The 72,089-nt window shown below is 38.0% G+C and overlaps 5 protein-coding genes and 1 pseudogene across 9 annotated transcripts in view; all 6 read left to right on the forward strand.

The window, feature by feature from the left end:
• LOC139137652 (tumor necrosis factor receptor superfamily member 5-like) overlaps positions 1-2,914 on the forward strand; it is a 10,489-nt gene extending 7,575 nt beyond the window's left edge. Inside the window, exons 9-10 of one of the 2 annotated variants that reach the window (XM_070705854.1) lie at positions 223-291; positions 1,315-2,910. The gene's annotated coding sequence lies outside the window, so the exon portion shown is untranslated. Of the gene's footprint in view, positions 1-222; positions 292-1,314 lie in introns of both variants that reach the window. The other variant, XM_070705853.1, reaches the window with a different exon arrangement.
• A 4,803-nt stretch (positions 2,915-7,717) lies between these two features.
• Positions 7,718-13,446, forward strand: LOC139137655 (uncharacterized). The gene is made up of 10 exons (XM_070705857.1): positions 7,718-7,984; positions 8,241-8,370; positions 8,974-9,229; positions 9,518-9,594; positions 10,568-10,819; positions 11,214-11,280; positions 12,173-12,273; positions 12,662-12,727; positions 12,915-12,983; positions 13,242-13,446. The coding sequence occupies exons 1-10, from the start codon at positions 7,937-7,939 to the stop codon at positions 13,265-13,267; spliced, it is 1,092 nt and encodes a 363-aa protein (XP_070561958.1). The 5' UTR covers positions 7,718-7,936; the 3' UTR covers positions 13,268-13,446.
• Positions 13,447-20,185: 6,739 nt separating this feature from the next.
• LOC139137656 (sodium-dependent glucose transporter 1C-like) lies at positions 20,186-29,279 on the forward strand. 4 transcript variants are annotated; one of them, XR_011553434.1, is made up of 4 exons: positions 20,186-20,354; positions 24,838-24,993; positions 26,028-26,452; positions 27,230-29,279. XR_011553434.1 is itself a non-coding variant. In XM_070705860.1 (4 exons), exons 2-4 carry the CDS (start codon positions 24,898-24,900, stop codon positions 28,327-28,329), a joined length of 1,482 nt encoding a protein of 493 aa, XP_070561961.1. In that variant the 5' UTR covers positions 20,196-20,354; positions 24,838-24,897; the 3' UTR covers positions 28,330-29,279. The 4 variants fall into 4 exon arrangements, 2 of the variants coding, with proteins under 2 accessions (XP_070561961.1, XP_070561959.1); XM_070705860.1 differs by having other exon boundaries at positions 20,196-20,354; positions 26,167-26,452; XR_011553433.1 differs by having other exon boundaries at positions 20,349-20,565.
• Positions 29,280-32,635: 3,356 nt separating this feature from the next.
• Positions 32,636-45,156, forward strand: LOC139137653 (tumor necrosis factor receptor superfamily member 1B-like). The gene is made up of 10 exons (XM_070705855.1): positions 32,636-32,888; positions 33,912-34,070; positions 34,920-35,192; positions 35,837-35,930; positions 36,403-36,569; positions 38,488-38,679; positions 39,059-39,143; positions 39,375-39,548; positions 40,338-40,438; positions 42,328-45,156. Exons 3-10 carry the CDS (start codon positions 34,928-34,930, stop codon positions 42,372-42,374), a joined length of 1,125 nt encoding a protein of 374 aa, XP_070561956.1. The 5' UTR covers positions 32,636-32,888; positions 33,912-34,070; positions 34,920-34,927; the 3' UTR covers positions 42,375-45,156.
• A 972-nt stretch (positions 45,157-46,128) lies between these two features.
• On the forward strand, positions 46,129-56,035 carry LOC139137654 (cytochrome P450 2U1-like). The gene is made up of 3 exons (XM_070705856.1): positions 46,129-46,529; positions 49,838-50,818; positions 54,673-56,035. The coding sequence occupies exons 1-3, from the start codon at positions 46,205-46,207 to the stop codon at positions 54,864-54,866; spliced, it is 1,500 nt and encodes a 499-aa protein (XP_070561957.1). The 5' UTR covers positions 46,129-46,204; the 3' UTR covers positions 54,867-56,035.
• Positions 56,036-68,883: 12,848 nt separating this feature from the next.
• LOC139136527 (cytochrome P450 2U1-like) overlaps positions 68,884-72,089 on the forward strand; it is an 11,733-nt pseudogene continuing 8,527 nt past the window's right edge.

Consider the following 72,089-nt stretch of genomic DNA (forward strand, 5'->3'; position numbering starts at 1 on the left):
GGCTGCGCATTACAATTCTAAAGCACCGTACTTGTGAATTGTATTTGAATAACTGAAATACAACTCTGCCTACACGAATGTTGAGAATCTATATGACTGATTACTCATTTTTCTATGCCATAGCACTGTCAATGACCAATTTGAAATGATCAGTGCGTTCAATAAGATATTTTGAGGAACTTTAATAACAGTAACATAACTTTGAAGTTTGCTCTATTGCAGATTCAAGTTCATTATTCGGACTCTCAGAAGCTGGTAGTCATCCAAGTAGGACGACGCAGGCCGACCTTGGTAAGTATGTTGTGAGCAATCATTGTGCTTTTTTTAAATATGTCTTTGTTTACAGACCTATTATGAGCATGTAAACTAGAATCTAAGGCGTCACCATTAACGATGTCTGTAACATGACATGGGAAACATAACATTCCAGTCGAGAACCTTTTATTTTCTCGATTTCATTTCCATGATTGTGATCCATAGAAAATAAAATTCGTTAACTCCATACGCTAAAGCGCAAAAACATGACATAATGCTAAAGCGATAGACGCTCGGATTTTTGGAAACGTTAAATCTTATAATTTTTTATCGTTGTGATTGTTGCCGGTTGCCTTTGGCAGTCAGTTCCATAATTGTGTTTTATTCCAGCTAATTAGAACACACCTACCCATCATTAAAAGTATGATGTAATATTGTTTGCATAAAACTAAAATCAAAAACTTTCTGGCGAAGATTAAATCATAGACAGTATATATATGTGGTAACTTGTCGTGGATGTGTGTCTTTTATATACAAATCTAAAGTGATGTGAGCGTGCTTTCGACGTTAATTGTTTGAATAATTATTCATGAATTTTCAAGGATTGCTAATCAAGGACGGCTACAAAGATACTTAGTGATTGAGTTATCGGAATCCGTCAGTATTCTCCAATATCATCTCGCTTTTTCTGACTGATCATGGAACAAAGATCAAAATCGGGATTTTTTATTATAAAATACCCGACCGTTTCCGTCATCTAATTTTAACGCTCAGTCCAAGAATGTCGATTTCATCTTGGAAGCATGTGGAAAGACGTAGCACCTATGTACATCCACCGTCTTTTTTTACAGCATGGGTATTTTTCTGTACCAAGATATGGTATTTCTATGGATCATAAGACTTTGAATTCTTATGGAGGCAAAAATAAGAGCTCCTCCCATCTTGATACATTCCACCCACGGCTTCCAATTTTTCTTGCGTCTACAATCCATTTACATTTTTATCTCTTGATGATATTGATGAAATTTTACGACCAAATATACATATCTTGTCTTTCAGGACGAATTCTCCGCACTGGTGATGATGGCATGCCTGCATCCGGATCTGATTACCCGCTGAAAGATAGGCATGTACACAGACAAGCTGAACAACCCCAATCACAAACGTTGCAATAACATCAAAACAAAAGAAGGGTATTACTTAAGCAAGGTGACGGTGTACCATTATATTTTGACCATTCCACAATATATGCAAGAGCAATAGCCAGTGCATATATGTCGTGAAATGGATAGTTCGTATGTGATGACAAAGTTTCGTGCATGGTAATGTTTGGCATCAGGTAAAATAACAAAGTCAAATAAACAAACCAACAGGAAGATTCATACTACCAACACTTCTGCTTTACCCTTGAGGGCGTCCTATTCTTCATTCAGACCACATTCTCATACTGATGTCGCGCGCACTCAGCCACGTCAATTTATCACTGCTCTTCATCCCGGTGGTGTCACTCTGAGAAAACATGGGCATCCATGCTCGTTCCACAAAATTTAAAGATACCCCTAATCTGGGATTTTTCAACAAAAAAGACCGCTCATTTTGAGAAATATGGGAGAAAATACGACCCCAAAAAGACCCCTTACTTACAAAATCAAGGAGAGGGAGATGTAACCTAGGGTCAGTTCAATGCTGAATTATGATATTGTTTTCACATAAATTAACACATCAGAGTCTGAAAGAAACTGTTAACTTAGGAACAGGAGCGTCAAATTCATAAAATTTTAAAACATACACAACAGATTAAATAGCCAGAACAAACCAACCTATTTAGGGGGAGCTGGAATCGTACCGCAGGATAGGTCCAAAACGGGATTTCGAATCAGAGTTTTAAACCACATCAAAGCATGCCCATTTCTCCCGACAGTGACACCACCGGGCCGGGCTCTTCATTTGCATGTCAACAACAGCTGCAAATTGCGAAATAACCGTGAAATACCCTAAAATCATTGAAGTAGCATAAGAATTGCTGGAAATTGGTTACAACAGAGTTCAGAGTAAGAGATCCTCTGAGTTCACAGATTTGATCATTCAGTCAATTTTGTTGAATCCGTAATCACTGTACGGTCACAATAAGCTTTATCGAACCGTACTTACTCCCCGAGTGTACCCAAGTGTATTACAAACTACGCCGCCTCTTTTCACACTGACGTATATTCCACGTGAATTTATCGTATAATACTGTGCCTACTGTCAGCCTCGAATTATTAATCTTTGCTACCTCTTCTCCGTCCAAACCCTGGCTACCAAATTTACGAAAATAAAGATTTTTTTTCTATTTTAATCGTAGGCCTTGTTGTAATTGCGCGTTTTCTTTTTCCTTTACACAGAATTCTCTCATTTTCATTTTTGGATAATTTCTGTACATACTTTTGAACTTTTTGTATTTTATGCAAAGTGTCATCATTTTCATAATCTAATATATGGCCATTGCTTCACAAATTTACGTGACGTTATATTTATCTATAATTCTTTGAATGTCTTTTATCGTGATCTTTTTCATGATTTCTATATATGGTTATCTCAAAAATGTTTAACGATTATACCTTTTCTTGTTATTTTATCACTATAGATTATTTCACGTGATGGCATTAGTAAAATTAAACAAATAAAGTTCATGCCCTGTAATTTTTCATGAATTAAAGATATCTTTCAAATTGATATGTACGCTTGTGAGATTTTAAGAGGGTAAAATGGGTTATATTTACGTATGTTGGATTCTATCGGTCCATGTAGAAGCGGTTGTGCGAACTTTCGAACCCGGGATTATTGTGATTTTGTTCGCATAAAAATTCCGTTGGACCCCCCCCCCCCCCCTCTTAAAAGAAAAAACAACAAAAACTGCAATCAGAATTTTGGAGTTCAGTTTAGTGTAAGTATGATGTAAATGAAAATGGTTTCAGCGACACTTTTATTCATTTACATCATACTTACACTAAACTGAACTCCAAAATTCTGCATGTGTTTAGGGGTGGATCATTTGATATCCTTGGGGTGGCTTGAGAGATTTGTTTGAAAAAGATTCCGACGTGAAGTTACCTCTCAAAAATCCAGCCAAGAATGGTAAAAAAAACAAAAAAAAATATGCCAGCAGATATGAATTAAAAAATAATGCACCGACAGTTACTTTAAGTTTTCACTTAAAATTTTCGGCACACTCTCCGGGCACCCCATTAATTTGAATTTTGGCGTGCCCTTCGGGCACACAACTTTGATAATATCTTTCACTGTCTACGCGCCCTTTGTGCACCTTATTTTTATAACATTTCGCACCCTTTGGTCACAAAATATACATAACAAACATCTGAATTCATTTCATTAATGCCCTTGTCTGATTGATATTTTAACCCATACTTTTGCTGCTGTTGTTTTACATGTACCCAGTGTTTCAATTTGAAACACGAAGTAGCATAATTCATTTGTTGTGTTTCTGCTACAGTTTCTCATCCTCAGACCTGAAAATATCTTGAATACTCTATACAGATTGTCCACATGGCTTGCACTGTATATACCCTCTCCATTGGTTGTTTTTTCAGTTATGTGCCAGGCTTAGGCCGAGAAAAAAATTGTGCTGTTCCGATAACCCGACCTACCCTAGTTTTTAAAGCTACGTAAACACGGAAGTAAAAACAAAGAAAGAGAAAACCCGTAGAATGATGCGTTCATTATTTTGGCATTTGATTTTTGCTTGAACTAGGACGTCTTTTATGTTTTATTCCTTTTATATGTTTGATACGTTTTTCTAGAAATGTTGTGGCCAGTGTTTGATCGCCCTGAACCCCTGAAAAATGCATACAAAAAAATCTCCGCCGAACTACCTACCCACCCTATTTTTGAAAACCATGTTATCGGAACAACTTATCGGCACAGTTTTTTGGGTTTTGTTTTTCTTTCTTTCCTTATCATGACTTGTCAATAATGGGATTTGTTGTACATAAAGTGGTTCTCGCACATACCCCAATATTGAATGTTTCTATAACTACTTTTTTTTCAGTGTCCAACAAATTTAAGCAAAACATTTGTGATGCAATGTGACTATGGTTGGACAAGAGTGTAAGAACTTAGCATAAAAACAGACCTACTTAACATGACATAATATTCTTAATTTATGATTTATTTTGTCTTTCAAAGCATGTTATAGGATACATCAATTAACATCAAAATAGAAGCAGTATTCCAAAATGAATAACCAATGTATCACACCAACTTTTCAAACTTTAGAAATCCCAAAAACTTCTATTGCATACGCACAATGCATTTCTTTGCATTAATGTGCATTTCCTTCAATTAACCAGTAAAAATGTCTATTGAATATTCACTTGTCTCTGTTGACAAAGCAATGGTTGGAAATCATTTCGTGGAAATCATTTCGTGTTTAATACATTTTGAGTCTTCATGAAAACTCTGTAAAAATCACTCAAAATGGCCACCGAATAACAACATTTTAATATGTAATTTTACAGTTTTCTGTATCATAAGGGAAAACCCCTCCCCAAGTAATCAGATTCATTGTGTCATGTCAGTATTCAACTACATCCATGCATTTGCAGCCTTTCAAATCCTTAGTCGGTTTCTACTACATGCCGTTAGCCTACTACCTAGAACAAATTTAATCACTGACAGTGGTAGTGGTTTTCTTACACTGAGACCTCAATGACATCTTATAAGTCTCAAACAGAATTTTGCTGTAGTAAAAGATGCTTCTGTTTTCTTTCCAACTTTCCAGCATTCTGAAGCAGATTCTGTTGGCCTATAGTTCCATGGAAACTTTGTGTTGATTTACATTGCTTTCCTTATTCGGTTTTGTCATACCATATGAAGAAAAGCATCTTAACATAAAGAACAGCAAATATTGTGCGTATGCGCGCTAAGAAAAGGAAGAGTCCTCTGAGAGGGGAAGTGAATAAAAAGATGCTAGAAAACATAATTCCAGGTGAAACAGAGGGGAAACAATGCCCCAGAGTCAATCTTCCAAGTCCCCACCTCCCGAGGATATCAAATAGTCCATCACTCAGGTTTTAATGCCAATGATTCAATGATTCTTTATCCACAGTTTAATGCAGCCAACAGGGATAACCTGTTGAAATTTAGTAGAAGCGAGAGGCACATTCTCGAATTGTGGTGACAGGCTAGGACAAATGCATCGTCTTTAATTTTCTCTTAAAATTAAAGTTTGTTCAGAATACCAAAGAATGTATATTTGTCTTGCCAAGTGGTTAGAATTCTTCGAAATTAGTTGTTTGCCGCCTTAATCTGCATTGATCAAAAAGTTGTCACCAGAGAGAGGGGGAGGACAGACAGACAGAAAGACAGACAGACAGACATAGAAAGAGACAGAGTGGAGAGACAAATACAGAGAGAGGGGTGAAAGCACCTTTGCCAATAAAACTGTGACTACAATACGGCATTGAGGTATGGTTACACCGACCAATTCTAAATGTAATATCACATACAGTTCATTCGACTCTTCCGTAAAAAGTGGAATATAAAATCAACAAAATATTTTTTGATTTTTTATCAGCCACTTCTCGAAGTAATCTTAACTTCACAAAATCTTCACAAGGATACGTAAATGGCCAGACAATAGTCCCTTATTTTTAACTTAATAATTCATGATTTCGAAGCAATAACGTGCACGTTTTTGACTGCGTGCTGTAATATCGTACCACGAGCCTAATGCTAGGCGACCCGGTGGAAGTCACCAAAAGTCATGACGTCATTGTATACAGTCGATAGGAGGCGGCTGAGAGGTCACAGCTATGAATGGCTGACTTCGCGACAAACTCTCTTGACCATGACGTCATGGTTTTGGCTCGTTCAACCAGATCCTTTTATATACGACAGAGGGGTGTTCGCCGTGTACCTAACTATGGGCGAATGTGCCTGGTACTGGGCCAGGCCGTGTCAGAACAGCAAGCAGTGAAAAAAGTATACAGTATTGCATTTCGAAATCATGATTTGTCAATAATTTGATTATAAAATAAGAGATTACTTCCTAGCTATTTACGAATATCTGTCTGAGGACCGATAATTTATATCGATTATTGCCATAGCATCGAGTTACTCTTACACAAGCGAATGATGCAATCTTTGTCGATCAGAAAAGCTACAAGCTATCAAATCTAAAAAATTACACTGTTCTATAAACGTTCTGAGCTGGTCTCAAAAGTCTCCACCAAAACAAATATTATTTGTAGAAATTAAATACTGCCTAAGAAAAGGTTCATCGAATACGGAGTAGAAAATTCCTTTGGCTTTCCAGGCATACATCAAATGAAAAAGTCATTGGAGAATGTGGCTGCTTGCATATTTACTTTACTGGGTTAAACTGACAGAAATGTCCTGTGAACATCTTCCAAACAAGCTTATGCTTGAAATCCCAGATGGGCAACGTGTTTTTTCTATTTCCTGTACAGTATAATCTTTATTCATATAGGTTCGGATGTATGTTGGTGGCTCAAAAAGGGTCAGTAATATTGGGTTATTTGTTTCTTTTGTACTTAATGTTGCATGGTCACCCTTGATGTTTATCATTTCGAAATGTGTAGCTTTAAAGTTACCTTACGGAAAGTTTGAGCGAAAATTAAAGTTGGCAAAAATGCGCGCATTTGACCACTCTGAATAGCCGAAGCTGGTTGTTTATCAGTTTTGTGCATTGCCAGTATTATTGCAGGTTTTTCAATTGTCACCGACGCGAAGTACTGTTTCTATAACAGCTCATAAGGTAGACTTGGTTGAAGTCGGTGGTTTATAAAAATAAAATCATTTGCATTAGTTTCTCTTGTGTCTCTCTTAAAACCACCACCGTATTTTTTTCTTATCCTGGTTTGATAGCTCTGCTGGTTGACAGAATTGTCCCCGAGGCTGTCTTTTGCACAGTTTGAGCGATATATTTATTGCTTCCCTTCGATAAAAGTTTGTGTGCGATATGTGATAGTGAGCGTACGAGAGTGAGTGCTTCACGAACTCTACAGCGTGTGGAGGGGTCACAGTCAGAGAAATTGTAACAACTTAGCTCGGTTATTGAACCAATCTTTTTGAGATTGGAAATTTTGGCCGATTTGTCTGTTGCTTCTCCGCTATTGAACGCGTTACCTTTGAGTCTGCGCAGTAGTGAGTTAGTTTCTGTCGGATTCACCCGGGAGAAACTCCCCTGTATAGCGTTCACACCACTCATCGCATTCACCCAACTCGCGTTTCACATGAAAACATAACACAAACAATCGCGTTCACCCCACTCAAACGTTCACAAATCACAGATTTGACCAAGCTTACTCATAAGGTAAAATACATATTACCTATGCAGCGGTAAGCTCGTTGGTATTGTCCAGCGACGTATGTATTTCTTGATTTGCATAAAGATCACCTTTTGTAAGGTCGTGCCAAGAATTCGACCCGATCCCTTTTTAGTTATGACGTATCTTTTGTACTGGTCTGAGGTGGCAAGTCTTTAGAAACGGCAGTGCTCAGATCGCTAGTCGAGCAAACCGCGATAAAATCCCCTAATATACCCATGATAATAACTGTTTTTGAGTCAGGAAAACTGGGCATTATCCTTAGGGATTATATGAACAGTATGACCGTTTGTATACACTGTTTTGGCAAAGTATTCCACTAGGCAAAGAAGATGACAAAAGGCGATCAACAGTATGATTGGATATGCGCCATATTGGTCGTAAGTAGACTTGTACCCATGACCCGGATATTTGTGAAATGCCTGTACAATTTTGCTGGACTGTTTACGACTCATACAAGAAAAGAAAAGCCTAACATTGTTTGTCTCAAGTTTAAAGGTCATCCTATTGCTATATCCGTCGGCTATCCCTTCAAGTGAAAATCGGTCAGCAGGTAAATGACTGATCTGGCAGAAAATTGTATATTTTACTGTATCTCTGAAATCTTGTAATCGGACCTTTTACCCGTTTCTGCAGGTATTTTTTCTCCTCCCAAATTCCGATCAACTGCCAGTGTCGCATCCTTCAAGCCTTGATATCGCGACTGTGTGTCGAGCGAATGTACAAAGTAAATACGAAGGTCGATGTTGTAAGAATTGTCCACCAGGTAAGATTCTGAACTAGGTATACTTTTCTGTGTCCATGAAGCATGCGTCCGTCAGTATGCTCTAAGTCTTTATGGCTGCCTGTCAGATCAACCCGTAGCTTTATCAGGATTTGTCCTGCTAAATAAAACATACCTTTCCGCGGGGGGAAGATAGCAACGACCCTTGGGACTGATTGCTTCATTCCTCGATTTTGATCGCTGATATTTCCAATAAAGACATTTATTTGCTACCTACAGTCTCATCTCCCCTCTGCCCATGCTTTGCAACCCTTGATCACCACACACTACTATTATCAGTCCGCAATCATTGTCTTATCACTTATCATGTTGACTTATCAGGTCAACAACGTTCGACATAAATATACTCATGTCTGTGGACTGATAGCAGTTGTGTGTGGTCAAGTGATCAACGATTTGTAATTAAAGTTTCAAATAAAGGGAGGGAAGACCGTTGGTAGCGATATTACAACGGGGAATGCAGCACATTCGTTGCCCCAGGGTTGTTCCTTCATTACCCTGTGACCTCTCAAATATTTCAATACAGTGCTACTTTGTTCACACCGGTGTATTGTAACTGCGACAATGGTTGTTGTCATTTTACAGGACAGCATATGATAGGACCTTGCACTGACGAAAATCCCAATAGCACGCAGTGCGCTCCATGTGGACCCAACACGTTCACCGCTTACAAAAACCTTAGGCGGACGTGTTTTCCTCATAACAAATGCCGCCATGGACAACAGACGGACAAAGCTGGTAACGCAACAGCGGACTACGAGTGTTCTTGCAAACGGGGATTCGTAAAAACAGCTGATAATGGATGTAGATTTAGTGCTCCGAATTATCAATTAGAGGAAAGGTAAGGATCAATTTCAAAGTACGCAATGTGCACATATTATCTGTATGTATACCGAGGCAGACAGATGTTCTAATAATGTAAAGGACACTTGTTTCTTCTTTCAAATCAAGATCTAAAGTAGTTTATCCACAAAATAATCCATCGAAAAAATACTGTAAAAAGAAATGTGTATAACACCAGCGATCAATGTTTATATGATAAAAAAATCTGCAATTTATCCAGTAACCAGATATAGCTCTTTTCATACTGTTAAAACGTATCCTAAAAATGTGTCTTATGCCTTTGTAGGCCTGTTACGGAAAAGCGACACAAACTGCAGGCTTCACAAAAACCAACCCAGGAAATGCTGTTTGCGATTACTCCCTGTAAGTTACAATATACAATAATTTAAGAGCATACAGTTAGAGTATAGCCCGGTCTTATGAGATTTTATAACATTAAATTATTATGACATGCAGATACTATTCTGAGGATTGTTTATTTCCGTAGCAGTTTGTCTGCAGACGTCCGAGGGGTTCACACTTCAATCTTACTGCATTCACATAACCTAATCCTAATAACACCAATTAATGAACTTACTGCAGTTCAACAATCCCGACATTTCGATAGGACATATACAGCAGCGGACATTTTGTGAGAGTAAGGACTAGGTCTGATATTAACTTTGGTGCTGTTGTGCTTAGATTCTCGGCACCGTAAGTAGTTTTCGTCTTGTCCTGAGGGGTCAAACTACATGATATTTAATGCATTATGGGTAAAAAGTCGACTTCTCACCTCAGTAAGAGTTTGAGGTAGCGATCTGATAAGGACTTTTAATGTAATATAATGCTGTCATGCCAAAAAGTTCTGTCTGTTCGTGAAACCAGCTAAACTTATGCATCTTTTCAACTTTTTTAGGCATGTCTGGTATGAAATTCCTGTACAACCGAAAGGTTTACTTTAGCTTCAGTAGTCTTATATGTCTTATCTCTAGAAATGCGCCATATTGAAAATATGGTCGACCGGCTTAGACTTGTATGATTCATTTGGGTGGCAACTACTGAGAATTGGTCGAGTGTTATGAGTTCCGTAGAACAATGTCCGAGTTAGTGCGGGGTTGGAGGACACCATAGTGTAGTACAGTTGCGCACATGAACTCTTCAGTCAACTGCTGCTCTAAATCATAGACCCCCGAGAGGGTCTATGTCTAAATGTTGCATTGCTTGTGCAGAAAAGTTATCACTCATCAATTTGATTGATATCCTCCTCCCCCCCCCCCGTGATCTATATTTTACGACCTAATCATGTATGTACAAATGAAGTATTTTGGTGTTTTACATGTAAACGTGTTGTTTGCAGCTATATTCAAATTAATTACGACCATGGATTATAAAGAACATGGCAAGACAATGGGTACAATTGGTGGCGATGACTATGGTTATGGTGGTACCACTAAAGAACGCAAATCCGAAGTCTTAGGCGGGTTAGGAACCAATGAAGTTGTTGTCATTGTAACTGTGACTGTGAGCCTGTGTGTTTTTGGTGGTATTACCGTGACGGCCATAATTATTTGCCGTAGACAGAACGGAAATGGTGCCAAAAAGTACAAGAGTGAGTGTTTTTGTAATTGTACAGTTGCCGTTGTTAGGTAGACTCAAGGAAACGAATTTCAACCTTAAAATGTTTAAATTAGTGGTAGTGATGTTGATCGTTGTCGCTATTGTAACATTTTGATACGGATAGGAGGTAAAGTTATATATGCTATAGGCCACTCGTGATAATTAAATCATATACTCACATTTTTATTTTTGTTTATTGCTTGCTTATTTTTATTCTAAGACTTGGAATGATGCAGATCCTTCATGACTTACCGTACGAACTACTGGTCACCCTTATTGACTACCGTTGCTGACAGTAGAAGAGTGGTTGTTTGCCCTGGATATATAAATCAGCGCAAGACACTAATGAGGTCGTTCTTCTGTGTTTTTTTTCCATGTTCTTGCAGTTCCGGCTGACAGCGACACGATATCAAATGACCGTGACTCGATAAGTAGCAGAGAAGTGGACAACAGGTATGGGTACTATGCGTCAGAGACCCAAAGATCAGTCGCTCGAGGCTGCTCTCTTAGGGAAGGGTGCATAGAGAGCGCCCTCAAGCGACGGACCTTTAAGTCTATATGTGTCACTGTGGCCTAAAATTCGCAAACTGAGTTATTGTGGTGTTCAAAGATAGACTCATACCATTTATCCATTAACTCTGATAATAAATCACAGTGTGTAACTTTATTATGTCAATGATTACACCGACTCGCTCACTATCTCTGTGCTGTGTTGGAAAGAAGAAAGTCCATATTTATAGTTCTTTGCTGAGAGATGCATCCCTCGTTGTTCTCATACCAGATTGTTGCAAAATTTGAGTGTCTTTATAGTTTAAGAGTTTGCAAGTTATCAAAATAAAATCGCATGAACGCAGTGCACATCGCATAGCATGGCAGTAGGAAAAGTTTCATTTACATCTCTATCTTTCGCAATGTTGACCAACCCATAAAATCCCTGATAAGTCCACGGATTAGCATAATTAAGATGTGTATCTGAGAGATAAACTTCCTTGTAACGGGGTGTAAAATAAATAAAGAGTCAATAGGCTAGGTCAGGTTATATAATCATTTATTTTATTTTACTCCGATCAGTCAGAGCATGAAGAAAAGGAGAGGGAATTATATAGAAAACGGTGAGAAAACTCAATAATATTAATAACGTCTAGGGCCGCCTGTTACCATACCATACCATACAAAGTCAAATCATATCACAGTACGCGACATTACATTTCTTTCCATTTGCTCACAATGAAAAGTTTGGCGTTCTTTACAGTTGCAAATCAACTAAACTGGATCACCTTATGGTGTTTTTACAATAATTTACTTCGAATAAAGTCTGAGCGACATATTGTTTTTCAAATCGCAGATCATCTACTACCACACTGACGGACACTAGGGGACCTGGGTCAGGAGCAAGTACCTCGTCTTCCGACATTAACCTGATTAACTTTGGAGAACCATCAGAAGGTGCGTATTGTTTCTTCAGCAAATATCTGTCTCAAAATGTGAGTCCCGTATTAGCAGTGTTCAAATTTTGCTAAATTCAATGCTGGTATTACAGACTTTGATGTCTCGGATGGCTTTAAATGTTCCTAAACATAAAAGGGGGAGTTTTCAACATTCAGCAGTGGATCACTGTTATGTTTGGTTTGTGTGCGTGTAGTCAGGTACTCTAAAGCTAATTCATAGTGACGCCAGCGTTGATACACCTGAATGCCGTGGGTATGGGTTAAAAACTTTATGATGGCGCTCGTTGAGCTTGAAAACGCAGTTCGAAACGCTAAATACCAGAAATGATTGTCATACATAATCTTCCAAGAGCGGTCAGATTTATTTCTTTTCAAAATCCTTTCAGAAAGCTCCCCTGCCCTTGGGATTAATGACACTATGGAACCATCGAGCGAAGCCAGTAATCTTTTGGGTAGGTATCAAAAGCGCAGTACATCCTGCTCTAATTCTGCAATGGCACTTGCACACTGGAATACTTTATCATCCTTAGTTTATAGAATTCGAGTATAGTCGTCCTTTAGTTTTTGGAATCCCAATTTATGGTGAAAATGTGAAAATCTAACCCTTCATAATATTTTCACAACTGCTCCTCTTTCCAGGAGAGGATCACTTTCCTGGAATCCCTGAAACTGGCAAGGCGAAAAGCTGTACAAGTTTAAATGATCTGAGTAAGTGTGTATGTGCTCCATTGTAAGAGTGTTAAACAAACTGTCTTTTGCTGTCGTCTTGCAAACGTTATGACAAATATATTAACATTAACACATTTGGAGATCATGTTGACTGAGTGTGTCATGTTTAATTTTAATTCCTGTACACTTACTCCTGAGATACCCAGACTGATTCTTGCTCGTCAAAGCATATCAACCTCCTACTGGCGATCATTATATTCGTAACAAATAACAAGTCCTTAAATATTTTATTTACAGGACAAAATTTACCTAACGATGACTAGGAATGCAGCCAAACTTCATCACCGAATTCAGCGTTGAACTAATGATTGGGCAACCCGGTGATATGAATAACAAAGGGGCATCTCAGCATAATTAAGCTCCTAAAAGTTTAATAGCCTCCCGGAAATATTTGAAATAACGTCCAATATCCTGATTGATTAAATCAGAAATGTTTGAAATACCGTTCGATATTTTCATTTACAACAAATTGCAAAGCATATCATTTACTAAGCTGAAAAATTTGTCGCTCGACGGAGATTCTGATTCCCCTCATCAAGCGCCCTCTCGTGACGGATTGTTTAGACTACTCCAGATGTAATGTTTACATTCTTAGAGAAATGAATCTGTAGCTTTCACGACAGACGATTTTTTACATGTCATGTATGTAAGGGACTGGTCAGTTTCTTCGACCTGGGGTGGATTCATTGGGCATCACCTGGTTTTCGACTGTGGTGATGGGGTCACCATGTTTTTGAAATACCGAAAAAAGCGGCTAGAGTGGATTTAATATATCAAAGATATATGTCACAGATATCTTGATGTTTGCAAATTTACAGTCTGTTTTGCAAAGTGCACTAATCATTATGAAAGCTGCAGTTCATATGAAAAGCATAACAAATTCCTGATACTTTTCTGTTTTCTCTATCAAAATTCAGTGTAAGAAAGCAACTTGAATATTTCAAAATGTATTTGATACAGTGACATATTTTAGAAAGAGAAAAATGACGATATTTTTCGTTCTCAGTGATGCAACTATATTCCTTCCTGTCACAGGTTTTAAAACTAAAGTTGTTTTATGAGTAAAATGATAGTCAACAAAAGGCAGTTTCTGTCATTAATAGCTGTGCTTTTACGGTTTCCAATGTTAAAAGAAAGGGTCTTATCAGACACTGTGCACATCTGGTTTGGCTACAACCTATAAAAATGTCTCTCTCTGGTTTCTCAGGAGATGTAATTGGATGACTGGCAATAGTCAAACTACCAAATGAAGTGTGTGTGCGTGTGTGGGAAACTGACCAGTTCCTTACGTTTTGTTGGTGGTTCGATCATATCTCTTCAACCAACTAGCGTTCGTGAGAAGTTGTAAAATAATTTTGCTAGCCTTCCATGAGAAAAAGATCTAGATCATTTCCTACATGTATAAATTTCTCGTTCAGGTTTTATCGATTTACAGAAACCTTTCAACTATTGTGCCTTTAAATAAATTGTAAATAGTGTATGCATAGAAATTTTACTTTTGAACACCAAATACAACAAATCGGGTCAGTGGCCAACTTTTTCTAAACCGGCTCTACAAACAAGGGTCTTAAAGAAATACATACAACCTGTTTTCCATCCCGGGTGTGCGTCTCATAAGCGCTATCATTACTTCTATGTAATTTCTTGTCATAATTGGCTTTATGCAGCAAACTGCTGATAAGCCTTCACCCCTTCCCATTCTACGGAAATGTAACGTTGTAGCAATGGCATTGTTACATCATGCCTGCTTCTGAAAACATTCCATTGAGTGAGTCATTGGAATAATATTTCGCAATGTGACAATTTGTTGAGTAAGTCTTATTGTTTTGTACAGATCTCAGAATCGTTTTATTCGTTTTAGAAGTTATCTATCAGACAGTTTTACTGTAAACAATGGTGTTAAGGAAGGTGGATTTCATCTCCGAAGTTTTTCATTGTTTATGTTCATCACCTGAGTACGAGATTAGATCATTCAAAAGCGGAATGAAACATAATTCAGCAAGGTAACATTGTAACATCGGTGCTTTCTTCATGAATCACTAAATGTACGCTGATCGTAATATCGATCTTATTAGGCTCCCTAGTCAAGGGGACCAAGTTTGGTATACATATGTAGCCATTCATGAAGTAACGTTTAGCAGGAAGAAGACCATCGTTATTTTTAAAATATTTTAATTTGACAAAAATATATTTGTGGTGAGAAAACGAATTCTGGTTATTGTTGGCCGACCAGTTTAGTAACGACGGGGATATTGAGCGTCAAAGAAGAGCGTTTATCAATTTGCAAATATGAAAGTGATAAAATCTGCTCAATTCTTTACGTTTTGCGTCCAAACCTATACCAAAATTACTACTTTCTAGTTCAATATTCTGAATACAATTTTACAGCTCAACATTTTCTCGACATTCTGTATTACTATAATTCTATATTCACTTTAACAAGTCAACTTTCTTTGTCTCTTTCTACGTTTTATTTTACTACCTCCGTGTTATCCTTCTATTAAAAATTCATTTTACAGTTTAACAAAACAAATTTCCATTTTGGTTTTCGAAATGGGATTGTCATACCTGTAGTGAAGGTTCAAGCTGATGACTGCATAACGGGTCATTATTTTGATCTAACAGGCACTAAGATATTTTTCTTTGGCTCCAGTGAAAATAGGCTTTTAAGCCTTTGAGTGCTGTAATTTTTCCCACCAAAATTTTACTGCCATATTTTACCATTTTTTATGAATTTTTCTGAAAATTTTTGATAATTTTAGACCGAATGGACATCATGTTTTATTGGCTACAGTTTTTTATTTTAACTTTTTGGCAAAAATCTGAGAAAAATTGACTGTGGTATATTTTATAAAGGTGAGAAAAATTGACGTTGGCGCTCAAAGGGTTAAAGAAGAAATGATATTTCCCCATCTCTCAGTCTTTTCTCTTTTTTCTCTCAAAGCTGGCTTCTTATGTTCCCTTTTTGCAGCTGGCTGAAAGTCAGTCTTACAGCAATACTTTCAGGCCATCCCATAGCTGAGTCGATACCCAATTCTCACAGCTTTCCTTGACACGTTCAGATTTGCTTGCATATTCATGTGTATAGAAGAGACTATGACTCTTTCACGGCCTGTGCAGGCTTCAAAGTCGTTGTTGTTGCATGCCTTCTGCGACACGGCGGTGCTAAGTGAGGCAAGAAGCTGGTGCAGTCAGCTCGCTGTATTTCACATTATCATTGGCATATCTACAAAATGCATAATATTGACAACATTTATCGACATAGAGACATTATCACTATTGAAGAAAGGCATTAGTTTATTGCAAAAGATGGCTGTATTAAATTTTACCACTTCCCCATTTGGAAGCTATGAACACTATGCGTTACAGGGGCGTTTTGAAGGAGTCATCCCGGGGTCACATCCGCCACCGTAACACTGCAATTCGTGACAGCCTATATAGCAGTTGGTTTGGAAGCACGGGGGTCATCTACTTTTCAAAAATTACCATCTTGGGTTTTGGGGTTTCTTTCTGTGCCTTTTTTCTTCTTTTTAGCTCTTTCTGAATGGGAGGGGTCAGTCACTAACGTTGCAGCGCAACGCAGGCAATCAATAGATCCTGCCTAAAGTCACCTAAGGAACTACAGATACGCCCTGGATGACTTTGTCCCAGGGCCATTTACCAAACCACGAGGAATTACCACCACATAGGCAAAGACGTTTTATTCATAGATGTTGTTTAACATTGAGTGAAATTCCTCGTTGACTCTGAAGTCAATGTATAGTCCGTTATAGCAATATATGATTCTGTGCTAGAATACATGATTTTGCAAGAAAACAGCAGCCTGGGCTTAATTTGACACACAATATTGCAACATTGATCAGATATTATGTAATGGATATGCTATCCGTTTGCAACAAGTTTTGCGAAAGATAAGACACAATTAAGCAAGTTTTAGGGAGCCTGGGTGATATGCGGCTCCATTTTTACAAACAATTATTTGATTGAAGTGTATTAACCTATATCTTTCATGCACGAATTTACATGTTCAAATAAAAATTAATATTTTTTCACATTTTTGTTTTGTTTTTTTCAATCATTACTCCATAGGTCAAAAGAAAATAAATGTCTTTCATTAAGCATAATTTTCCATCATAAACAGCTTTTGTAAATGCATGAATATTTGATTAAAGGTCATTTAAAAAATAATAGATTTTGTTTGATTGTAGTATGAGCATGGCGTCAGCATGACACAATCGTAGGCAGTTTGCGATTCAGTGTTTGTGAAATGTATTCGCTGTGAACTTACAAAGTACAACAGAATAAGAGTCAGCATCTTGGCGTTTGATTTGAATAGCTCTACAGGGTGACAGGACGTAGGACCCGAAACACGCAAACAGTGCTTCTCTTTTGGTGAACGCATGTGGTCTAAAGATGACGTATGGCATCGTATTGGAAGAAAAGAGCAACATTCCTCATTTATAATCTTAGCATGGTTTATTTCGCTAATAACTAATTGTTTATGCTGTCACTGAAAACATTCGTAAGTGTAAGCAAAGGGAGATGAGCAATTGGCATAGTGGTGAGACAAATTACATCATAAATGGTACATTTTGTCAGTTGTCAATTGATCAGAACGGCAAGATGACGTCATACTAACCCTGAATGGAGAGCGAGTGCAGCATTAAATTTAATTATTGAAAGTTCCGAGACCTATGATTGTGCGACCCAATAAAATATCCGTTTGAGCATAGGCCCTCTATGGTTACGCCAGTGCACTTTGAAATTTGTTCCTAACAAGGTCTGAGACAGACGAAACACAACCCCTCCGTGTGCGGGCTGTGTACGGTGAGAATGTGGATGAAACAAAGAGATTGAATGTAAAGCAACATCACAGAGAAAATTGAAAGATTCAGGTGGCTGAATCTTTCGGTTTATGTCACATATCTGATGCAAATTTTTCCGCTCCTTATAGTTGCATCGTGATGGACTACTGATAAAACGACAGTTATTAGTATAGATAGCGTATGAAGGCATTGTTCCCATCCGATCCAGACAGTGATGATTACATATCATATACTGTGTCCACAAGTGCTTTGTTTACAATTGCCTACAAGGTGAGCTTTATCGATGTCAATGGGCTATTTTGACCCAGATTCTTGGTTTTATTAGTATGTTTGCCGAGTCTGTGCTCAGCATCTTCGGATCTTTCGCTTGGGGGACAGCTATAATGAATTGAGCCAATGTTGTTTTCTCGTCAATGTATGTGAATATACCCTAGATACCGAGCATGTTCAAAGGCACCGAAAGTTGTTTAAAGAACTTTAATAATATATCAAGTTAGTGCAGTGCCATTTTCTGGCGTCGCCAGGCAGTGAACAAGTTTGCCGACTGATAAAGCCGATAAGCACCATTCTATAGACATATTGGATGTGACAAGGATACTTCCTCTGTAGTACATAGGTTAACACTCTAGGGTCTGAATGATATGTCTGACCTGTGACCTTTGACCTCCGCCATCATTCAATTGCAAAATGTTCTATTTCACAACGAGGACAGAGTGAAACAACTGCGGTCTACAAGAGATGCATTTCTCTATGTACAACAGCAAATTAACAATATGAAAGATTAACTAGTATGACATTGAATTTGATAGCAATCTCTATTCGTTTGTAATCCGGAAAAAAATTAATCTTAAGTGCTTTGGATCATTTGATATTGTATAGCGGAGGTTAAATGAAATTGATCACCATGAATGCTTGGCATTGGGTCTGAACATGTTTAACTTATATTCCTCGGATCCGGTCACTACACCCATAACGGTATATTCAACAGTTTGTTCATCTTGGCCCTTTCGTTGATGGGGGAACGATACAAACATACTCTCATATCTCGGTTTCCCAATCACTCTGCCGGTGTCCCACTGCCCAGATATACATGAAATGTTTGTATGTTTGTCTCATATGAATTGAAAAGATCCAGTCACACCGTGCGTTGTTGGGATGTTGCGTAGGCAACCGATCGCTGCTGAGAGGAAAATGACTACCCATTGTATGCAATTACTGTTTATTTTTACATAGTTAGTGGTGCGGGCACAAACGCTCGCGAATGAAAACTCTCCATCCTTTGTATGCAAATTATGGTTTATTGTTTCACATTTCTGAAACTAAATGAAAGTGGATGTTCATAGAGGTCGATGAGTAATATTACATTACAGGAAGCTGTAATCAACCCGGTCAAAGAAACTTAAAACAATACAGCTGGTTTGTTTCCCGACATAACTAATTTTATATACGTTTATATTTTATGTACTGTTCGCATTTACGAGATAACTCATGATTTTTTTGTCATTTAGTCACAGTGAGCAAAAATTGTAAATTAAAGTAAAGTTTATTGACGGACCTACACTGAAATGTTGCAATATTACAAACTACTCATAAAAACAAGTGTGTAACTTAAAAAGGAAAGCAGATGAGCTTCCATTTGCAGATTAAACCGACATCATTGCATCATCTAATTGCCCCAAATTTGTTCCAATCGTGTTAAAAGTACACAGACAGTCAACCAGTCCAAACAAAGCCATTCCCATGTAAATCTATGAACCACTATGCGGTGTATGTAGGCCGAGTTCGTATCTGTGATGTCATCATGGTGTTAGACTGCGTTCACGGTTCAATGTTTGCCTACACTTCATCCACAGCGATACCAAACGCTGTATATTAATAGGTTCTTTAACGAAGAACAAATGCTGTGCTACAGATAGTTGTTTTGGTCGACGGCATACGTAAAGTGTGCAAATGAACCCTATTAAAACCGGATTTCGAATAATACTCAAATTTCAACTTAAAGATACTGGCAATAACTCACTACGCGGTGTCACCTTAAAAAAATATCTCATCAGACCACGACCGATCTGTTCAACCCTGCAGCTGTAATCACGTGACATACATTTAAACGGTGCTATCTATGACAATAGTGCGGTCAACCTATTCAGGTAATATAGCGATCGACAAATATAATATTACCCATAAAGCACATTTATTCAGTGGTACTTATCTCTTCTATTACAGGGCTCTTCTCCTTTTTATCAACCGATGTACACTTTAAATCTGCCTTTAGCCTGAAAAATTTACATACAATGTCAATTCCGTTGAATAAGATGACCTTTTACCTATGGTGAGCAGCCTCCTAAACACGTCGACGATTCCATTGTTGCGCCAGACATTCGTGGGAAGGGGAACTTTCAAACAGCGGATTCTGTGATTACTCTACGGGTTTTACCAATCAGGCAATGAAACCTCCCCAAAATTGTGAATGCAGCCCGACCGGGATTGCATGAAGTAACCGGTTCACGAAGTCTGGTTTAAACCGGTAAGTGCAAGTCATAGGCTGTGTTAATTGTTGCAAGCTGGTCTTACGTATAAATGAAGCAATGATTGCGACATTTCAGAGCTGTAAGAATCTTTCAGTGGGTTCAGAAGTAAAGGGGTCACTGGGTTTTCTCAACAGTTCATTTGTAATATCGCGTCTGCTGGTTGGATTGGTCTGACCGGGATTTGGAAATAACCACCTTCCCTATACGGTTAGTAATTCTACATTCTAGATCTCGAATCGTTTATACTTCTTCAAGCTTGACTTTACAGGACTCGGAGCAAAATTTTAACTTAATTTGCATTCTAGCCGCTTAGTAAACGAACTTATAAAAAATGTTATTGTAAGTCGTTTCGAGTGTGCGCCCATTTTCTTTTTAAAGATAGTAAATTTAGTTTTTTTCAAATTTTATTCTTCGATTCTCCTAATAGTTAATTGAATTTTTATGGAAATTCATTATAATCTTACTGAGTTGGAAGATATTCCTGCCCTGTTACTATGGTAATATTCCTTAGAGGTTCAAAATTAGGATTTTTTTGCTTTGTTTAAATTGTTCCAAATTTTGTTAGTATCATTTGCTTGAGTCGTCGTTTTTAGAGGGTAATTAGGTCAGCACTAATTTAACATAAAATATTGGATATGTTTGCCGCCTTGAGTTACCACGGTCACGTCTCCAACAATCGGCGGTGAAAATATGACAACGCCCGTACTTTTTGGTATTTCACAAGCGAGGAGTTTAATTATGATGCTATGGTGAGTGAAGCACTGTGATAACTAAGGATCGTTGTCAAATGCCAGTACACTGTTCCTGCTTGGCACATGTGACGGGCGTTCCATAAATGGTGAGTGGGCCAATGCCTGTACGCACACTGTGGGAGTCGCGTCATCGAACTAATTGCGCGAGCGGGGAAACAGTGAAATAAGGCTTTGGCGCCCATGACACAGCAAGCTTCGATTGGTGGAAATGGCAGTCTTTTTTTCATATCGGAAACGAAAGTGATGAAAATATATTGAATGTCTGTTACCACTTCCCCAAATCTGTGTCATTTGTTAAAGTTAATTATAAGTTCCGTCCATCGTTACGTCAAACTTGCATTCATTTTGCAAAACTTTAAACAGAAGAGAGCATGAAAGTCGTAAAGTCTTTTGTTGTAGCCTGATCTGGGGGTCTTAAGGGCGGTCTTTCTCAAGCTACCCTATTAAAACTTCGGAGGTAAATCTATCAAAGAGAGAAATTTCCACTGGCGATTTCTTCGGTACGGAATTAGTAATTATGTCATGCGACCGGGCATTTTAGTATGATGTAGGCCTCCGTGACGCTGCTTCCTCGAGGTTGACCTCAATCGTTTTGATCAATCCGAGCCCTAGATCTGTCACTAATGTCGATATCATGTCATGGTAGCACGCCCTTTGTCTCCTTGAATGTTTCCATGGCTGTGTAAAAACAAATTAAAATATATCAGAATATCGCAAGAATTTATGCAAAGGTAAAATGTTTTAAGAGTTGATCTTTAAAATAAAAATCAAGTATAAAATTTAGCTCGTACATGACATTTTATGTACGCGATCACCAAAAACAGTGTGTGGATTTTCGCGCGCGAAGCTTGTTAACACAACTGTCGGACCATCAAATGTGAATATGAACCATAGGTCTGTGACATCATTGTTACTGAAGAGTGCACCCAGCTAGGTGTGGTCGACCATTGTTTCTACGAAGTCTTTTTAGTGTTTCCTGTGACGTAAGCAGAATGTGAGCAGCTAGATATTATGTCTGTAAGGAGATCAATTATTCCAATTTTAACAATGAAAGGAAAATACCGGATTTCGAAACAAGATTGCGTTGCCTTCAGCAATGTCATAACTGTACTAGGTCAAACCATAGACCCTCGAGAAAAACGATTGTTTCGTGTGTTATAAATAGATTACGAGTAGTACCAGCTCCACGGGGTCATGCGAGAGATGGTGCAAGCTGCAGGCATACGAAGCATTGAATGACTATCCACCGCACAACTGCAGGACGACAAAATACACATACGAGAGACATAGACGGGAGGTTTTAATACTTATTGTCGCACTCTAGTAGCACAGTTGAATAATAATCATTCAACAAAATATACGAGAAGGCCGTACCCGCTGAGTATGCCAGAAAAGTGTTTGTGGATTTATACGAGATACCTAGTCTATAGTTAATTCTGTGCATTTGCCCTTTATAGCACCGTTCAAAATTCAATTCAACGCCCGTCGTTCTTAATATAACCGTACCAGTTTCTAACTCACCTTGACATACAAATTTGTTGTTCACATGTGTCTGGCGAAATTCAGTGACGGTACATATAAAATTTATGACCTTCATATCAACACCATTCTGCAACACCAGAAAATGATGTCACCAGTGAATGACCGACGGCCCGTCGAATGTTGTGATAATTCATTTTCTCTATCTGACCTGTAAACTTTTGGTAAGGTGAACCGAAATTCATTATCAGACACAATAGACTACGCTGCACGAATACAGAATCAAGTGTCGATAAATTAACAAAATGACAAACACAGGTGTTAGCACTCGGCATTGTACATCAACTGCCTGTCACGTTTTTGTTGACGCCTCGCCCCGTCTTTGGTAAACGGAAAATTATGTCCCGGCAGTTTTTCGCTCGATCATTTATCAGCATATGCTTGTTATAACATTTCTTTCACCTTTTTGGTATTTTTACCAAACAGTGGTATGTTTCGATTTGAAATTAAGAAACATGCTGGAAAAATCCACGTAACGTTGCAGCTCGTTTTAGCCGAAAAACGTATCATTTGCATATCTTTTGTCCAGTATCTATACCATTATGATGGGATTTATTTCATTGTGAATTACATCTGCAGTATCTATGATTTTTGTAGTTCATTTTTGTACACTAAGAATCCTCGGCAATTATTTGACTAGCATGGTAGTTTGCTCATTGATAAATTACAGTCCAATGAGTTACTCTTTCACAGTTTGTGACATTAAAAAATTACAGCCTTTCCAAATTTGCATGAACTAAAAATAAGTCGGATGCGATCGCAGTGCACTAGATGTCTGAAACACAATAAACGGCGTGAAACAGAACCTAAGGTCAAACAATGACACCGTCCATTTATTCATGGGCAAATTTATGCAAATTTTCAACTGTCAGCTTTTCGATCATACGTGCTTTCTTCACGTGACAACAAAGTGGTACTTAGCAAATACATACATACATACATACATACATACATACATACATACATACATACATACATACATACATACATACATACATACATACATACATACATACATACATACATACATACATACATACATACATACATACATACATACATACATACATACATACATACATACATACATGCATGCATGCATGCATACATATATACATACATACATACATACATACATACATACATACATACATACATACATACATACATACATACATACATATTTTCAAGGAAACTATGGGAATTAGTTGCATCTGTGTTGGCAAAAGAAAAGGTATCGATTCTTTCAATGTTCGTGACAAAGGAAATTTGCATGTCTAACAGGTGGTATGATGAGACCATCTTAGTTGCTGATAACTCTACCTTGAATATTGTACAACTTTTAGCACCTTCAAACATTGACTTCTTATTTACTTTACTCCTGAATTGCAAACATAATCAATAATTTTGGAACATATTTTTAACCAATAATCCTGAATTAAATTCTAAGTTTCATATTGTTCAGAAACTGATGAAATTGAAGAAGCCTTTAGCAAACAATGTCTGAGTGCACGAATCAAGGGAAACTGTGGGTAGCCTCACTTCCTGTGCATCTGTGTAAAAAAAATTCTTTTGTTGTGCAAATAAAGAGATGACATTTCTATTCCTAGTACATATTACAAGTGAGGTATGTTGAAGGTAGCTGTTGCGTTTCGCCGACGCAATGGCTCACAAACTTGTAGACATACAAAAATAAAAGTTCTTGCAAAGAAATCTACGGTCTTATGAAAGAATCTTTCCTTATAAGTGACTAACAAACCAACGCTCTTCTTTGACTGATATTGCGAAAAATGTCTCCCAAATCTATGGCGGCACTTTGATGTGACCCATTTTGCGCTATCGGCCGTTGTCCAAATTTGTTCGGACAAATTCTGCCACACCTTATAGTTGGTTGTCTGAAAATCACCCTGAACAATTTCCAAACAGCCAATCATCCATAAAATAGCTTTACTTTCAAACTTCCAAAGTTGCCGTAAATAATTTAAATCTACCAATCGAATTAGATACGTTCATACGTCTTCAGAGTCGCTGTACGTCAGCAGGGCACATATGGTATATCAGGCCGACCACACTTGGTATCAGGGGCCCTCCTGTGAAACATGTTTTGTTATGATTGTCAAATATGAATTATTTCTAAAAGTAACAAGTTATTGTGCTAATGGCCTTATTTTTATTTTTACCACCAAAGGCCAAGTAAAATCCGATAAAAGTAGTCTGCCTCTTGAGAAACACATCTTGGTGGATTATCATGGAAGAAAAGAAACGTATGGAAAATAATGAATCCCCTGTTCCTTATCTTCGCCGAACCAGAACAGCGGCGATTTTACTTTCGTCGCTCTGTTGGGTAAGTTGTCGTCGGGTTAAAAAAAAACATAATACACGGTATGCCATAAGACTCGATGGGAGGGAAGTTGTATGTTTGTATAATGTTTACTCCACGTTTGATCATAATTTCCAATGGTCGCTTCTGGGACGCACCTCGGGGACAGACATTCGGACTCTCAAACTTTTACAGTTTTCTTCTGATATACCACATGTGGGGTTTCATTTTAAAGCTGTTGGTGAAAGAAAACTTCACAGGCTTAGTTTTTCGAAATTCGAATTTTTTTATTTTTCTCTATAGAATTAACAAAGGGATGGCGGCCATTTTGAATTTCTAATATCGGTAAATTTTGGGTAATTTGTTTCTCTAGTACCAAAATTTGCACGGTTACCCCTTATTTTTATTCTTGATTTTGAAAGAGAATGATTGAAAGATCCCTCGAAGAAAGTTAGAGCAAAAGTTTAAGTCTTTCACTTCCGAGGTGCATACTACCTTAATTGCATTGTCTTTCCAGGTTATGTGTAGTCCCAGCATGCAGTTCGTGAATCTTAAACGTGTTTTCAGTTTATTCAGTAACATTTCAGGATAAAGTCAAGTCCGGACTGAAAATTCAATATCATAACAATGATTGCGCAGAATTGGCGGAGCTTTTTGTCAACAGGTGGATGCTGTGTGTTGCGATGATAACACGAATGGAGTAATTCATAAAAATCGCTGAACAGTATATTATTCTGTGCGATTTATCCAAAAGGCTCCATGTCTCTAAAATCTTTATGAATATCTTATTTATTTTGCCTCAACTGTAAACAGTCATGCCTATGACGTTCCGTTGACTATCTACGTACGAAAATCGTCATTGTATTTTGAAAGCTGTTCAAGTACAATCTCTGGTTAGGAATGATGTTGTGTCTCGCTAAATATGGGTGGATTCTCCCGTCTGAGGTATAATTTTTACCTGACCCATAAACAAAATTACAGGCCAGCACTTTACAGCAACATCACCTTATACCCAAAATTAAACTACCTTGTTTGTTGTTTTCTGACTTGTTTTACAGGATTTAGGTATGGCAATGCCAAGACTAAGACTTCTAGATCTTCAACTGCAAGTTGGTGCAACCTAACAGAAGATCGTCTTCTTTCTCACAGCTCAAAATGTAGGTTTATCCTTGCTTGAATATTATTATTGCTTTCTAGGGTTTAGGAATCTCCATACCAGGATTAAGTCTTCTGGAACTTCAACGACAAGTTGGTGTGTCCTTACAGGAGATCACCCTCTCACTCACAGCCCGCAGTATAGGTCACCTCATCGGTTCGTTTGCATCCGGGTTTTGTTATGATCGAATCGAAAACCACTTCGTGCTTGCTTCGGCTCTTTTCGCAGCGGGGACTGTAGGTGGTTTCATCCCATGGGTGCAGGATTACAACTTTCTGTTGATGACGATGGCGATATGGGGATTGTTTACAGGATATATCGATACAGGTAAGAGAAGAACGTTAACGCAAACTTTGGATGGAACTACTCCAGATCTGCAAGGTTCAATTAACTTCTTCCCACCAATGGTTCAGTTTATGTTATGAAACAGAGAAATGTATGGTTGGCCAGGATGTTGTGATTTTTTTGAAGCACAAGTATGATTAACTGGCACATATTTTCATCGTCCAAAATATAATCCATAATTCAGTTAAAGGTATACAGTCACCAGTAATCTAAATATGGCCATATATGGTCAAAGGGGCGTTCCTTGCTATTCAAAATGCCTGTGTGAGGGAGGCCACCCGCTTAAAATCTGTAATTGGTTAGATTGTCTCTTTCCATGATAACTGTGGCAAAATTGGAACAGGTGACAGTATACCTTTAAATGATGTTTGAAAAATTCGTTGGTGATTGATTTTTGAGAAAGTCGATACCAGAAAAACAGCACAAGACGAAATACTGTTTATTGTAAGTTTTTTGTTGATAGAGCAGTACCTCAGTACGTGTATGAAAATTGTGTTCAAACATTCCATGCCTAATTCTCTTTCATTACATATTCAAAGATAGATCATACCAGTGCCCAATGAATTTAGAGATCATATCACAGAAGTTGGAATGTACATTGTATCATGATCTCATCTCCCCTGAGATCTAATCGTTCATCCTTTTGTAGGGCAGTAATATTCTAATTTAAAGGTTAGAGCAACAATCTCTCCACATCTGCCAACATTCAATTAGTAATTATTTGAATTTCCCAATAACCAGGATTTTATTCTTTTTAAGGAAACAACTTTATGACGCTCGGTCTGTGGGGAAAGAAGGCAGGTCCCGTACTTCAAGCAGGGAACATGCTGGTTGCAGCTGGCGGACTCGTTGTATCACTGGTAGTTGGACCATTTCTGACGATAACACCTGATTCACCTAAGGGCAATTTATCCGATGTTATGACGAGCACCGTTTATAATCAAAGTGCTGAAGATCTCGCAACTCTAAATATAACGGACTATAATCGACTTGCAATACAAGAAGATTATTATTCAGATCAAATTGAAAAAGCCACATCCCTGATATGGATCCCGTATTCTATCATGTCAGGAATATTCATTTTGGTTTCATGTATGTACTTCGGGTTGTACGCTCGACTTTCTGACCGTATTATGATTAATACTGACGAGAAAGACCCAGCAATGAAACAACACTTCACGGAAACCAATGAAACTCTTCATTTTCGCATTTTATTACTCGGCATTCTTTTTACCTACTTATTCGTATATGCCGGGAATGAAGCTATTTTCCTTGGTTTTCTTTACACTTTCGCAATGACAAGCGACGTCGAATTCAGCCCACAGATCGCAAGCTTACTGACGACTGCATTTTGGGGTGGGTTTGTCCTGTCGAGGGGTGTCGCCATTTTGATTTCCCGAATCCTTCATCCAAGGACGATGTTGATCATTGATCTGTCAGGTTGTACGTTGGCAGCGCTGTTGTTGTCACTCTGGGGTAACAGCAGTGGAGTTGTACTTTTCTGCGGGGCTATTCTCATGGGCATATCGATGGGTTCTGCTTGGCCAGCTGCGGTCACGTGGGCTGAAAGAAATGTTAGAATCAACGGTAAAGTCACAGGATTGTTCCTGGTGGCGCTGTCACTCGCCCATCTTCTCTTCCCATGGATTATGGGTATCATTATCGCTATGTACACAATAAGATCTTTGATGTACTTTCTCTTATTTTTGTGTATAGCATCTTTTCTCACGTTTACTATTCTGCAGATTGTAGCATCAAAGTGCCGAAATATAGGTAACTGTGAAAACAAGTCAGAAAAAATATATAAAATTGTGGCAAGGGAAATGATCGACATTCGCAAGGAAATATATGATGTTTAGAGACTTATATTCATATCTTTTTAGTTTTGCTTTAAAGATCTCGTCACCTCCGTGACACTGTTTAATAATCAAGGTAAAGTGCGCCGCCTGCACAAGGGACAGTCATGGATGGAATAGCTCGAGACGCTCATTACTGCACTGCGACCTCGTCGGTAAATAGTCTGAGCCCTTTACCATTTCTACCGCTGGCTGCGCTGCCCACGAAAATATGGAACCAATTTTCGTTAGAAATGCAGTAGAAATGGGGCAGGGGACCAGACAAGCCGGTAAGTCCTTCACTCTCCACCGCTCGTGGCGCACTTGACCTTAATTGATATGCATGAGTGAAGCGACGAGGTCTGAAAAGCGAGACTAGTTTCTGTGTCGATAATTGTGTCTCCTTACAAGCTCAAAGCACATTAGGCCAAATGAACGACACGAAATACGTCATCATTTATTTGAAAGTTCATAAATAAGGGCCAAGTTCAGGTTTAAGCCAAATAAAAATATGTGTATTTTACTCAACCTTGTCACTTTAAACCTGCCAGCACGGAAAACTTTTGGAAGTAAGGGAAGGGATCATTAATTCTTTAGAGGGGCAGTCAGGATCCTGATATGATTTTCTTTGTGTTTCTTCTTCTTTCTGTTGTTTTTACCCGTTTTGTTTGCTGTGTTTTATTTTTGTGAGTCTCAAAGGTTGACAAATCATGCAAATTATGATTTCTCCGGATGTATAGTCATTTTCCCTTTTTAAACACTTTTTCGACGACATTTCACGTCAATATATTGAAAAAGCAATATGGCAGCAGATAATGTTTTCAATTGTTTCATTATTTTCCGACATTTTTTCATATTTTTGACCGCCCCATCTACCATCCCATGGTCTATCCAGACCAATCACACCAGTCAAAAATTCTAAAAATTTCGTCAGGTTTGTTATTTCTTCTATGTTTTTAGACTCTAACAAATGACACTGAATAAAGGCGTTTCTTTATAATCTACCTCATTTCTATGAACTATGTGACAGACAACATGCATATTTTTGTCTTGGCTTAAATTTGGATTTACCAGACTCTCATAAAATTTGTAGTGTAGAGTGTACAGTGTTTCGATGAAAAAGTACTTCTTTAAAACTAGTTGAAGTAAGACAGGGCATTTGACCAGAAAGAAAGTATTTGTTAGCCATTTCGTATTTGTGAAGCGCTTTTAAGGAAGGCTAGTACTACCAGAATGTGCAATAAATTTAGCGCCCTGCCGGTGGTAGCGCTCTTTGTAACATATGCCGGGGATCACCGTGATCATCCGGACTGAAGTTATGTAACTATGTTCGGATATCTGCATACTCCAGACCATAACAAAGTGTGTTTGCTGGGTAACCCGGCAGTCGTTGCGTAGATCTTTCTAAACGAGCTGAGTTGATATGATTTTACCTAATCTCCAGTCTTCTGGCTTGCCAAATAACTTTAAATTTCTGGATATGCTGTGTTGCATGTACAGGTTTGGAAAAAAGTGTTGTAGCTGAGTTTGACTTAGGGGCAGTCGATAATTAACCTTTATGAATGCGGAAAATAACATTTGAAATCTTTGTGTCAATTGCAAATCTTAGGTCATTTCCGTAATTCAAAACCGATTTTGAAAATAGTACACTGACATGACTGAAAGTTGAATTTCGTAGTCTGTATCTCCATTTGGATAGGACGGGATGAGTAAGCATAAAAAACAAAAAAAAAATTATGATTCGCATGGGTCAGTTTATTGTCTGCTGCCTCTCTGTTATGTCTTGCAGAAGTTATATCATTTTTACTAGATATATACGAAATTATACTATTTACTGTGACGTTTAACTTTTGCAAACATACTCATATTGTATAGGATTAGTCAAAATGGCTGAACTATTTTTTTTTTTGTCTCTTTGCTTTACGTTTCATGAAAGATGTTGATATTGATACAATATTTCTATTACCATGGACAATTTGTCGGATCTTGTATTTTAGTCCATTTTGCAATAAACCTTACATTATCGTACAACGTATTATTTGCACGTTGGATAAGATTGGGAGATTATATGTTTGACAGCTTTCAATGTTTATATTCCTTGAAACCAAAAAGTAGCGTAGCAGACGCCTAGAAAGTGAAAGACGTTCAACAATTCACTTACCGAATCAAGAATAAAAATCATGTGTCATCATGCAACCGGTGTATTTAAGAAGCAAACTACCTAACAGTTACCGATGTTTAAATTTAAAATGGCCGCCATACCTGTGTAACTGTAGGGAGAAAAATGAAGTGTTCGATTTTTGAAAAAAAGAAGGTGAAAATGTTTCTTTCTCATAATCGGGGTGAACAGGATAAGACTATCTGGCTGCACATGGTTGTATTTGTTTGATTCTGTACCAGTATACAGGATGCTTCCATTGTAGAAGTCTGAGTTAAAATGACGTAACTTTGATTGCTTTGAAAGTAATGGACATCATAAACTTCATAGCAGCATAAAATTACAGTTCCTGAAATTTGCCTCCGAATATCTGTCACCTCCGATATGACGTTTTATTTCTTCTTCGTATTAATTTACGAAATGAATATTTTGAGGGACGGAGGGAAACATTGCTATGAAATTTTCCTGCATTTCTACATGGAAATCAATGGAATAGACTAACACTGTACTAACATTTGTACTCTACCTTACCTTAACAAATGAATTTTACCCTGACAGCTTATTACTCGCCACAACTGACCGGTTAGATACTGCCATACAGCCCTTCGTTGACTGTACTAGGCAGGTAGAACAGCCTTCCTTGACGATTCAATCTCAGTGAAACCTGACTCGGCAGCCTGTTTCGCTCCATGTACAGCAATTTTAAAGGTAGAATGCGCCTGGCGCCTTGGGAACAGATATTCGGACTTTCAAACCTTTACAATACATTATTGGTCAACCACTTGCTCATTTTGAAGCTCCCAGAGTAAATAAAAATTTACTTGATAAATCAGAATTGTCCCCATAGAGTTAACACAGGGATGGCAGCCATTTTGAATTTCAAATATCGATAAATGTTAGGTAATTTGTTCTCTCTTACCAAACGTTGCACAATGACCCCTGATTTTTATTATCGACTTGGTGAGAGAATAGCCGACAGTTACCTGAGAAAAGTTTGAGCAAAAGTTTGTCTTCAATTTCGAAGCGCGAACTACCTTAGTTAAGGTCACGTTATGAGGTCATCATACGTTGAGGGTAAACCAGTGTCAAGAACTGCATATCAGACTAGGGTCTATGTAACATTCCAGGTTATTTACGGCCGGGGTTCGGAAGAACAAGACGCTGGTAACTCATAAGATGATGAACAAGAAGAGGAGTACTCAAAAATGATCAAAAAATATTCGCGTGTGACAGTTCTCACAAAAAGACCTGTTGATAGTACAGCGTTAGGTAGGGATACTTAGGGCTGTCTAACTTAAAAAGACGGATGGAAATCCCCTTTTCCTGTTTACTTTGTGTTTAAAATTAATCAGGGCACAACATATTCAAAAATTTTAAAACACAATACCTTTAATTTCTAGTCGACCTCCTTGGAGTTGTCCCTGCATTCTTAAATAGTGACTTACGATATAAAGTTAATTCTCAAGTACTCACAGGATATAGGATACATTATGTATACATATAAGCATAGCATTCATACATAGATTGATACATAGATAGATGGATAGATACATACATACATACATACATACATACATACATACATACATACATACATACATACATACATACATACATACATACATGCATACATACATACATACATACATACATACAATACATACATACATACATACATACATACATACATACATACATACATACATACATACATACACGTGTGTGAAAACTTATGTATGTATTTGTATACATATGTATGTATGCACGTGTGTGGATGCGTGCGTGAGTGTGTGTTATTGTGGCACGGGAGTCACCGTACACGTATTTTTTTATTTTTTTTTATTTTTATTTATTTATTTATTTGTTTATTTTTTTGCTGATATGGAGGAAGCAGGTGTTTGGGGGCTACTCAAAATTTCTGAATTCCGAGGTAGTTCTTTCAACCAACCCCGGCCGTAAATGATGGCGGCTCCCTTAGGCACGTACTCAAGGATGTCAGTACATTTAATCATACATGAAAAAAGAGCTTCCAAAGATTCAAGTTCCGTGCATAGCTGTTATGATAATTCGTACAGTTCGAAAAGTCTGAGCTATCAAACTGCTGAGAGACGCTTAGAATTGTAATGATTAACCACCATCTTGACTTGGTCTGACCTACGGGACGGTCATATGACTCTGACTAACGTCAGGCACTGTTTCGACACGTCATTCATATTCTCACGTTCAGAATTCTGTGATTTTTTACCATTCACGGATTGCTCTCATTCGTACGGTTTGCTTCGCAGCAAGCTCCATCAGCTCGATTTCGAAAGTAAGCTTATATGAAGAGTCAAGCTCTGAACACAATATCCGAATGTGTGCGATTCTGTGGATTCCACTCATGGCATTCCAGTCGACCCATCACATAAAACGGCTCCGTACAAAGGTATGTATTATCTTTCTTAGCTGTAAGTCACGGTGAAAAATAGTGTATAGCTCCTGTGTGCCCATAGTGTACACACATTTCGTTCTAGTAACTTTCATTTGTCATAAATGTAAACGTTATGCGATGTAATTTCAACCATTAACATTATCTATGTACCAGACAAAGTGATTAACAGAGTCAAATCGTCGAAATGCGTGACAGCGGACACCAAATTTTGTGTTGTTGGACATGATTAAAGCCTTATTTATATTCAAGGAGCCACCTTCCCTTCCCCAACTAAAAACTCCAGCTCCAAAATAATCAATAAATAATATCCGATAGACAACGAAGACTTTAAAGCTAAACTTTACGAATCCGTCCCTTTTTAACAACCGAAATCATAACTGTGGTTTTTAACTCGGTCAGAGGTTATATCGAGCAGTAGTGCACAGGAAGTCGTGGGCGCCGACGCGTTAATGTTTACAAACATAAACGGCACACATTGGTTGATCAAAACACCATACTCATGGCTAACTCGATCACGCCACTGATGTGATTCATGGGGAAACTTTTTGTCCAGCTCAATTCTGTAGAAATGCTCATAGTAATGTTATTCACCAAACACGAAGCAACGTTTTCCCGCAAAGTGCATATCCGTCAGTAAGTAAGATGTCGCGTACAAGTTCGTGCACGCAGTATTGTCGAGATATCTGAACCAACAATGGCAGTTCTGCCTCTGAAATCCAACAATTAGCATCGAATGACTATGGTAACAGATAAATATCGACAGCCAAGAAATAACACAAAGTTCATGCAAAGCACACCACAGCAGTAAGCCTGAGCACTGCGTGATGTCGCAGGCTGTGCACACATGCAGCCCCTACTACTGAAGTGAAGTCCAGTTCACCCCGGAGAGCCTGCGTTGGGCACTTTATCGAATGACCTGGATATAATAATGATATATCTTACAAAGCATTCTTTAAATAATAGGTATGCCAGCATTTATGAGCTGAACATTAACTGATAGTGAAATTTTCTTCACAGTTTTCTGATAAACAGATGCTGACTCTAATATATGCATTAAGTGTCTTTCAACTTGCTTGACTACAACTGAAGAGAACACTACACTTTGTCGAACCGGTGAAAAGTACAACTATGAACACTCGCAGTACGGAAACTTTTGCTGTCGAAACTGTCCAGCAGGTACGTATACGTAACAGCAAATACCAAGCATATGCACAATAGAGACTTTAAATAGGACTTTTTTGCATTGATTGAAAAAACTTGAGAAAATGTAGTACGATAATCACACTGACTAAACATATTTATATTTCGATTAATCAGTTTCTCGTTTCTGTTACTTATTTATTTATTTATTTATTTATTTATTTATTTATTTATTTATTATTTGTTTTTGTTTGTTTGTTTGTTCGTTCGTTCGTTTGTTTTGTTTGTTTGTTCGTTTGTTTGTTTATTTGTTTTTTGTTTGTTTGTTTGTTAGGTTTAGAGACCATGTGCAAAGTCATTACAAAGACAGGACGTCATTACCAATGAATCCTCAGCTATTAGGGAGGGCAATAGAAATCAATTGCATTGCCAAGCAACCAAAATATAGCGAGACGATTTACATTGAAAATTTCACAGTTACTCACCTGAGTCTGTAATTTTAAAATCATCTATGAAACATTTACTTTTGGAAACAGCCTATAATATTATTATCGGATCTCTGATCATCAGGCATTCGAATTTTCTCTTCGTTTGGTTTATATTGTGGTTTTCTTAATTATTTCGGTCTGAGTTCGTTGCCAGGTGTGAAATAAACAACAACAATGAAACTGAAACAGATAATGTTTACATTGTAACAACAAACGGTGGCAACGAATATCAGGGAAATCACACTAATCGTATCTACCCCTGACAACTACCATTAAACAATGACTATAGGTAATACTAATATTATGCCATAGTTTTCAATGTATTCATAGATACAGATGAACTTCGGTGTACCCTGTAATTGCCACATTTGTTTCCATTCCATTTGCTATATGGCAGGTTTCCACATGAGAAGACCCTGCATCGCTGGACGCCCTGAAACAACCGAGTGCGCTAGGTGCCGATACGGGACTTACACGGAGGGGCCTAATCTACTTCGCCATTGCTTTAATCAACCTCAATGTGATGATGGTCGACGGCAGATCAAGAGACCTGGCTCTATAGCAAATAGACAAGAATGTGAATGCAAAGACGGATTCTATGAGTCCCCTTCAGGTGAACTCTGTCTGCCCTGGACAGTTTGTGGGGTTGGTTACGGTGTTGCAACGCCAGGTGAGTGTCTGGATTGTCAACTTGACCTACAGACAATCTGACTACACGGTACTACACAGTCGCTTTAGTCATTCGCTTGTCGTGTTCGTTTTTTCTTTGTTCATCATTTTGTTTGCTTTTTCTTTTTTTATGTAAACTATCATGTTTTAGAGAAATCGCTGAATTTAACGTATTAGGACTCCGAAACGCATCATTTAAAAGTGTAAATGTACAGAGTACCTGCATTAAGAAAATGATATTGTTCGAATTTGTCGTACCTGTATTTATTTTTAAAACGGGATTCTGTTCAAAGCACTTGTATTCCTCCGAAAGCCTTGCCTTTTGAGAATGTTTGGTTTATCCTTACTGCATAAATATGTGAGTTCAATCCTAAACAAACAACCGTTCCCAGAGGTCGTCAAACCTAGCAGTAGGACGCCATGCCAAGTTTTCTTTGCCGTTTTCCGTCCTTTAATCACCATGACATCAGATGCCCTGTCACTTTAATGTTTGCCACGCGTTTTGGAAATGTTAGAAGCTGTTGAAGACTGTAACACTTTGAAATAATTCTAGCAACGACACATTTCATTACGATCTTACAGTAAATATGTCACGTGACCATACACGCCGTCATACCAATAACGACTGATTTCTCCAAACTACAGGCAGTGTTACAAGAGATGTTGTGTGTGAAAAGTGTCCAGCTGGTACATACTCCGACCAGGAGGACATGACGATGCCCTGTTTTCCACACACAAAGTAAGTATGTCATTCCTGCACTTTTTTTCGTTGTGTTGGTGCGAAAAGTAAACAAGTAGATATGATATGTTTGACATCGATGTAAGGAGTTATATTTTGATGATAATGGTATCGTTTTTATTTATTCATTCATGTCAGAATGAATAAATAAATAAAAACGATACCATTATCATCAAAATATAACACCTTACATCGATGTCAAACATATCATATCTATTACTTGCATGTTGTAAATTCTTACCTTACTTCAGGCTGAAGTATAGCAAATAAATAAATTAAGGCATTGTTGATATTAATGTATTTGGGTTGTAGTCTGTCGTTTGCTTGGTTGTGGTGGTGGTGATAGTGGTGGTGGTGGTGGTTTTTTCACTCCAGCTGAGTGTGTTCGATGGAGACTGAACAATATAGGAGTATCGAGAGTTTAGCGTTTACACGATTTTCTCTGTTATTCAAAATTCACTAATTTTTCCAGTTGCGAAAAGTTGGGATTGACGATTTTGAAGAATGGTACTGACAGCAGCGATAGTGTATGTACAGCTAGGGCAATCACACCATTACCAGTTACTACAGTTACTGTTACTAGGCTACCAGATGATGAGGGTCAAGGTAGCAGCACATCAACTTCACCGCCCTTCGAAGGTAATTTGTTGTAGAGTATGTAGATGTTGGTATCTATCCTGTTGCGCAAGATTTTACATGAATTTGGCAGTGTATACAATATTTTGTTATCTTAGCCTAGGACCACTAGCCCATTCACTATAGAGTTCAGTATACATTTGTCTATAATTGTTGCTAAACTTTACAAGCTATACTTTAAAGAGGCACTCCCACTTAGTAACATTTTTAAAACACATATTTTTAATGCCAACGGTCGATATTTGACGTGGCGACTCCGCGCGGATCGCGAGATATCGATAAAAACATGTCATTTCCCGAGCGTATTTTTCACATCCCGAAGTTTTACGACCGTTTCTGGTTATGACCCGAAATCCCCCGAAAGTGTGTTGTTGTGCTGATTGGCGATATTCTAGGGAGTCCAAAAACGTTCGAATGACGCAATTAATTTACCTCCTACTGCGATGACTTTATATACATCATTATCAATGCCCTTACTCTGGTAATAGCGTTGATCGCGATTTCTGGTTTGTTACTAAATATAGCTGCACGCGCGCGACTTTCGGACAAATATGCTGAAATTCGGACAAATTTTGTCGTTGTATGCGCGGCTGTTGTTGCAGCTTGCAGTCTCAGTCATCAATTCATACGAATAAGTGTACGCTAAATAGCCATTCTAACACTCGCAGGTTTTATTTTCGTCGTTCATGCGGAAAATGCGGACAAATGTTTATTTATGCATATTAATGAGAGAGAACAGTGACGTCATTTGCGATCAGCGCTATTCTTTTTTAAAACTTCTCCTTAGTTTTTGTCGTTTTCATTATTCTCAATCAGTTGTATTAAATTTTTAAACAATACCACATAGATATCAGTTTTTACGTGTAAAATATTAGTTGCCTCTGATGACTACATTTTGTCGTCTGCCACACAGTTACGCGTGGTTCGATACATAGTGGCCGCCGCGTGGTATGCGCGCATACCACGCGGCGGCCACTATGCATACTATGTATCAACCGCACCTATCTGTACTAGTCACCTATGCGAATTCTGGTGGAATCAGCAAAGTAACTTTGTTTTTCGTTTTTTTGCCGAGTCAGTAGGACTCGGCTTTCTCCCACGGGACATGACCGCTTACCGACGCGAGTGGTACTGCAGTGGCATACAGCAGCGTCAGCGAAGACTCGTACTCCATAGCTTAGTTGACAATGGCCCCAGTGCCGAACGTTCTATGTTCGGAAGCTGAATTCAGGTGGGCCACCGGAATTCAAACTTTAACTTTTTGAGGACATGTTTTATCGATATCTCGCGATCCGCGCGCAGTCGCCATGTCAAATATCGACCGTTGGCATTAAAAAAATGTGTTTTAAAATGTTACCAAGTGGGAGTGCCTCTTTAATTCATTGTTATATAGCTTAAACCTTTTTGGCATCGCTCGCAACTCAAAATAATTGGCGGCAAATAGCAGTTCGTATTATTTACCTTTTGGTAGTTCGGTCAGTACGAAAATGTAATATTTAATGGCCAAGCTTTTTTAAAAGTATGCTATTCAAATTGGCAAGAGAAGCGGACGCTATTTGACATAGCTGTTTGAATAAAAATGAATTCATTATACACTCACACACATATATAGACACACAGACACAGACACAGACATAGACACAGGCAGACACAGGCAGACACACAGACACACAGACACACACAGACAGACACAGACACAGACACAGACACAGACACAGACACACACACACACACACATATATATATATATATATATATATATATATATATATATATATATATATATATATATATATATATAGTCAAGAGTTAAGATACAAATGCAATGGCATCTCCAAATACGTCAGGAATTGTCTTGTAAAACCGGCAAAACAGGACGAACAAACTCATATATCTTTGTTTTTAATGTACACTGTTATAGTTGTTGATGTGGATCAGACTGCCAAGGAAAATAGCGACGACATTGGTTTCCATGGTGACACAGCTTTGACAATCAGAAATGAAGATGTCGCTAACTGGAAAATGTATTTCAGTATTGCAACCGCAATTTTCGGACTTGTCATCACTATCTGCGTTGCCATCTTCATTTACAAGAAAATTAAGCGACGTACAGGTAGACCATTTTCCATACTGCTCTATACCTTCTCAAATAGACTTTTTTCAAGCATTTATCCATGGGTTCGGCATCGTTTGAGGATACTCTCAAACTTGAGGACGAAACAGAAAATATCAATTGCAGTAATCTAGTGAGAAGCATGAGTAACAAATTTACTCGATTTTAGCATTCAGACTTTTGCTTTCCGTTTGTGTATGTCATCTTAGGGTCTAGGTGAAGTCCATAGAACCTCTAGCAAGCATTGCACGGATATTACGTACTTTAAAGTACTTTATCGAGTTATCACTATTGCTCCTTTACTAATGTCACTGCGTCTTATTTTATCAGTGATCACCCCACCATTTCACGCCACAATATCCTCCACATCATGCCTTAGCGAACAATGAGAATGACGGTGATGTCGCCCAAAACAACTGTACAACTACAACAATTCACAGAAGAGGCTCCGGTAGCTCTGTCAGGTTTGTAAATACTCATACTCATAAATACTCATTGAAGTAATAATAAACAAACTGCATAGTGCATGAATAAATGACCTTGTTAGTGACCTTGGATAAGATAGCTACTTTTTAAAACAATTCAAATGCAAAACTGAAATGATGTATTTTAGGCAATCAGGGTGCAGCCGTGTACCATACTGGGTGAATGAGTTTCACATTGCGAATAAGTATGTGCATATTCTACAATTACAGCTCAACAGCAAGCCCACTGCAAGAAGCCGAACCTGCATCGATCCCTGCATTAAATGTATCCCCTCAAGGACCTGGCTATCACAATACTGTGATGGGAAGTTCAGGAAGAAACGGAATGGGAAATGATGAAAACGGTGTCTCTGGGGACATAGATGTACATGGCGATCTAACAAGGTGAGAGTGATGTACTACTTGCATATGTTTGCAAACAAAGGATATCCAAAATACATATATACACACACACACACACACACACACACACACACACATATATATATATATATATATACACACACACACAAATATATATATATATATATATATTATATATATATATATATATATATATATATATATATATATATATATATATAAACTAGAAACGTGATGTTGAAATATGACAGGTTCCCCAGTGTTGTGTAGCGTGGAAATTTAAAGTAGAAACTAAATTGAAAAAACACACAACTACATCTGAGTGTCTCTGCACATTAAATGTTTACATATTTACGGTTCCTTAAAAAAACTCTTGCGAGAGAATAACCAGTGTAAATCAGAGGTCTCATTCGGGGAAGAAAAAGGCCAACGGGACGGCGCAAGTCAAACCAACTTAAACTGTTCCGTTAGCTCAGTTGGTAGAGCATCCGAACTGAATTCGGAGGACGTGGGTTCAAGTCCTACATGGGTCATTTTTTCAAGCCCCAAAAATTATCTCTGTCTGTGTACTAACGTCGTATATCTTCTGATTGGATATGTTGATATGTGCCTTCGGCTGTAAATGTTTTGGTATTGTCCCTATGTCTCAGAATGTTGTCATTTATAGTGTGGTCAAAGGATAAGCTAAAGAACAGCACTTAGCTATATAAATTATAGTCTCTCTCTCTCTCTCTCTCTCTCTCTCTCTCTCTCTCTCTCTCTCTCTCTCTCTCTCTAATTGTATGTAAATTCGTCCGCAAATATCTGCAGCATTCATAATGAATCCTTAGAAGATAAAAACAACTTGTGGAACATACACCCTGAGAGCCAAATGGGTTCTGTAACATCGTTGATAAGAGAATCAAGCAACAGTGAGTAATATATATATATATATATATATATATATATATATATATATATATATATATATATATATATATATATATTATATATATATATATATATATATATATATATATATAGTGAAATGACGTTATCGGTTTAGGATACAGAGTATCAGCAAAAACGAACTGGAAAAGGCATTTTAATATTAACACAAGTAAAATGACTCCCAGGCAAATATCGTGAATCTTTCCCCATGATCTTTAACCGGCTGTACCTATTTGAAGTTAAGTTTGAATTCTCTCAGTGAATCAATACTAGCTGAACTGAACGGAAACAGGACAGATTCAATCTAGAGTGGTCATCGCTGTGATGAGCAGCATCACTTCCAAAACACTGAAAAGAACCTAAACCGTCTGAAAAATATTCTAAAGTCGTTTCAATTACTTTCATGGCTTGTCCGAATTGTCGTTTGTTTGCAAGGCAAATTTGTCTTGCAGGAGGTTTTATATACTTTCTTTAAATACAGATTTGAGCAGAAGAAGACATAACGAAGTGGTGATTGCAATACCCATGCCAGACAATGATGATGAAAACAACATGCAAGATCAGTCTGAGAGTAAGTAATGTAACAACAACAACAACAACAACAACAACAAAAACAACAATTATCATTATTATAATAATTATTATTATTATTATTATTATTATTAATTCTTATTATTATTATTATTATAATTCTTCTTCTTCTTCTTCTTCTTCTTATTATTATTATTATTATTATTATTATTATTTCATTATTATTTTATTATTGTTGTTGTTGTACACTTGTTATGCGTCCAATGTCTTGAGAGCTGTGCTCGAGGCACAAAAAATGACAAATTACACTATGTAGTAGAAAATTCTAATACAATGGCACCGCAGACTAGGCAAATGAAAAAGGTCAAAATTAACGTTGAAAGAGAAAGTCTTGAGGACCAAAGGACACCCGGGAAGTTTATTGCAATAAAATATTAATAGGACTGACCTGTGGGTTTGAGCCCAGATCATGACAGCATGCGTTGATTTGAACCAATGATTTCCAACCAACGAGGGTACATTATTAAATCTTCACCATTAGTCTGTACATATTTTTACAGCTTGTATAATTTTGACACCATTTTAATTTTTGTGTTATTATTATTATTTTATAACTTAAAACCTACTGAACATCATTATTAATTCCCATCCGACTTTAAATAGTTGATGACAGAAAGTTGTCTGTCTCTTCAGGTTCTCACTGCCATTTCAGACATTGATCCTCCATAAGTGTTCGATCTTCATGGAGTTTAAACCTTCCCTGGTGTTCAAAATTCTTTAAAAGTAATGTTGTGGGTGAGGTACTTTTTGTGAAGAGACTGCATATCATTATCGTCCCGTATATTTGAAAGCGATGATTGATGTTTTCTAATATACATGGTTATTTATTTAAGAAAGTATGCGCCTCGAAAGTGAAAGACTTAAACTTTGCTCAAATTTTCCTCAAAGAATCTTTCAACATCAAGAATGAAACTCTGGGTAACTGCAAATTTTGGTACTAGAGAAACAAATTACCAAAGATGTTTTCATTTTAAATTCAAAATGGTACCAATCCTGTGTTAACTCTGTCGAGAAAAATAAAATGTTTGATCTTTGAAAAACTAAGACAGTGAAAAGTTTTCTTACACCAAAAGCTTCAAAATGAACCCTAACAAGTTTTAGATTATAAAGGAATTGTAAAAAGTTTGAGAGTCAAATACCTGTTCCCAAGGCGCATTCCTACTAAAAAACTTCTTTATAGCTTTTGGAAAATTTCTTCCTCATTCTGATAGTTCGTGCGATCTTCAATAATTCTTTGAATGCTCGAGTTTCCAATCATTTTCTTTTTTATACCTTACAGGTGAATCTGGTTTGGACCAAGAACCACTCCTTCAAGGGAGCTCGTAGAAGTAGCATTATTATCATTGATTCATGTCAATTGTTTTTCAATGGTAATGAATCATACAAGCAACCAACACAGGTCCCAATTACCATTTATCAAATAAATCAGCTCGCGTAAACCCGCTATGAAACTTTAAACAGAATTTCTTCATTATGCTCTTTTGTAAGATCTGATGACATCAGACATTTAAGATTATACAGGTTTATATGTTCACATGCCATGTTCTGATTTAAGGCCTTGCTTGACCTCTAATGTCAGCTCTAATAGTAGTCCAGGAGTAGGTTCATCTTCAACTTAATTTAGGATGGTTGATCCTTCCACGATTTATCTAGTCAATTTTTCAATTGTTTGAGTAATGTTGTTGTTTTAATATTTGGCAGACTATTCCATAAATCAACATTTCTGTGGATAGATTAGTACTTCCTAATAATGTCTGGTAGAATTTTTACCAATTTTATACTGGTGCCCTATGGTATCATATGTTGGTCTGCATTGTTTCATAATGTTTGAAACTTCGCTGTCATATTTCCCTGTTTAAATTTTATACAACCTTATCATGTTTCCTCTCACATGCCTATATTTCAGTATAGGTTGATTTAGTTTCCGTAGATTTTCATCATAGGAGAAATCTCTGAAACTCGGTATTTATTTTGTGTCTCTGTGTTTAACCTTTATCACCTCTATTTTTATGTTTCTTAAGAATAATTGTCAATACTTGGTTGCATATTTAACATGAGATCTTAGGGAGCTTATATAGTAAAAAAGACTTTAACTAAGTGTTTATGTTTTCCTTAAAAGTCCAATGACTGAGTTTACCTTTTTGAGTTTGTTGCTAAGACGTTGTGAAAAGTAAGGTTTCATCACATCTTTTCTACTTATGTACTCTTCAGTATATTTTTACCTTCTACCATGGTGTCGTCTTTCCTGTCAAGATCTGATTTTCAACTCTCATGGAGACACATTTGTCTGGATGAAATTTTAAAAGTGAATTTAGAGTCAAATTGCACAGCATCTAATCTTTCTGTAAATAGTTGCAGTCTTCTTCTTTGTAAATAGATATAAACACTTTTGTGTAATTTGTAGAACAGTGGATCGCCTCCCATTATATTAATGAATCCAAATTTGCTGCGCCCTTTTTATTGGCCAAAATTTTTTTCACTGAGACTTTATTCTTTTAAAGGTATTCAATTTCACAATTACGAATCAAGGATTCCATGTGAGTACACATTATGATAATGACCCTGACTAGTCTTATTTTGCCGGCTATACATTTATTCCTTTTTATGTAGTGCAGGTTATTGGCCTATTTCCAATCATGTGGTATGGCTCGTAGTCTGATTGTTTCTTTGAATAGAAAATTAATGGATTGCACTTCCATTGCCTCTGCTAAAACTCTTAGATGCGTTTAGTCTAGACCTGGTGACTTTTAAATGTTAATCTTTTCAAGTAACTTCAGCACATCTGCTTCGTTGAAGTTGGATCCATTAATGAAGAGAGTTCAATGATTTTCGGTATAGTCCAAGTACCAACTGGTTCTTTTGTAAATACAGTTGAGACGTAATCTGCAAGTATTTCAGCTTCCTCGACATCGTCAGTGGTCAAATTGTAAGAACAAGATCAATCACAGAGGGCTTGTAAGATACTCTGTTCTCAATTGATGAAGTGACGTGTCGAAATTGGAATGAAACACTATCAAAGACCGTCTCCAGAAATCTGAAATTGTCATTGTTTTCACTTGATATAAATTTACTAATTTTGTGAATCAATGCATCTGTGATTAGTCGCTTGTAATTAATAGTATTTCTCTGTAAGTTCGGTTATGAAATGATTGATGTTATTGTTGTTGTTGTTTACTGTATGTAATAGAAGTAGGACTTCAGTAAATTAGACAAAAATGTATAGTATCTGTCCGGTATCTCTCTCATTCTCATGTGTTCACACACGTGAGCTAATGGCGCAGCAATGTATCTGTCTGTCTGTTGGCACGATATCCGTGGAACGGCTTATTGGATCAGAATCAAATCTGGTAAATAGACTTAAGAACGGCAAGAATTGATGATCGGTTTGTAGTGGTTGTGGCTTGCACATGTTGTGCTCATTTGCATGATTAATTATTTAAGAAAAAACAGACATAGATTGAGAACATGTGTAGTGTGGTGTTGTTTCGACTATTAGACGATGTTTTAACTTTCGCAGAGTTGATTTGTGACCGACTGATAATGCTGCCTGGCTGACAGTTACCGCTGCTCAGCTGATAATTACGCCTGGCAGTATTGACAACACCTTGATTCAGCTATGTTGGGTGCGTTCATTTCTTGTGAAGTACGTCCATCCCTAGACTTGCTCCAAGTCTGCGGGCATTTAGGCGCTGTAAATGTCAAAACACAATAAATTGAAGGAATGAACTTCGGCATACTGCTGATACTGTCACGCTAGGTAGTAGGCTAGCGCTTGGCCAGACGGTTACTGCTGCCGAGAAAAGCCAGGCAAATCGGGACAGTCTAGGGACCGTTCAGTTTTACGACCGGGGGCGGCAAAATCATGGGGGTCATCGTAATTTTGGAATCCGCGAAGGAGGGGGTCATCGCTTTTTCACTGGTAGAAAAGGGGGGTCACCACATTTTCAAAACATAATACCAACAATAAAGTTCACTTTATGCCATGGCCATGATCAACCCTCTATGCCCTTTTAAAAGCAAAATAATACATGACTTGATATGTTGTTTTATCATTATTGACGTGTTTCTACTTGTTCACCCATTCTTGCATTCATAATTTCAATAAAATGCTGTGAAAAAATAACCTGATGTGGCCTGTATCTTTTCACCTTGATCTTAAAAGGCAAATATAACTTTCTGTCTTGACAACCATACCATAGTTTCAACGTTTTACCTAAAGTACTTGCTTGGTTTGTACGCAGGAAACAAGTAGAAAACAGGCTCTATAATTTTATAATTTTCAAGTGATCAAAATACAAAAGTCCTGAAAAGATAAGATGATCACAACTTCCAGGATAAGGGATACAGTCACTCTAAATGTATACAATAAAATTTAAAATGTGCCTGGAGGATGTACTGAAAGCTGCTTCCTGTCGGTATAATCAAAAAAATTCAAGATTTTTTTACCGTTTTTTACCGTAAGATTTTTTTTCACAAATTTGTATTTTTATTTATTTATTTTTTTTATTTTGCAAACTTGTTTGAAGATTTTTTTTCCTAACTTTCTGCTCTGAAATTTTTTTTCTTCTGTTTTTGACTACCCCTCTCCCAAGATCTAATGGTCCATCTCTTATCACCCACTTGCATGTTTATTGAGTATAATTTAATGTACTCAAATGGTAGGAAGGTGATGTAAAACAAAAGAAAAACAAGAAGTACCCTCCCGAACTTTCGTCATTGTGTTGATTTTGATGCCCCCGGGCCCTCTCCTGTACCTTTTTAAGACAGCCACTATATGTTAATCGATGGCTACATAGTGATTAATTGAGGGGCTCGGTGATTTTACGCAATCAATGAAATTTACTGTATTTTTTAACTATTATATGGCCATTTTGTGATGTTTGTGATTTTAGACTGCTTTAATTAAGATTTCACTTGTGTGTTTTGACAGGCGAAGTATTGTGTGGGGGAATACTTTGCACAAATGAGTATGGCTACAAGCAGTAATTAGTTATTTTTGTCAGATAATCACGTTTTGTCAGATAAGCACGTACAGATGCAGGTTCGAGGTCCAGCATGCGTTACTAATTCATCCACGACCACTCGCACTCTGTGAAAAGAATAGTAACAGTGGTAATATCAAGGTCATATCAAGGTGAACGCGATTGGCTTCTAACATGTTCGAGTTTCTCCGTGTTGTCTTCGTTTTAATCGTCATATTAGCCACAACTCTGTGGTATCTTCACTATCGACGCAACCTACCACCTGGTCCCTTGGGTCTGCCTTTAATTGGATGTCTGTTTCGTCTTGGAGAAAGACCTCACAAAAAATTCAAGGAGTGGGCTAAAGTGTATGGAGACGTCTTCAGTGTGCGAATTGGTACGGAGCTAGTGGTGATTCTGAACAGCAATCGAGCAATCAAAGAAGCTTTCATCAAAAAGTCTTCCATGTTCTCTTCGAGGGTACAAAAAGGACTTTATCCTCGGCTGTTTAATAACAAAGGTAAGAGCTCGAAGAAGATCACTTTCTTAAAGGCGTTAATTATATTTTAGTTTACTTTATTTAATTATAAGGCCGAGTCCACTGACACCAGAGTGTCAGTAGCCATATTGTCAATGACGTCAAAGGTTCCGTATAAACTAGGTCAAATGTTGTTCATTCCTTCAACAAGCTTCACCCGCAGACAAAAATCTGGTTTTAATACTTTTATTGAGTTGTCGACCACTCGGTATATTTCTAAAAAATTATTAACTGTAACATCTAGAAAAGGGCGCATCAACTTCTCAGAAACGAGAAACGGACGTCGTAACTTCGCTCGATTCTGAAATTCGAGTATTCGAATTCGGTGTAGGCATGCACGGAGTTAGGGGAGAACCATTTGATTTTTTTTTGGGGGGGGGTATGGAGGAAATGGGTATGGGAGCAAATTTTTTTTTTCCTGTCACAGTGACAGCAATTTTTTTTTTCTACTGTCAGAGCTGCATCAATTTTTTTTTTCAAATGGAGTAGCAATGCAATTTTTTTTTCTTTGTCATCAAGTTTGTGATGCATTGTATAAGGGAGCCGTCATTATTTACGGCCTGAAACTCAGAAATTTTAAGTGACACCCCCGTCAACCATGATGAATTTGAGCAACTCCCCTCTCTAACTCTGAAATTTTGACTGATCCCCCACTTAGAAAAGTTAAATACAAATACATGTATTTGTAACATTTACAAAATACAGCAACAGTAAAGACCTTTGAAATCCTGATGTACTCTGCTAGACTATCATCAGTTATCTCATGATGGTTCAAAAAAGGTGAACCCATCAAAATGAAATTGTAAGTCACAATAAAATATAGATATAAAAGCTCACGCAGTATCTAACCATATAGTATATTGTTTAATTTGGATGGGTATTATGACAAGGTTTTCACTAGGATATCTGACCGGGCAGAATTTGAAAGTACAGGGGAAGAACACGCGAGAGGCTTAGGGGGGAAAGTGTCACAGGGGCTTTCCCCTATCTTGCATGGAAATTTTTAAGATATTGATGTGTGCAATGGTGCAGTCTGGTGCAATCTGAGAGGTGTTTTTTTAATTTTTTTACTAAGTGAAACTGTTAGAACACCCCAAGGGGGAGAGCACGAGAGGGGGTTTCCCCCTCTCGTATTGGAAATTTTGGGAAATTGATGTGTTTAATGGTGCAATCTGAGAGGAGTTTCAGGTTATTTTGCACTCGGTAAAACTGTTTGAAAATGACATTGAACACTGCAATATTTTTTTACATTTTATGCATGATCAGTGTTTGTGTCACAATATTCAACAACCAAAAAAATGACAATACAATTTGTGAAAAACAGTTCTGTTTGCCAGAGACTGAAGATAAATAAATATACAGGAACGGAAAATCTGTGACCTTCTTGTGTCATTTCTCCAGCTGCCAGCTTCTAATGAAAAGCATGAATATGGTATGTTTAACTGTCAAAATGGTCATTGAACTGAGGTAAATGAAAACATGTTTCTGTGATAATAAAGGATGAATTCACAACATTTCAGTTTTGTCCTAGATCCTGTGAAAATTTTGAGAAATTGATGTGCGCCACGGTGCAGTGTAGTGCAATCCAATAGGTATTTTAAATTTGTCTTTTACCAGTAAAACTGTTAGAAGACCCAAGGGGGGAGAGCACGAGAGGGGGTGCCCCCCTCTCGCATTTAAAATTTTGAGAAATGGATGTGTGCAATGGTGCAATCTGAGATGTGTTTCAATTTACTTTGCATGAGTAACCCCCCCCTTCCTCTCCACATTTTGAGTAACGCCCCCCTGAAGTTTTCAATTTTTTTAGTGACCCCCTCCCTTGTATTTCATTATATTTGTTGTTCCTCAATTTTTTATTGTCAACTTGTACATCTTCCTAATATATTTATATTGAGAGAATAATATATTGATTGTAACACTAGTCTATTGACTCCTGTCTTGTGTTTTAAAATTTTCACAATTTACAGAAGTCAAAAAGTCCCCTTCAGATAGTGCCTATGCCATTGAGATGTTGCAACAGAAATCCTGAAATATGATTTCTTGGGTCAGTAAAGGGAAGGAAAACATTGAGTGCACTGAGGTGTAAAGTAGACCTATGTAGTGCATGCTTATATCATAAGTGCTGGGAAAAAAAACATAAGAATTGCTTGTGTTAAAAACATTTGCGCCGCCTATGGCGGCGCGCCGGCAAAGAATTACATGAGAATAGGGTTTCCAAATTTTGCTAATTTCTGGTGCATTGTGACAATTTTTTTTTCACTTCTGTCTGTTATGACAATTTTTTTTTCTCAGGCCATGGCAGGATCAATTTTTTTTTTCTTCTATCTCACCTGGCGACAAATTTTTTTTTCTCAAAATCCTCCATACCCCCCCCCAGAAATCAAATGGTGTACCCCTTAGCTGTGATATCGCAGCGGTACTTGTGGCGTGTATCGAACACGCTCGGGTCATTAGGGTGGCGATGACCCGGGCCCAACGACCCGAGCGCGTTCAATACACGCCACTAGTACCCAGCGATATCACAGCTAGCATGAAGTAGGGTCTAGGATGTCGATAAAGCCCGAAAATAGCCGTACAGCGCAGCTCCTTGCCCGGGTGAATAGAAACTCCGCAATTATTATAAATGACCTCAGACTTGTGTTTCGTTCGAAGGTCATCTAGGGCTGCAGTGTGTGACAAGAGGCATATGCCTCCTTGTATATCCTGTTCCAATATTCCCCACTTATGAGCTCGGTGTTCATGTTCAGTGCCAGTCAGCGGCCACTGTATTTAGAATGAAAATTTAGAGGGTCAGGTGCTCTATAACCGTGCCACTGATATCCGTGGCGGGGTTGACCTTTTGATGACCCGCATAGACGCACGCTTCCCCGCCAACAGATAGGTGCACTCATTGAGCCATATCAGCCCTGCAAGTTTGAAATGGCTGCATGTAGTGGTCTCTAGGTCGCGGACAAAAAAGTGAAGTAGTTGGCTGTTGTTGTAGTTGCAGAAAGCTGAACTCCTGTAAAACCAGTAGACCGTGCAAAAATACGGTACCAGAGAAATAAATAACCCTAACCGATTATATTGAAATTGAAAATGGCCTCTATCCTGATCTCTACGGGAAATATTCATTTTCGATTTTTGGCAAAAGTAAGTTGAAAATTTTTATGTATTTTAACGGCTTCACAATGAGCTCACACATTGTCAAGTGGTCGATTATTACAAAAAATGAGAAACCGAATCTTGGTTTTCAAGGTAAATTCTATTTCTACTGTTTTATCCGAACCTCTTACTATTCTTGTATGCAGGCATACTTTTTGCTCCATGGCCAATATGGAAAGACCTCAGAAAATCCTGCTTGGATATCTTCCATGAGCTAGGAATGGCAATAAACTCGACTGAACTACGAATTCAAGAGGAGAGCCAACATCTCGCGGAGACTCTGCGAGAATTAAACGGTGCGCCAGCAGATTTGAGTCGGGTTCTTATGAGTGCCGTTTCTAACATAACCTGCAACTTGCTGTTCGGGAAGCGATTCAACTACGACGACGAAGAGTTCAAAGGACTTCTAGAGATCAGTCGTCAGATAGCAGCGAATACTCAACAGTCTTCAATTCTCAGTTTTATCCCATCGTTGGGTCGTTTGCCCTGGCCAATAAAAACCAGGCTGATGGCAGAGCACAACCGAATGGGTGTGTTCATGGAGAAGGCAATAGCCGAACATACAGAGATGATTTCACAGTGTGAAGCTGTTCAAGAGTCATTTATCGGAGGGTACGTAAGTCAAGTGAAAAACTACAAAAGAAATCTATCAAACAGGTACAACTCAAGCACTTTCTCAGAAGATCCAGAACACCTCAAATATTCTTTAATCGTCCTTTTCACCGCTGGAACTGAAACCTCCGCAACTACTTTGCTATGGGTCTTACTCTATCTCTGCCTAAACCAGGACATCCAAGAGAATTGTTTTAGAGAAATTAAAAATGCTATTGGCCTTGAAAATACCCCATCCTATGCTGACAAAACCAAACTCCCGTATGTGGAAGCGGTGCTGTTGGAAGTTCAGCGAATAGCAAACATTGTTCCAATCGGTATTGCACGGTCTATGATGGAAGATGCAGAGCTCTATGGTTACAACATTCCGAAGGGAGCCATGGTAATGCCTAACTTCTGGGCTGTGCACATGAACGAGGAGCTGTGGGAGCAACCAGAGAAGTTTGATCCTGCAAGGTTTCTGGATGACTCGGGAAGACTCGTGAACAGTGAACGGCTTATGCCGTTTTCAGTCGGTAAGTAGTGATATTAAGCACAGAATGGCTGTGTTTCAACCCAAGGCAACGCTGCAGGAAAAAAAACAAAGTTATTTCTGTAAATTAAAGGTATGCTGTCACCTGTTCCAATTTTGCCACAGTTACCATGGAAAGAGAAAATCTAACCAATCACAGATTTTAAGCGGGTGGCCGCTTTTTAAAAACAGCGCCCTCACATGGGCATTTTGAATACCAAGGAACGCCCCTTTGGCCATATATGGGCATATTTAGATTACAGGTGACGAGCTATGGCCAGTAGTTGGTAAAAATGCACGTTTCACATTGTTGAAGGTATCGTGCTATGGGGAGTTGTATGCCATTGTACATTATAGAACCCAAACGTGTAAGGCAACGTGCATGACTAAACACTGTAAAAGTCTGCACGTTAGACATTTTAGACACGTTAGGTGCGTACACGTTAGGTTTGCACGATACACGATAGGTCAGCATGATTGGCATGGTAGATTTTGACCGATGTTGAAAACCTAAAATGACATACACGTTAAACATTTAGACACGTTAGGTGCGTACACGTAAGGTCTGCACGATACACGATAGGTTTGCATGATTGGCATGATAGAAATTGGAGTCATGTGGAGAACCTAAAATGACATACACGTTAGACATTTTAGACACGTTAGGTCCGTACACGTTAGGTTTGCACGATACACGATAGGTTTGCACGATTGGCATGATAAATTTTGACTCATGTGGAGAACCTAAAATGACATGCACGTTAGACATTTTAGACACCTTAGGTCCGTACACGTTAGGTTTGCACGATACACGATAGGTTTGCACGATTGGCATGATAGATTTTGACCCATGTCGAGAACCTAAAATGACATACACGTTAGACATTTTAGGGGCAACATCAAAAGTTCAATATAATAAATCTAACTTAATTGCTTAAGTTTGGCCTCAGACCCCCCCACCCCCCCTTCAAACTTAACTGACCTAAAATTGAAAAACATTGCGGACTCATACCCTGTACTAATTCTTTCAAACGACGTACCGATGTACCATTGAATTAAATAAAAATTGAAAACCATTATAAAGTAACAAAAATACAGGTGACTGGATCGGTTTTAGCTTACAAAAAAACAGCCTTGAAATCGTAAAATTTGCCATAAAGACGTTAAATCGTTTTTGACTGCACAGAAATTAATTTGGCCAAAAACCCCCCACCCCCAAACTTAAGCAATTAAGTTTTTTTTCAAACATCGATCTTTTGACGTCGCCCCTTAGACACGTTAGGTGCGTACACGTTAGGTTTGCACGATACACGATAGGTTTGCACGATTGGCATGATAGATTTTGACCCATGTCGAGAACCTAAAATGACATGCACGTTAGACATTTTAGACACGTTAGGTGTGTACACGTTAGGTTTGCACGATACACGATAGGTTTGCACGATTGGCATGATAGATTTTGACCCATGTCGAGAACCTAAAATGACATGCACGTTAGACATTTTAGACACGTTAGGTGCGTACACGTTAGGTCGGCACGTTACACGATAGGTTTGCACGATTGGCATGATAGAGTTAGACCTTACCGTGTTTGTAGGCCATCACGTAAATCTTGAGACATATCGTATAACGTGCCGACCTAAGATTTACGGAGCTAACGTGTCTAAAATGTCTAACGTGTATGTCCAGATAAGTCGAATGGTACCATATGTTAATCGTGAAGTCATGATATACACGTTAGACACTTTAGACACGATAGGTGCATCCATGTTTGGCGTGCACGATACACGATAGGTTTGCACGATTGGCATGATAGAATAGGACTTATTTGTACGCCCTAAAATGCAATACATGTTAGACATAGGTTCTTTAACGTTAGGTCTGCACGATACACGATAGGTTTGCACGTTTGGCATTTTAGGCACGTTAGTTCCAACCTGGCATACACGTTAGACATTTTAGAAACGATAGGTGCGGATATGTTGGGTCTGCACGATACACGATAGGTTGCAAGTTTGGCTTGTTTGGTCACGTTAGTTCGGCTGTTAGTTCCGACCTAACATGTCAAACATGCACTACTAAAATGTAAAAATGTCTAAAATGAAAAAAATCCCGACTTCTCAGGTGACTGAATACCTTTAAAGCATACCCATGCCATTAAGGTTCAAAGCCGCTCCTTTCTGAGCTTTTATTTGTTTGATATGAAGAGATGTTTGGGTTGTTTGACTATTTAAAACACAGAAATACAATTTGTACTAAATAAACCTCGACTTGCTTGCAACTAGACAAGTTTAAACTTGTTATGGACCATTCTAGGCAGGGTTTCTACCCGAATCAGCTACAGCGTACGACTCTTAGTGTGTATGACTAATACGGTTACATAAAATTTGACCAAATGCAAAAATTCGTTATGAAATCTTGATTGGTGGTGCGTTTCATATGGAGAAGGATATATATATATATATATATATATATATATATATATATATATATATATATATATATATATATATATATATATATATGCATATATAGCAGCTTTCACTTACATTGTGCGACATTTATTGACATAAGAAATCCGGATAAAAACACCAAGTTAGAATTGAAGTAGTTTTGTCCAGAGGTCAAGAATAAAATCATATCACTTATTTGCATTTAGCTAAGAAATTCGTGTTTACACTGCTGATGTTGTGTGCCATCATCATTTTGTAAAGTGTGCGACTTTATGTATTAATGAATTGTTACATCAAGTAAAGGTTGAAAATAAGCGACATTATCACATGCACAAGCCAAGTTTGTCGTCTCCGAACAAAAAATACGGGATTTATTCTCTGGTCGTTCTACGTCACGACAACCCGCGTCTATGTCATCAATTTCGGTGCGTCGGACCTTTTTTTTGTCGATCTTCGGTGTGCTCGTAAATATGTAAACAAACAACATGGCGGCCGATGTTTCTCCCACGATCAAAAGTCATGTAATGAAATCGATATTTTCACAGACTACGACATTACTAATCCGAACGATGTAAACACAAGAGTGTATCGCCTGTATATTCCGAAGGAATTACGTGAATAATTTGCGGAAACAACGAACTCGAAGCTGGTCGCGTATACCGTGGGTTCCGTACGCATTGCAAACAGGGTCAGGCGCGACGTTTACAGTGTTCGCGCCGTCGAGATTCAGTCGATATTTGTTCCCGAAAAATAGCGTATCTTCGTCTGTGATAAATTTCTAGGACTATGCTATCTTTGAAATGGAGAATAACTTTGCGGAAGGTAGCCTACGTGTAGACCGAGAGCTGTCATTTGCTCCACACACGAACGAACTGACGTGAGCGCTAACGCACACGACGGACGACTGGAAATGATTGACAACTTGTGCACGGCGTACTGATATTTATTCTAAAGTAGTTCAAAAGTTTAAACGCGGAATCGTCATGGAAAACTTATTTTATTTTGCAAAAAATAACGAATTCTTGGCTTGTGCATGTGATAAGTATATTATTCCCTAATATTTTTCTTCGTTCAGCTCGGAAAATACTCGTGACGTAATGACCGTGTCACCACTCGTCTTCGACTCGTGGTGACACGGTCATTACGTCACTCGTATTTTCCTTCGCTGAACGAAGAAAAATATTAGGGAATAATATCTAATTGTCCCTTAAACCTGTGTTTATACTCACATCTTCTGTCAATAAAATACTGTTCACCTATTCCAGGTTTCCCCTTTATTTAACGATTTTCTCATAATTGTATCACAGCCTGATTGAAAAGATATCGCAAATTGGCTTAACCTCTGAAATGTGCACCAAATCATATTTTAACAATGGAAAATATTGTAACTTTTCTTCGACTGCAGGGTCACGTGACTGCCTCGGCTCTCAGCTGGCAAAGATGGAAATGTTCCTCTTTCTGACACGACTCATCCAGCAATTCCAATTTAAGTTCCCGGATGATGACATCATTCCGTCTACTGAAGGTCCTTTTGGCTTTGTCCTCGTTCCTGACAAGTTCAAAATTATTGCAGTTGATAGAACCGCAGACGACATGTAAAGAATTTTGGAAAATATCAGAGTACGTGTTATTCAGTATAGAATAGTAAAACGTAGTAATGCCGGATAGAAAATTTAGGAATTGACTATTTTCAACATTCTCCTTCTCAAAAACACAACAACAACAACAACAACGACAACTTACTTCTCGCAAAAGACGAATCTCACAACTCTATCATTATATTACATTTAGGTAGTACAAGTATCGCAGGTAAAACAAACTTTTTCTAAAACTTTCCTCAACGAAACTTTCAACCACTTAACAAATCACGAAAAAAAATCAGGAGCCAACGTGCAAAGTTTGGTACTAGAGGAACAAATTACCGAACATTTACTGATATTAGAAACAAAAAACTCGATTACGTATCCCTGTCCGGAAAGCATTATGAAGCTGCATATAAATCTTGAAGTTGAACATCATCAGCGTATTTTCTCCATATAACGATAAGGTCAATATCAGGGTCAAGGTCAGTGTCAGAGCTATAACGGTATTTCGGTACATTCATTTTATCTGAAAAACTGCTTTCTATCCGGTTCACGGATGTGAGAGTCGCTGACCTTGTGTATCATTTAGTGTCTGTATTTTAATGGTATCACTTGATAAGCACTTTGAATATTTACCGAAAAATCTTTACATATCTTCACGTCTTTAATTTAGTTCACAGACAATACTAAAGAAATGAAAGCAACTGCATGATTTCTGTCTATCTAAAGTGTACACTTTTGAGTAACAGCTTCAGCTAACGAAATTGTTGGCACGGGATTGACGAGATCACCTATGCAGTGTTGACTCCACTCACTAATAATATTACGATATGGACGTGTCATCAGATGAACGTCATTCAGGCAGAATAACAATTTATCGTTGTTTATTTAACTAGATTCATTTTCTGTTGTATTCATTATTATTCCTGATATACTTTCAAAATTTCGATTTTTGAGTGAATAAAGACATTGACTTTACAGAGTGGAACCAATTACACATCGAAATAATCTGCACGTCTTCCTTCGGCTTTTAGAAGCCAAACCAAATATTTTTTGTTGGAACCAATAGAGAGTTGTATCTTTGTTCATGTTTGTCAATAGAAAACAGTGTTTATTTGTTTATTTGTTTATTTGTTTTGTTTGTTTACAAGTATCGTCAATAAATGATACGTTCACAAGTTTCTACTACAATTCCACATATATGAAATAAAACACATCCCTCCATTGCCGTGAGGAGTGAGCATTCATGTGTGTCCACCACTCTCTCCGAATACTCACACTTTGTAAAAACTCATTGGAAAGATGAGTATTCAGAGACAGCGACACGAAACCCCTAGACAGGTGTTAGGTCAATGTCAGCATAACTGATGAATTTTTCGTGTGGGCAAGTCCACTTAAATTTTGAGTTAACGATGAAAATAGCGCCCTCAGTGGTGTTTTTACCAAAATCCATGCTCATTGCTATGATTTCCATGGGTTCTTTAACTCCTTGTATTTCCACAGAATGCTACAGTCATCTTTCACAACACTCTGCTGTTACAGACTAAATTTTCTTTGACTTACTGATATAGTTTTTGTGTAATTTCGGGATCTGTACAAAGGTCAGTGAACGAAAGGGCTGAACTTTTCAAATCTGTGTAAGGGTTAATGATCATTATGAATTTTCACACATCTTAATACAAACTTCGTTGTTATGAACATTTAATGTATTGACGTCATTGACACCTAATTATCAAGGATAAAGATGGACACTTTTATTAGTGACATCTAGTGACACTTAATTATCAAGGACAAAAATAGACACTTTTATTTGTGACATCTAGTGTCAAGGCAGTAAAGTAAATTCTTATAGTCAATATTTAAAATTCCAGACAGGACCCTGGGACGATTACGTAAGGGAATGTTGTATAACGATGATGTCACTTATGCAGATTATGTATGATTTTATATGATCAATAGCCAATCAAGAAATATTAGTTGATTAGTGATTGGAGGATTGACTCTTTTAATCTAATTAATATGTTAGAATTTCTTGTTAAAAAGGGATGATCACCCACTATTTTCAGTCGGAGATAGCTGGGCATCTGATGTGTAAACTTTACACTTCAGTAATAAACCACCATCGATTGATATCCAACAACTCTGTGAGTCTCTACTCTGTTAAGATCTCGAAGTACCTCTTAGCAGTGAGTACGCTCCCGAGACTGGCGAGTACGACTATAACACTGCATTTTGATTCAAGCAGGCAATTATCTTTACAAAAATCCTTCAAATTAAAAGGACAAAGTCGGCCATTTTTTCATGAATTTTGTTTGATACGAGATACTACTTATATTGTTTGATATGTTGAAAGATACTGAATGAATTGGTGATCATGCATATATTCGACCCCGGTTTTAGACAAATTAAATGAAACCATCGCGAAAATGAATCAATGGCCATGAGCATTAATTCATTTTCGCAATGGTTTCATGTATCGTGTCTAAACCGGGGTCAAAACTATGCATGGTCACCCATTCATTCATTATCTTTCAACATGTCAAACAATATTAGTAGTATCTCGTATCAAACAAAATTCATGAAAAATGGCCGACTTTGTCCCTGTAATGAAGAGGGTTCAATGATTTTTGGTATAGTCAAAGTACCCAACTGGTTCTCTTGTAAATACAGTTGAGAAATAATCTGCAAGTATTTCAGATTCCTCGACGTCGTCAGTGGTCAAATTGTAAGAACAAGATCAATCACAGAGGGCTTGTCAGATACTCTGCTCCCAATTGATGAAGTGATGTGTCAAAATTGGAATGAAAAACTATCAAAGACTGTCTCCAGAAATTTGAAATTGTCATTGTTTTCACTTAATATACATTTACCAGTTTTGCGAATCAATGTATCTGTGATTAAAGTCTCATGTAATTAATAGAGGAGAATGGTATTTCTCTGCCAGTTCAGATGATTGATGCTGTTGTTGTTGTTGTTGTTGTTGTTGTTGTTGTCGTTGTATGCTGTGTGTAATAGAAGTAGGACTTCAATAAATTAGACAAAAACGTATAGTATCTGTCTGGTATCTCTCTCGTTAGCTCGTGTGTTCACATACGTGAGCTAACATCGCAGCAATGTCTGTCTGTCTGTCTGTTGGCGCGATATCTGGAGAACGGCTTATTGGATCAGAATCAAATCTGGTAAATAGATTATGTTTAAGAATGGCAAGAATTGATCAGTTTTTAGTGGGTGTGGCTTGCATATGTTTTGCATGTATATGTATATCCCCCATGTTTTGCATGTTTTTTATTTGCATAATTAATTATTTAAGAAAAAACAGACATACATTGAGAACGGCTGAATAGATTTGGATGAGATTTGCTACAAAAGTTGGCCACACATAGATTTACCCTCTATGGAAGGCATAAAAGGGTGACATCAAAACTAATTACTAATTTGCATATTTGATGAACTTTCCTCATTTGGAATATGTATCTAAATTTATCAAAATTGACGAAACTTGATATTTATGGGGGATATACATCTGAATTGACTCGACCAAAGTTAAAGAAATTTGCTATGTACATTAAAGATAGCATGATATAACATTATTGAAATCATTATTTTTACAGTTGTCTGCGTTGACCAATTGGCATTAGACGAACTAGAACATATTGTCTAAATCGGGGAGTTTTCAACACTGTCAGGGGCAATTATCACCTAGGCGGTAATATGATTTTATCATAAAGGAATCAACTCTGCAAAAGTTGAAACATTGTCTAGCAGAGTTGTATTTTTTACATAATTAATAATAATAATAAAGTACATTTGTAATGCACCTAATCTCTGAACAGAGCTCTAGGCATAACAGAGGAAATGTTGAACCACCGGGACTGGAGACTTCGTAAACGAAAAAGGTTAAACTACTGTTTAAAGAAAGTCACATGAAAGTTTGGTGTGTTGAGAAAACACTTGCTTAATGATGCATGTGTGTATTTTGTCAGTTTAAAAATTTGTAAATGCGAAAATCTGTACATTTGATAATACTAAACCTGACAGTAAGTGATACGACCTGGACAGTTAGCGGGCTCTGCATGGATATGTGTAGTGTGGCGTTGTTTTGACTATATCCGATCTCCTTTTAGACGATGTTTCAACTTTTGCAGAGTTGATTTGTGACCGACTGATAATGCTGCCTAGCTGACAGTTACCGTTACTAGCGTCGCGCTCGTATTTAGGGGAATTACGAGTTCAGGTACCAGTCTGGATCGTAATGCTTTCAGTAACTGAAGCTGACACACCAAGATGTAGATTATAACACAACCTTGTACTTTATTACAAGATGGCGACCGTGTCGTTCACCGCCAAAGGTCTGATCTCAAGTCCTTCTAGTCTAAGTTCTCTACAAAGTTAAATACATATCAAGACTTACATAATTACAAAAGTTATCATGTGGTAATTTTCCTGTCAGTCTTTGATAGTTTCTTAAGATTAAATATGATCACACCATGGAATATCCCGTTCTCGATTGTTCTTATCGAAATCTTAACCAATAATTAATTAAACTATCACACTATCTTTTATCTGCTTCTCGTACGATCTGAGTCAATGACCTTCACACGCCTTGGCCACGTGAGGGACGCTTCGAGATAAAATCTCTACAGGGAGGGGCGTTACACTAGGGCTGGCTGGTAGTTACGCCATGGGGCCTCGCACAAAAATCCGTCCCCAGGGATAGGGATGGGGGTAGAGGTGTCTGAGCACAAAGATCTTATTGATATGTTTTTTTCTTTATTTTAATACGTTTGACTATGATATATATTGCCAATAAAGATTTATACTACCAACATTTCTTTGCAGCTTTGGTGTCTTTGTCTTATTTTAGCACTGGTTTTGTAACGATTTCTTTTCCTCGTTCGCCGTGCAACGTATTTGTCCTTTGACAAAGTCAACAACGAGCGCACCTTGCTGGTGCGCTCGTTGTTGACTTTGTCAAAGTTAAGCCGGTGATAATCTGGTGACAGCGTCCACAGATTAGTAATTTACCCTCGCTTACTTTGGCAAATTAGGCACTCAAACTCATCAGATAATAGACTAAATTACTACCTTGCTTGCTTTGGCGAATTAGGCAATCAAACTGGTCAGATAGATGCAGCATGCTGATAAAACGTTTACGCAAGATTGTCAAGGGCAGTGCAAGACCAAAACACCAAAGTTTGGCAGAATAAACCTTTATTAGCAATACAACAAAACACCTACCCACCCCTGGGGACGGACACATAGGCTACCCCATATGGTTACGCCTGGCAGTGTTGATAATACCTTGATTCAGCTATGTTCGCTGCGTTCATTTCACGTGAAGTACGTCCATCCCTAGACTTGCTCCAAGTACTGCGGGCATTTAGGCGCTGAATGTCAAAACACAATAAATTGGAGGAATGAACTACGGCAGACCGTCACGCTAGGTGGTAGGCTAGCGCTTAGCCAGCCGATAACTGCTGCCGAGAACTTCAAAGCCAGGCAAATCGGGACAGTCTAGTGTACTATGCACACATCACGTGAAAGATGCTATAAGATTATTATTATTATTATTATTATTATATTATTATTATTATTACAAGTTTAGGGCTATAAGTATTATATAGAAATCTAAAAAAAAATTCATTGAAGCTGTGGGACTTCTGAAAAAAAGGTGTTGTTACTCCTGAATGGTTGCCATGGAAACATCTCACATTAAAATGAGTGTGATTTTTTTGGTGTGCTAACCAGAAACCCCTTATTATCATTTTTTTACATCAATTAATAGTTCTTTAATAGGAATTAGGAAAAAGTAACATTTTCCATCCCAAATTAGTTACTATGGCAACTCGAAACATTAAAATAAGTCTGGCATTTGTGTTCTCTGACCCGAACTTTCCCACTAGATAAATTTCATATCAATCAAAGTTACTTTTCATGGGATATTAAGAAAAACTGAAATTTTCAACACCTAAAATGGTTACCATGGAAACATGGGGCAGTGAAATCGATATCATATTTGGTCTTTTCGACCCAAAATACCCTTATGGTGAAATTTTCACGGAAATTGAACCTATTATTATTCGTGTTATTATTTCTATATAATACTTTATTAATTATTGTACTTGGGCCTCAGCCCAAGTACATTTGTTTTCATTCCGTGGGAAAAAACTGTAAGGTATAACCATTTCTGGCTGAGACCAGGGAGGGCAAAATGTATTGGCTTCATCTTTCTTGGCATAATAAATGGCGTAATGATGTTAACTGAATGGAAGTGCTGCTCTCAGCCAGTCTTGAATAAGTGAGATGTGAATATAAATGCTTCTCTATCTGAGTTTTTGCCACAAAATCTTCTGAATATAATCAAAATGTGCATCGAAATGCAACAATTAATGCACCCTCCGTTTACTAGGCGATGGCACGACCCGTGCTACACCCACTGGACGAGCCAAAGTGGGAGGGGTAATTTCGGTTTGGTCGAACAGGAGGGCTCGAGACCAGAATTTAACATTTAAACTTGAAACATGTTTAATCACTGACAAGATGTGGATTAGTGTTAATCAAAGAGAAAGTTTGAAAAGGAAAGGTTTTATATCCCGGACACAATGAAAAACATTACGACTGGAAACTGTACCCCGGTTGAGAATAGTAACGCCCACAGCGATGGAGAACACTTATCCTTGAGCTGAGAAAACCAGACCATCATTTCGAAATAGAGCTGCAGATTCGAGAAGCTCGTTAAAAATAGCTAGGTACACCCCGTGAGGGGTGGTTTCGAGTCTTGAGGGCAAATTTCGCCTCCTTCATTTAGAAATCGTACGTTTGTTTTTCCAGGGGAACACATCATTTGACACAAAATTTGCATGAAAAGGGGTCGCCAGTAAGCACGTGGTCAAATCTGGCATAAGAAACAATATGAAATGTTGGGTAAAGCCAGTCCAAAATAAACTGATTTGAACTTTTGTGTTTTGTAATTTATACCACTGCAGTAACATGACTTTTTTTTGACAACATCACACAATGTAATACGTTTTGAAACTGAATACTCCGACGTATTCTGTGTCCCCTTTGCTAAAAAATACGGTATGCCGATTACCATGTAAGGAGATGATGACGTCAAGACAGATTTGTAGTGCGTTTGGTCTTGGATGGTGCACGAAGTTTTGTCGAGGTAGCTTGTGTATTTATTTCCTAAATGGGAGACATTAGGGTCGATCTAAAAGGCCGAAAAATGTTATGATACTCTAAGCGAGCTGAACTCCAATGCGAATGGTTGGATAATTTGGAGGATGTCTAGACTGATCTCGTCTCATTTATTTGGCGGTCAGTATTGAATTTCAACTGCGTCACAAGTTTGCGTCGAACGGTCAACGAACGATATTTTAGAAATCTGGAGACATGGCACATCGCAGTTTATTTTGGTATTTTATATTTTACAAAAGATGTAAGAAGCAATGATTTTGTTGAAAATTCTGAAAAAAATATAGGAAGATTTGATCGCGAACACATTTTCACTTGGGGGTCAACTAGCCCTGCGTACGATGCTGTGTGTTCCGCTACAGCTAATCGCCCCGCTCACCACAGCCCTGCAAAGACCCGTACGTTGGGTCGGTGACTTCAAATCCATTTTGGGACTTGACGTAAAAAGCCAAATTACTGCCGAAATTCAGCGTTCTTGGCCCAAGTCGTATCCCAGCCTACCTCAGCTACTCGATCGCTTCCAAAAATGACAGTCTTTTATTCACTTCTCGTAAATAACCGTCGATGTCGGCAACTCTCTCGCTGGCCCTGCGTACGATGCTGTGTGTTAGCTGTAGCACATAGCATCGTACGCAGGGCTAGGGGTCAACATGGGGTCGCAGCCATGTTGCCTCAAAACTTATTTCTGTCTGCACTCAAAACTCAAAAATGTCGCATATGAACCTGAAAAATCGATGTAATTTTGTCAAACTTCGGCGAAATTTCAGCCTATAGACAAAATTTCATCTAGGTAAGGTACATTTACTGAAATTTGATCGACAAATAATCCTGAGCTTGAACGTGACAGCTCGCCTTCTCCGGGAAGTCATGCATCCGGCCACAGTCGCTCGAGAGCTATTCAGCTCTGGGACTATTCGCCCCATAGACGAGTATACAGAAGCGAGAAATACCTCGCTGCTGTATACTCGTCTATGGGGCGAATAGTCCCAGAGCTGAATAGCTCTCGAGCGACTGTGATCCGGCCAGCTGCCCATATGGCCGGGTGCATGAGATTGTTTTCAAGCGACGGCGGCAGACCGTACGGGGCTCTGGATATGAACCTACCGCCGGTGTAGCTGTAATAGTCGCGCCAGCGGCTTGCTGACTACGCATGCGCGTATTCATAGCGAGCGCAGCGAGAGCGGCCGAAGGCCGCTCGCGAAGCGAGCATTAAGACTAATGCGTGTACAAGAAATTTAGAATGGAATCTCTATATACCTACGAGTTTAAAAAGAGAGCACAGTTCCATGGAGGCGGCCATTTTGAATACTTTTACACGGATTGCGTGAAATTAAAGATATCATCTACCACAAAAACTACTCGACAATGTGTATTGCCGACAAAAGAATCTCTCTGTTCCAAAGAAAGTGTGAAATTTGTTTCAAAATGACTATTTTCGATCACTTTTGAAGGCCCGGATCGGTCATCACTAGGCGCCGCCATTTTGAAACAAGCCTACTCTCGCGAGAACGAACGGTCAACTCACGCGAGAATTAAAAATAGTGTGCTGAGAGCGAATATCAAGTACGTGTTTTACATTAGACTGCCTCTGTTCCCGCCCCTGTTTAATATAATAAACTGATCGGAATCATATAATTTACCAGTTTTAAATAATTTTCGTTAGTGAACTTGGCATTTCCGAGTTAAATTGCTATAAATGTTATTCTAGAAAACAATTGACAACAATTCAACCTCAACGAGTCAATGGCTAAGTTATGAATCATGCATCAAACACAGAAATTAGCATGCTATTGCCTGAAAACATCAATGACGATATACTACGCTGCGCTCGCTCTCAGGTCAGACCTGTTACATATTAATATACTATGCGAGTAACCGGAAGTGTACCCTTCTTTCATGGGCGCCGCCATGTTTTTTTTTTGAGTACTCGTAAATAAACAAATACGAAACAAATTACTATGATATACATGCCTTTTATAAAAATATACCTCTTTATTAGCCAGTAAATGTTATTATACACCTTGTCGCTGATACAAAGTATCGTTGATATAGATAAACGGAGAAAACTGTCGTGCATATGAACAAGGGCATACGCAAAGAATGCTGGGATTGAATTATAGAAGAGCGCCCCTGTGTCAATAATTAGATTCAAATATTTCAAGTTTTTAGACGGAACGCTATAGTTTTCAGCTTGCAAGTGGAAGGTGGGCAGTGCGGTTACCATTGCAATGATAATTATTGCATAATACGTCCCTTGTTTAACGCAATAGGCTGTTATCATTGTAAAAATTGCCAATTTTTGTCCAAAATTTTTACACGCTTCAGAAAATCTATACCTGCCCTGCTGCAGGGTTTGACGTCGTGTAAGTACGTGAACTGCTTTCATCAGAGGGAAACTGGGCATAGTTGTCATATAAACGTTTATGAAGTAACAATTACAGTTTATCATGAATCAATACAAATAACATTGCCAATCTTAACCCCTGGCGCGACACTAAGGGCTGAGCCCTATATAATATAACTGTTGCGTTGTTTTCAATCACCACGGACGAAGTCCGAGGGGACTTATAGGTTTGGTCATGTCCGTGCGTCCGTCCGTCCGTTCACGCCTACAGTACCCAACCCCATACAGATGCACGTCGATTTGTTGCACAATGCTATCAAATTTGCCGTGTTAGAGGACTTTTTAGTTTACAACTCCATAGACTCCCATGTATAAGGCAGTTCTCCATAGACTTCGCATGTATGATGCCAAGAAAAATAAAAATTTAGTTTCTCATCGTATTCATATTGCCTAAAGGATGCAGTGACACAGTTTTTTTGTCCCCACGGATAAAGTCCAGGGGGCTTATAGATTGGCTCATATCCGTCAGTGAGTGCATCAGTGAGTCCACGCAGATATCTCAGACATTTTGACAAAATATCATGTGACCTTGGTGACCTTTGACCTCAAATATACATTATTGTCCATGACTCAGTAACCACAAGTGCTAAACCTTTCATATTTGGTATGACGGGACACCTTATGATGCCACATATTGTACTCCATTAATTATGTGCATATCTAATTATGAGCGAGCCAATAGAGCAAGAGGTCTGATTTCTGGTATATAGGGATAAGTTAACAATATAATTTGTTTGACAAAACTTCACGTGACCTCAATGACCTTTGACCTCAAATATATATATTTGTCCACAACTCAGTAACCACAAGTGCTACACCCTTCATATTTGGTATGAAAGGACACCTTATGACACCATATATTGTACCTCATTAATTATGTGCATATCTTATTTTGAGCGAGCCAATAGAGCTAGAGGTCTGATTTTTGGTATATAGGAATAACTTAGCAATACAATTATTATGACAAAATGTGACGTGACCTCAATGACCTTTGACCTCAAATATATATATTTGTCCACAACTCAGTAACCACAAGTGCTACATCCTTCATATTTGGTATGATAAGACACCTTATGACACCACATATTGTACCTCATTAATTATGCGCATATATAATTTTGAGCGCGCCAATAGAGCTAGAGGTCTGATTTTTGGTATATAGGAATAACTTAGCAATACAATTATTTTGACAAAATTTCACGTGACCTCGATGACCTTTGACCTCAAATATATATATTTGTCCACAACTCAGTAACCACAAGTGCTACACCCTTCATAAATGGTATGATGGGACACCTTATGACACCACATATTGTACCTCATTAACTATGCGCATATCTAATTCTGAGCAAGCCAATAGAGCTGGATGTCCGATTTTTGGTATATAGGGATAACTATAGGGTAGAAATCTAAATATGCCCATCTAAATATTAGACATCTACCATCGAGAACAAAAGAAATTTGCTGTAATTTGAATATTTAAGGAGTTTAAGCAATTCCCGCTATAAATAAAGAACCCCTGCCTCAAACTCCACAAAAGTTGCTAGACATATTTTGCCGTTGTCATGCCATTGCTTCGTTTAATAACCAGTTAATCAAATGCCTCATTGACAGGAGGAAATTCAAGACCATATTTGAATAGTAGTATATATTGTCCTCAAAATTACTCTATCACGGCCCAAGTACTCATTGCCTTCAGCAATACTGCCTTGTTATTATTATTATTATACCTTATATAATGAGGGTAGTCTGATTTACAAAATGAATTGTAATTTCCATCAGAGCCCTCTAAAATAAGTCCATTGTCATACAAAGAGAAAGCATACATGGAAAAAGTATTGAATTGGGGACATTTCGATAAATAAACAGATTATAAATAAATATGCGAAACTAAAATGTAACAAAGGTCCAACAAGACACAATCAATCCAAATCAGAGCCCTCGTCCATGAACTTAGCATACAGATAATTACGTAATGTGGATTTTAAGGATAAGAAAGTTTCACAGCTACGAACGGACGAGGGAATAGCGTTCCAAATTTTAACTGCTCGATAAGCGAATGATCTTTGACCCATAGCCGTTCTAAATGACGGCGTGTATAAATTACCATGACTAGTGTTGCGCGTATTTAAATGATGCATTTTGTGAGAGGACGGAATAAATTACATAAATAGGAAGGTGCAAGATTGTGTAGAGCTTTAAATGTCATTACAGCAGTAAAATAAGTAATACGAAAGTCTATGGGCAACCAATGAAGACTGGTGAAAACAATTCGAGAGGAAACAGATGTATCGACACCTAAAATAACCCTGCCAGCTCTTTTCTGGAGTTTATACAATTTCTGGAGATTTGTTTTGGAAGTGCTACCCCAGACAGTGCAACAATAATCGACTACAGAAAGAAATAACGCATTGTAAACCAAGAGTAGTACATTTCTCTGAGTGAAAGGGCGCAGTTTACGCAAAATTCCAATTCTCATAGACAAATTCTTACATAGCTTATTAATGTGATCATCCCAACTTAAGATGTTATCAATTTGCACACCTAGAAGTGTGTGAGTAAAAACATTTACAATTGGAGTGTTGTTGATTTGAATAGTGAAAGGGGCATCAGAATCAGTAAAAAACATGATTTTAGGACGTGATGCAACAACCATACATTTTGTTTTAGTGGTATTAATTGGAAACCCAGTTTGAAACCGGTATAAGATCCTCATTCAAACTGAAGTTGACATTTTCTATGGTAGCCCCGGAAACACACATGGTCTGGTCATCTGCAAACATTTCGAAATTGCTCTCATTGAGACACAGTGGAAGATCATTTATGAAAATTAAAAACAGAAGTGGTCCCAGTATAGAGCCCTGTGGGACTCAACAAGTAACTGGTAACACGTCAGAGTTTTCAGACATATAACCGACAAGCTGGTTTCTACCGGTCATGTAGGAGCGGAACCAATTTAAAGATGACCCAGTTACACCATAAGTAAAAAGTTTCTTTTGCAACATGTCATGATCAACAAGATCGAAAGCTTTACACAAGTCTAAAAACATTAAGCCACTGTACAAACTCTGATCCATATTGCTGAGAAGTTGATCGGTTAACTTAAGCAGAGCAGTATGACATGAGTGTAACTTTCTAAAACCAGATTGAGAGTCAACAATTAAGTTATTACAGTGCAAAAAATTGTACAAACTGTTGTAAACATGTTTCTCTAAAATTTTTGATAGAATAGGTAAAAGAGAAATAGGCCTATAGTTGTTAATGTCACTTTTTGAACCACACTTATGTATAGGAACAATCTTGGCACTTTTGAAGCAATCAGGAAAGATGCCATTGAAAATAGACATAACACGATTGGAACTAATTTGGGATAATTGGATGGTGAAGTAATGTCGATATAATCTGCAAATGTAACCTCACTGCTTTTCTTCGTAAGTTAGACACTTGTTTTTATGAGTAATTTGTAATATTGCAACATTCAGCTATAGGGCACCTAACACTTTTGAAAAATGTGAAATATATAAAGCTCCAATTATCCCAAATTAGTTCCAACAGTGTTACATGTTGAAAATACTGGTGACAGAATCTGCTATACAATTTGCACCAAGTTTCAAAAGTCTGGGAGATATATTGTCCCTTCCAGCAGATTTACTATCATCCAATAGAGAAAGCTGCTCTTTTACAAATTAACTGAGACAGGGGAATTTGAAAAGTAACAGGGGTTGAGTCAACTTTTGAATTAAACCATGCTGCAGTAATACTCAAATCATTTGAAACATTGATACATTTACGATACTTATCAGTAATTCCAGTAAATGAACATTAAATGCCTGGGCAATGTCCTGATGGTTTCTTAGTAATCTACCATCACTATGAACGCATGCGCAAGGGTTTTGTGTACGAACATCACCCTGAGACAAAATTTCATTCACAGAGCGCCAAATAACGGACGGGTAGCTGGAATTGCTACTGAAAATATCTTTATAGTACATGCGCTTTGCGAAAGTAATTGTGTGAACAACCCTGTTTCTCAGGGATCTATACAATGAAGGTCAGCTAGGTGAAATCAAATGTGTCATCCTCTCCGACCTTTGTAATTACCAAGATTCCCCACTGGATCAAGGCAAAGCGTAAAGTTGTTTTTCCTGCATAAACTATTGATAACTTGGTCAATAACTTTTTGATCACATAAATATTTTTTCAGTATTTTATAGGTCTGAAATATTTTACACAGATGACCTTTAAACCAGTTCATTGTGAAGTCATATATGACAAAGCATATTCATCCATAGTCTCGCATGCCAGACCTCGAATCTGCGTCTGCGCTTGATTGTGCGCCGCGAAGTGCGAAGCCGCCAGCTGCGAGAAACAGGTAACCTGCGGCTACTCGCGGCTCCGCCGCTGGTGGCGCACTTCGTACGCCTATCAAACACAGACGCAGGTTCGAGGTCTGGCACCTGGCATGCGAGACTAATTCATCCACAACCAATCACACTCACTGAAAAGTAGAGTAACAGTGGTTAATCTTACCTCATATCACGGTGAACGCGATTGACTTCTAACTATGTTCGAGTTTCTCCGTGTTGTCTTCGTTTTAATCGTCATATTAGCCACAACTCTGTGGTATCTTCACTATCGACGCAACCTACCACCTGGTCCCTTGGGTCTGCCTTTAATTGGATGTCTGTTACGTCTTGGAGGAAGACCTCACAAAAAATTTACGGAATGGGCTAAAGTGTATGGAGACGTCTTCAGTGTGCGACTTGGTACGGAGCTAGTGGTGATTCTGAACAGCAATCGAGCGATCAAAGAAGCTTTCATCAAAAAGTCTTCCATGTTCTCTTCGAGGGTACAAGAGGGACTTTTTAATCAGCTGTTTAATAACAAAGGTAAGAGAACAGAAAATTAGCTTCCTATGGCGATGACCCTTGAACCTAGCGCGTTCGATAAGTACCGCTGCGATATATCACAGCTAGAAGAAGATCAATTAAGCGTTAATCATAAATCCGATTCCACTGACACCCGAGTGCCAATAGCCATATAGTCAATGAGGTCAAAGGTCCCGTAACTGGGTCCAATGTCGCGATGTTGCGTTCCTTCGACAAGCTTCATCTGAGGATAAAAATCTGGTTTTTAATATTGACCCCGAGCTGTCGACCGCTCGGTATATTTCTATATCAACTTCTTAGGGGTGAACCATTTGATGTTTTTGGGGGGTATGGAGGATTTTGAGAAAAAAAATTGTCACCGGGTGAGATAGAAGGAAAAAAAATTGATCCTGTCATGGCCTGAGAAAAAAAAATTGTCATAACAGACAGAAGTGAAAAAAAAATTGTCACAATGCACCAGAAATTAGCAAAATTTGGAAACCTTATTCTCATGTATTCTTTGCCGGCGCGCCGCCATAGGTGGCGCAAATGTTTTTACCACAAGCAATTCTTATGGTTTTTTTCCCAGCACTTATGATATAAACATGCACTACATAGGTCTACTTTACACCTCAGTACACTCAATGTTTTCCTTCCCTTTTCTGACCCAAGAAATCATATTTCAGGATTTCTGTTGCAATATCTCAATGGCATAGGCACTATCTAGAGGAGACTATTTGACTTCTGTAAATTGTGAAAATTTAAAACACAAAACAGGAGTCAATAAACTAGTGTTAAAACCAATATATTATTCTCTTAATATAAATATGTTAGAAAGATGTACAAGATGACAATGAAAAATCGAGGAACAACAAATATAATGAAATAAAATGTGTGAGCCTTGTTTCTCTGACCACAAAAGATAACATCTTTCCTGAGAACTTACATCGATGCTTGGTCATGTTAATTATAATATGACACCACACACCGGATCGCTCATTATAGAGTCCGTCAACAGTGGCGAACTCTCTCAATAACTAATCTGGCTTCTCCTCTTTGAGGACGAAGATGACTTAATAATCACACAACCAAGCGGAGGAGATACAAAACAAGAGAGCGACTGATGAAGGAACCCCATTTTTGGTTCTTAAACACCATTAAGACGAATCACTCAATCAACAAACCGGTTTACTGGGGACTAAGATCACATGACCAGGGTCAAAGCACTATCAATTCACCGGTGTCTCGCCATGTATTCGGAGGAATGTGAGGAGGGAGGGGGTCACTAAAAAAATTGAAAACTTCAGGGGGCTTTACTGAAAATTTGAGAGGAAGGGGGCGGGGTTACTCAATTTTTTTGTGCGAAATAAATTGAAACACATCTCAGATTGCACCATTGCACACATCCATTTCTCAAAATTTTCAATGCGAGAGGGGGGGGGCACCCTCTCGTGCTCTACCCCTTGGGTCTTCTAACAGTTTTACTGGTAAAAGACAAATTGAAAATACCTCTCGGATTGCACTACACTGCACCGTGGCGCACATCAATTTCTCAAAATTTTAACAAGATCTAGGACAAAACTGAACTGTTGTGAATTCATCCTTTATTATCACAGAAACATGTTTTAATTTACCTCAGTTCAATGACCATTTTGACAGTTAAACATACCATATTCAGGCTTTTAAGCTGGCAGCTGGAGAAAATATGACACACGAAGGTCACAGATTTTCCGTTCCTGTATATTCGTTTGTCTTCAGTCTCTGGCAAACAGAACTGTTTTCACAAATTGTATTGTCATTGTTTGGTTGTTGAATATTGTGACCCAAACACTGATCATGCAAAAATGTAAAAATATCAGTCATTTTCAAGCAGTTTTACTGAGTGCAAAATAAACTGAAACTCCTCTCAGATTGCACCATTAAACACATCAATATTTCAAAGTTTCCAATACGAGAGGGGGAACCCCCTCTCGTGCTCTCACCCTTGGGGTATTCTAACAGTTTCACTTAGTAAAAAAAATTAAAAAAACACCTCTCAGATTGCACCAGACTGCACCATTGCACACATCAATATCTTAAAAATTTCCATGCCAGACACTTTCCCCGCGTTCTCCCCCTGTACTTTCAAATTCTGCCCGGTCAGATATCCTAGTGAAAACCCTGTCATAATATCCATCCAAATTAAACAATACACTATATGGCTAGATACTGCGTGAGCTTTTATATCTTTATTTTATTGTGACTTTGAATTTCATTTTGATGGGTTCACCTTTTTTGAACCATCATGAGATAACTGATGATAGTCTAGCAGGGTACATCAGGATTTGAAAGGTCTTTACTGTTGCTGTATTTTGTAAATATTACAATTATATGTATTGGTATTTAACTTTTTAAGTGGGGGATCAGTCAAAATTTCAGAGATAGAGAGGGAGGTTACTAAATTCATCATGGTTAGCGAGGGGGGCGGGAGGATCACTCGAAATTCAGAGTTTCAGGCCGTAAATAATGACGACTCCCTTATATACAAACGCATTACAAACTTAATACCAATAAAAAAAATTGCACTGCTACTCCATTTGAAAAAAAATTGATGCAGGTCTGACTGTAGGAAAAAAAATTGCTGTCACTCTAAAAGGGAAAAAAATTGCTCCCATACCCACTTCCTCCATACCCCCCCCCCTCACAGAAATCAGATGGTTCTCCCCTTAGAAAATAGAAATGGACGACATAACTTCGGTCGATTCTGAAATTCGAGTATTCGGAATTGGCA

This window comes from Ptychodera flava, chromosome 7, assembly GCF_041260155.1.
Source record: "Ptychodera flava strain L36383 chromosome 7, AS_Pfla_20210202, whole genome shotgun sequence".
Taxonomy (NCBI): domain Eukaryota; kingdom Metazoa; phylum Hemichordata; class Enteropneusta; family Ptychoderidae; genus Ptychodera; species Ptychodera flava.

What these genes read in the sequence shown, in the direction of transcription:
- LOC139137655 (XM_070705857.1), top strand. Translation starts at nt 7,937, where the DNA reads ATGACAAAAGGCGATCAACAGTATGATTGGATATGCGCCATATTGGTC. An exon ending in AATTATCAATTAGAGGAAAG is followed by an intron (nt 9,230 to 9,517) that starts GTAAGGATCAAT and finishes ATGCCTTTGTAG; the next exon opens with GCCTGTTACGGAAAAGCGAC. An exon ending in CGAAGCCAGTAATCTTTTGG is followed by an intron (nt 12,728 to 12,914) that starts GTAGGTATCAAA and finishes TCCTCTTTCCAG; the next exon opens with GAGAGGATCACTTTCCTGGA.
- LOC139137656 (XM_070705860.1), top strand. Translation starts at nt 24,898, where the DNA reads ATGGAAGAAAAGAAACGTATGGAAAATAATGAATCCCCTGTTCCTTAT. An exon ending in TACTTTCGTCGCTCTGTTGG is followed by an intron (nt 24,994 to 26,166) that starts GTAAGTTGTCGT and finishes ATTGCTTTCTAG; the next exon opens with GGTTTAGGAATCTCCATACC. An exon ending in TACAGGATATATCGATACAG is followed by an intron (nt 26,453 to 27,229) that starts GTAAGAGAAGAA and finishes ATTCTTTTTAAG; the next exon opens with GAAACAACTTTATGACGCTC.
- LOC139137653 (XM_070705855.1), top strand. Translation starts at nt 34,928, where the DNA reads ATGAGAAGACCCTGCATCGCTGGACGCCCTGAAACAACCGAGTGCGCT. An exon ending in CCCTGTTTTCCACACACAAA is followed by an intron (nt 35,931 to 36,402) that starts GTAAGTATGTCA and finishes TAATTTTTCCAG; the next exon opens with TTGCGAAAAGTTGGGATTGA. An exon ending in GAAAATTAAGCGACGTACAG is followed by an intron (nt 38,680 to 39,058) that starts GTAGACCATTTT and finishes ATCATGCCTTAG; the next exon opens with CGAACAATGAGAATGACGGT.
- LOC139137654 (XM_070705856.1), top strand. Translation starts at nt 46,205, where the DNA reads ATGTTCGAGTTTCTCCGTGTTGTCTTCGTTTTAATCGTCATATTAGCC. An exon ending in TCGGCTGTTTAATAACAAAG is followed by an intron (nt 46,530 to 49,837) that starts GTAAGAGCTCGA and finishes TCTTGTATGCAG; the next exon opens with GCATACTTTTTGCTCCATGG. An exon ending in GCTTATGCCGTTTTCAGTCG is followed by an intron (nt 50,819 to 54,672) that starts GTAAGTAGTGAT and finishes CTTCGACTGCAG; the next exon opens with GGTCACGTGACTGCCTCGGC.